Source organism: Haematobia irritans, chromosome 5 (genome assembly GCF_050003625.1).
Source record: "Haematobia irritans isolate KBUSLIRL chromosome 5, ASM5000362v1, whole genome shotgun sequence".
Classification (NCBI taxonomy): Eukaryota; Metazoa; Arthropoda; class Insecta; order Diptera; family Muscidae; genus Haematobia; species Haematobia irritans.
This window is the reverse complement of record NC_134401.1, coordinates 148,548,738-148,617,707: the sequence shown is the minus strand read 5'-3', so window position 1 is coordinate 148,617,707 and position 68,970 is coordinate 148,548,738. Positions and strand designations below refer to the sequence as shown.

The following is a 68,970-nucleotide window of genomic DNA, read 5'->3' as shown; positions in this document are numbered from 1 at the left end:
GGTAGTTTCAAGCGAAACCCTAACCTATCTCTCCGAGATGCCGCAAATAAGCTGGGTATATCGTCTACAACCGTGCATCGAGCCAAAAAACGAGCCGGACTATGGACTTACAAGAAGGTAGTGACTCCAAATCGCGATGATAAACAAAATACGACGGCCAAAGCGCGATCCCGGAGGCTGTACACGACGATGCTGACGAAGCACAAGCAGCTTCCGGGACAGGAGTTTTATACGGCAAAAGGAAGGGGAATGGTAGCAGATATTTTCAAGCACATAAAACTGTCAAAGTTCGCAAAGAAATATCTGGTTTGGCTAGCCATCTGTGCCTGTGGCTTGAAAAGCAGCATTTTCATAGCTTCCGGGTTTGTCAACCAAGAAATTTACGTGAAAGAGTGTTTGAATAAACGTCTGCTGCCTTTCCTGAAGAAACACGGTTGTTCCGTACTGTTTTGGCCGGATTTGGCATCTTGCCATTACGGTAAAAAGGCCATGAAGTGGTACGCCGCCAACAACGTGCAGGTGGTTCCCAAGGACAAGAACCCTCCCAACACGCCAGAGCTCCCCCAATTGAGAAATACTGGGATATTGTCAAGCGGAACCTAAAGAAGACCAAAAAAAAACTGCTAAGGACGAGCAGCAGTTCAAGGCAAACTGGCTTTCTGCGGCGAAGAAGGTGGACAAGGTGGCTGTACAAAATCTGATGGCAGGTGTCAAGCGTGAGGCCCGGCAATTCGGATTTGGAAAAGCGAAAGCCTAACTAAATATTTTTCCTGAATTTTATACTAATTGAACTTGAAAAAGAAATTTAATTTGATTTTTTAAATAAACGATTTCACCGATTTACACGCGTTTTCCCTTGACCAAATTTTGACCGTATCGCCCTTTAACAAACCAAAATATCGTGCGTGAGCGTGAGTCACGAAAATATTATCTTCGTGAGTGTGTGTGAGTAAAGATTTACGCTCACGAAAATAATCCTGCTCACCAACATAAAACGCTTAAGAGTTAAATTCATTTACAATTTTAGTGACACCTGGGATGTTAAGAGTGTAATAACGCTCTCGATTTTATTAATGTTCATATTTTCAGACACGTCGCTAAGGTAAATTACTAAAAAATTGTTCGTGAGTCACGACATTTTTCGTGAGTCACGATATTTTTCGTGAGTCACGGTATTTTTCGTGAGTCACGACATTTTCGTGCGTGAGTAAAAATTTTCTTTTCGTGAGTGTGCGTGAGCGTGAGTCCTACGAAACAATATCGTGCGTGAGTAAGATTTTTCCGACGTGAGTATGCGTGAGCAAAATATTACTCACGTGCACACCTCCAGTATACATCTCTGTCAAAATTTTTTTTGCATGCCAACAATACAGTATTGTCATGTATTTCAAATGGGATCAAAATATAAACATAACACTGTATATGGTATTATTTTCTAGGAAAAAGAATCTTAAAAAATTTTATTTTGCTTAATTTTATTTCTATAGACATTTTTTATTCTAAAACGAAAATTTTATTTCCAAAAAATTTTGTTAAAATGTTATTTCTATAGAAAATTTTGGCAAAATTTTATTTCTATAGAAAACTTTGTCAAAATTTTATTCTATAGAAAATTTTGTCAAAATTTTATTTCTATAGAAAATTTTGTCAAAATTTTATTTCTATAGAAAATTTTGTCAAAATTTTATTTCTATAGAAAATTTTGTCAAAATTTTATTCCTATAGAAAATTTTGTCAAAATTTTATTTCTATAGAAACTTTTGTCAAAATTTTATTTCTATAGAAACTTTTGTCAAAATTTTATTCCTATAGAAAATTTTGTCCAAATTTTTTTTCTATAGAAAATTTTGTCCAAATTTTATTTCTATAGAAAATTTTGTCAAAATTTTATGTTTATAGAAAATTTCGGCAAAATTTTATTTCTATAGAAAGTTTTGTCAAAATTTTATTTCTATAGAAAATTTTGTAAAAATTTTATTTCTATAGAAAATTTTTGCAAATTTTTTTTCTATAGAAAATTTTTGCAAATTTTTTTTCTATAGAAAATTTTTGCAAATTTTTTTTCTATAGAAAATTTTTTCAATTTTTTTTTTCTATAGAAAATTTCGGAAATTACGTGAGACCTTATTATAGATTGTTTTCGTATTGGCCTCCCATAAGAAATACGTGACAAATCTGTCTTATAGACCTGCAATTGAAATTTTCGCAAGAGTACGTCCCTGTATATAATATGAAGAAAATCCATATGAAATGTGATGAAAGAGTAATTAATAAAAATGTTTGCATTAATTCTTCTTCGATATTTTCATAGATAATTCATTCGATATTTTTTTATAGGGTTTTTAAATAAATATAAATAATAAATATTAAACCGATAGCCTAAATTGCTAGTTGCTTATTTTGTTATACAGTATTGTATTTTTATACCCTTCACCACTACTGTGGTACAGGGTATAATAAGTTTGTGCATTTGTATGTAACGCCAAGAAGGAGTAATCATAGACCAACCTTTTAGTATACGGATCGGCTTAGAATTAAATTCTGAGTCGATTTAGCGATGTCCGTCTGTCTGTCTGTCCGTCTGTCTGTCTGTTGATGTATTTTTGTGTGCAAAGTACAGCTCGCAGTTTTAGTCCGATTGTCCTAAAATTTGGTATAGGGTCCTGTTTCGGCTCAAAGACGATCCCTATTGATATTGGAAAAAATCGGTTCAGATTTAGATATAGCTGCCATATATATTTTTCACCGATCTGGTCATAATTGGCGTGTATATCAACCGATCTTCCTCAAATTCCGTACATCCGAATATTTTATGGGTCTCGAAAAACTTGCAAAATATCAGCCAAATCGGTTCAGATTTAGATATAGCTCCCATATATAGCTTTCGCCTGATTTACACTCATTTGCCCACAGAGGCCAATTTTTTGCTCCTATTTAGTTGAAATTTTGCATAGGGAGTAGAATTAGCATTGTAACTATGTGTTCCAAATTTGGTTGAAATCGGTTCAGATTTGGATATATCTCCTATATATATAGCTTTCGCCCGATTTACACTCATATGACCACAGAGGCCAATTTTTAACTTCGATTTAGTTGAAATTTTGCACAGGGAGTAGAATTAGCATTGTAGCCATGCGTGCCAAATTTGGTTGAAATCGGTTAAGATTTAGATATATCTCCCATATATAGCTTTCGCCCGATTTACACTCATATGTCCACAGAGGCCAATTTTAAACTCCGATTTGATTGAAATTTTGCACAGAGAGTAGAATTAGCATTGTTGCTATGCGTGCCAAATTTGGTTGAAATCGGTTCAGATTTAGATATAGCTCCCATATATATATTTTTCTGATTTCGACAAAAATGATCAAAATACCAACATTTTCCTTGTAAAATCGCCACTGCTTAGTCCAAAAGTTGTAAAAATGACTCTAATTTTCCTAAACTTCTAATACATATATATCGAGCGATAAATCATAAATAATCTTTTGCGAAGTTTCCTTAAAATTGCTTCAGATTTAAATGTTTCACATATTTTTTTTACTAATATTGTGTTCCACCCTAGTGCATTAGCCGACTTAAATTTTGAGTCTATAGATTTGTATTTAAATGTATGTATTTGGGACAAACATTTGACGGATGTGATATGGTATCGAAAATTGAGATTTACAAAGTGGTGCAGGGTATAATATAGTCGGCCCCGCCCGACTTTAGACTTTCCTTATTTGTTTATTTTTGTAAATATAATAAATATTTTAATAAATAAAATAAATACTCTTATAAAGGGTGATTCTTTTGAGGTTAGGATTTTCATGCATTAGTATTTGACAGATCATGTGGGATTTCAGACATGGTGTCAAATAGAAAGATGCTCAGTATGCTTTGACATTTCATCATGAATAGACTTACGATCTGCCACAACGTCGAATTTTCAGTGAATGGGCCCTAGAAAAGTTGGCAGAAAATCCGCTTTTTTATCGACAAATTTTGTTCAGCGATGAGGCTCATTTCTGGTTGAATGGCTACGTAAATAAGCAAAATTGCCGCATTTGGAGTGAAGAGCAACCAGAAGCCGTTCAAGAACTGCCCATGCATCCCGAAAAATGCACTGTTTGGTGTGGTTTGTACGCTGGTGGAATCATTGGACCGTATTTTTTCAAAGATGCTGTTGGACGCAACGTTACGGTGAATGGCGATCGCTATCGTTCGATGCTAACAAACTTTTTGTTGCCAAAAATGGAAGAACTGAACTTGGTTGACATGTGGTTTCAACAAGATGGCGCTACATGCCACACAGCTCGCGATTCTATGGCCATTTTGAGGGAAAACTTCGGAGAACAATTCATCTCAAGAAATGGACCGGTAAGTTGGCCACCAAGATCATGCGATTTGACGCCTTTAGACTATTTTTTGTGGGGCTACGTCAAGTCTAAAGTCTACAGAAATAAGCCAGCAACTATTCCAGCTTTGGAAGACAACATTTCCGAAGAAATTCGGGCTATTCCGGCCGAAATGCTCGAAAAAGTTGCCCAAAATTGGACTTTCCGAATGGACCACCTAAGACGCAGCCGCGGTCAACATTTAAATGAAATTATCTTCAAAAAGTAAATGTCATGGACCAATCTAACGTTTCAAATAAAGAACCGATGAGATTTTGCAAATTTTATGCGTTTTTTTTTTTTTAAAGGTTATCAAGCTCTTAACAAATCACCCTTTATAATAGAATTTAACGTATAAATGCCAATATCAAATTTATTAGTCTCTTATTGATCGAAACAAACATATTTTGCTTTCTTTATATTACGTAAAACAGTTCGTAGAGTTTATCAAGTGGAAAGTAAATGCATTAGTGTTAATGTTTTTTTCTGAGGTCATGAACTAAACAACAAAAATTCTAAGATTATGCAAGGTCAAAGATCTGTTTGAAACCCGGATTTTGTCAAAACAAAAAACAAAAATATTAGGGAATTTATATCTTTAAAGTTGACAAAAGTAATCGAATTATATAAGAATTCTTTTAATTAGACAAAAAAAAAAATTGTTTTTCAAGATAAATTGTTCAAATAATGTAAAAACGTTTTAAACCTTTAGTTAAATAAATATATCTAGAGAAAAATTAAAATTACCCAAATAGCCCTGATGAAATAGGGGCCCAAACGTGGGACGATGTTTCATAATGAATATGAGCCCTAACAAAATGTAGGTTAGGTTAGGTTAGGTTATGTGGCAGCCCGATGTATCAGGCTCACTTAGACTATTCAGTCGATTGTGATACCACAGTGGTGAACTTCTCTCTTATCACTGAGTGCTGCCCGATTCCATGTTAAGCTCAATGACAAGGGACCTCCTTTTTATAGCCGAGTCCGAACGGCGTTCCACATTGCAGTGAAACCACTTACAGAAGCTTTGAATAACAAAATGTAACAGAAACGTGAAAATCGACCCCAAAGCAAATTTAAGATTCAATTTCACTTTTGATATAAACGACTGTGTGAAAATGAACCCTAGCTAGATGGAAAATTAAATATGTCTTACTGAGTATGAAAACTACAAATTTTTGGATTGATTAAAAGGGAAACCCACTTTGGATTCTGTCCATATGAAAAAGTATAAATCACCGGCCAAAGGTCTGTCTCTATTTTCACTATGGCATTGCGTTTGTCTACTTTGGACGGTGCTCTCAGGAGAGAGTGGTAAAGCCCATTTTCATCACTTTGGAATTGCATTTGACCTCTTTGAAAAATTGTCATGCAAATTTTTTAAATTAAAGTTTTAATTGAGTTAATAAAAATATTCAATTAAAAATTTAATTGATTCAACAAATTTTTTAATTGAGACAAAAGTTAATAGTCACACAAAAAAATTCTTTTCTGATTCAATCACGAAATTAATTGATCCAATTATTTTTTTAATTGAAATGTCTTCAATCACAAAAATGATAGTATCAATTAAAAAATTAATTGATCCACTTAAAAAATTATTTGCTTGTCTAAAAGAAAACTCTTTTTTCCGTGCAATACAGCCACCACTGCCCACTCCCAGAGAGCGAAAAAATTTCGCTCACAGAAAAAATATCACCAAAATATTTCCAATTAAAAAGTTGATTGAAGTTAAAAATTTTTCAATTAATAAATTAATTGATACAATTAACTTTTTAATCAATTTAATCACTCATTAAGTTAATTAGGGCAATGATGGAACTTTTTAAAATTTTTTATTAAAAAAAATAATTATTACAATTAACTTTTTAATCAACTCGGAAGGCTAAGTGATTTTTTTATTTTTAACTAAAAATATATTTCAAACAATCAATGTTTTAATCAAACTAAAAACACTAACGGCCATTTTCATGTAACTCCGTTAGACTTTAACTGCCAGTTAACAGAAAGAAAAATGGAAATATCTTTTCTCCGGTTAACTTTAACTGAAAAACCAGTAAGGAAAGTCTAAAGTCGGGCGGGGCCGACTATATTATACCCTCCACCACTTTGTAGATCTAAATTTTCGATACCATATCACATCCGTCAAATGTGTTGGGGCTATATATAAAGGTTTGTCCCAAATACATACATTTAAATATCACTCGATCTGGACAGAATTTGATAGACTTCTACAAAATCTATAGACAAAATTTAAGTCGGCTAATGCACTAGGGTGGAACACAATGTTAGTAAAAAAAAGTCTAAAGTCGGGCGGGGCCGACTATATTATACCCTGCACCACTTTGTAGATCTAAATTTTCGATACCATATCACATCCGTCAAATGTGTTGGGGGCTATATATAAAGGTTTGTCCCAAATACATACATTTAAATATCAATCGATCTGTAAGAATTTGATAGACTTCTACAAAATCTATAGACTCAAAATTTAAGTCGGCTAATGCACTAGGGTGGAACACAATGTTAGTAAAAAATATGGGAAACGTTTAAATCTGAAGCAATTTTAAGGAAACTTCAAAAAAGTTTATTTATGATTTATCGCTCGATATATATGTATTAGAAGTTTAGGAAAATTAGAGTCATTTTTACAACCTTTCGACTAAGCAGTGGCGATTTTACAAGGAAAATGTTGGTATTTTGACCATTTTTGTCGAAATCAGAAAAACATATATATGGAAGCTATATCTAAATCTGAACCAATTTCAACCAAATTTGGCACGCATAGCAACAATGCTTATTCTCCTCCCTGTGCAAAATTTCAACTAAATCGGAGTTAAAAATTGGCCTCTGTGGACATATGAGTGTCAATCGGGAGAAAGCTATATATGGGAGATATATCCAAATCTGAACCGATTTCAACCAAATTTGGCACGCATAGCAACAATGCTAATTCTACTCCCTGTACAAAATTTCAACTAAATCGGAGTTAAAAATTGGCCTCTGTGGACATATGAGTGTAAATCGGGCGAAAGCTATATATGGGAGATATATCTAAATCTGAACCGATTTCAACCAAATTTGGCACGCATAGCTACAATGCTAATTCTACTCCCTGTGCAAAATTTCAAAATCGGAGTTAAAAATTGGCCTCTGTGGTCATATGAGTGTAAATCGGGCGAAAGCTATATATGGGAGATATATCCAAATCTGAACCGATTTCAACCAAATTTGGCACGCATAGTAACAATGCTAATTCTACTCCCTGTGCCAAATTTCAACTAAATCGGAGTTAAAAATTGGCCTCTGTGGTCATATGAGTGTAAATCGGGCGAAAGGTATATATGGGAGATATATCTAAATCTGAACCGATTTCAACCAAATTTGGCACGCATGGCTACAATGCTAATTCTACTCCCTATGCAAAATTTCAACTAAATCGGAGTTAAAAATTGGCCTCTGTGGTCATATGAGTGTAAATCGGGCGAAAGCTATATATGGGAGCTATATCTAAATCTGAACCGATTTTGCTGATATTTTGCAAGTTTTTCGAGACTCATAAAATATTCGGATGTACGGAATTTGAGGAAGATCGGTTGATAAACACGCCAATTATGACCAAATCGGCGAAAAATATATATGGCAGCTATATCTAAATCTGAACCGATTTTTTCCAAAATTAATAGGGATCGTCTTTGAGCCGAAACAGGACCCTATACCAAATTTTAGGACAATCGGACTAAAACTGCGAGCTGTACTTTGCACACAAAAATACATCAACAGACAGACAGACAGACAGACAGACAGACAGACGGACAGACAGACGGACAGACAGACGGACAGACAGACGGACAGACAGACAGACGGACATCGCTAAATCGACTCAGAATTTAATTCTAAGCCGATCCGTATACTAAAAGGTTGGTCTATGATTACTCCTTCTTGGCGTTACATACAAATGCACAAACTTATTATACCCTGTACCACAGTAGTGGTGAAGGGTATAAAAAGTCTAAAGTCGGGCGGGGCCGACTATATTATACCCTGCACCACTTTGTAGATCTAAATTTTCGATACCATATCACATCCGTCAAATGTGTTGGGGGCTATATATAAAGGTTTGTCCCAAATACATACATTTAAATATCAATCGATCTGTAAGAATTTGATAGACTTCTACAAAATCTATAGACTCAAAATTTAAGTCGGCTAATGCACTAGGGTGGAACACAATGTTAGTAAAAAATATGGGAAACGTTTAAATCTGAAGCAATTTTAAGGAAACTTCAAAAAAGTTTATTTATGATTTATCGCTCGATATATATGTATTAGAAGTTTAGGAAAATTAGAGTCATTTTTACAACCTTTCGACTAAGCAGTGGCGATTTTACAAGGAAAATGTTGGTATTTTGACCATTTTTGTCGAAATCAGAAAAACATATATATGGAAGCTATATCTAAATCTGAACCAATTTCAACCAAATTTGGCACGCATAGCAACAATGCTTATTCTCCTCCCTGTGCAAAATTTCAACTAAATCGGAGTTAAAAATTGGCCTCTGTGGACATATGAGTGTCAATCGGGAGAAAGCTATATATGGGAGATATATCCAAATCTGAACCGATTTCAACCAAATTTGGCACGCATAGCAACAATGCTAATTCTACTCCCTGTACAAAATTTCAACTAAATCGGAGTTAAAAATTGGCCTCTGTGGACATATGAGTGTAAATCGGGCGAAAGCTATATATGGGAGATATATCTAAATCTGAACCGATTTCAACCAAATTTGGCACGCATAGCTACAATGCTAATTCTACTCCCTGTGCAAAATTTCAAAATCGGAGTTAAAAATTGGCCTCTGTGGTCATATGAGTGTAAATCGGGCGAAAGCTATATATGGGAGATATATCCAAATCTGAACCGATTTCAACCAAATTTGGCACGCATAGTAACAATGCTAATTCTACTCCCTGTGCCAAATTTCAACTAAATCGGAGTTAAAAATTGGCCTCTGTGGTCATATGAGTGTAAATCGGGCGAAAGGTATATATGGGAGATATATCTAAATCTGAACCGATTTCAACCAAATTTGGCACGCATGGCTACAATGCTAATTCTACTCCCTATGCAAAATTTCAACTAAATCGGAGTTAAAAATTGGCCTCTGTGGTCATATGAGTGTAAATCGGGCGAAAGCTATATATGGGAGCTATATCTAAATCTGAACCGATTTTGCTGATATTTTGCAAGTTTTTCGAGACTCATAAAATATTCGGATGTACGGAATTTGAGGAAGATCGGTTGATAAACACGCCAATTATGACCAAATCGGCGAAAAATATATATGGCAGCTATATCTAAATCTGAACCGATTTTTTCCAAAATTAATAGGGATCGTCTTTGAGCCGAAACAGGACCCTATACCAAATTTTAGGACAATCGGACTAAAACTGCGAGCTGTACTTTGCACACAAAAATACATCAACAGACAGACAGACAGACAGACAGACAGACAGACGGACAGACAGACGGACAGACAGACGGACAGACAGACAGACGGACATCGCTAAATCGACTCAGAATTTAATTCTAAGCCGATCCGTATACTAAAAGGTTGGTCTATGATTACTCCTTCTTGGCGTTACATACAAATGCACAAACTTATTATACCCTGTACCACAGTAGTGGTGAAGGGTATAATTATCAGCAGTAAAGTTTCTAACTGGCATTTGGAATATATACGCAAACTGACAGTTATGTAGATATGACGGTTTAAAAGTTCGTTAGCTAACGTAGCACTAACGGAGCTTCAGGAAATGGGGGTAAATCAGTTAAGAAGGTAATTGAAACTAGTTACGTTTTTAACGGAAACAATTGAATTTTGCAATTCACATCAATTAAATTTCTAATTGAACCAATTAAAACAAGTATATACGGCCGCAAGTTCGGCCAGGCCGAATCTTATGTACCCACCACCATGGATTGCGTAGAAACTTCTACGCAAGACTGTCATCCACAATCGAATTACTTGGGTTGTGGTATCTTAAAACTTCTTATTCCTGCATGGTTGTTGGATACCGAATGGGAAGAATTTTGCTCTTCCAAGGGGCTCTGGAGGTCAAATCTGGGGATCGGTTTATATGGGGCCTATATATAATTATGGACCGATATCGACCAATTTTTGCATGGGAGTTTGAGGCCATATATTAACACCACGTACCAAATTTCAACTGAATCAGATGAATTTTGGTCTTCCAAGAGGTTCCGGAGGTCAAATCTGGTGATCGGTTTATATGGGGGCTATATATAATTATGAACCGATGTGGACCAATTTTTGCATGGTTGTTAGAGACCATATACCAACATCACGTACCAAATTTCAGCCGGATCGGATGAAATTTGCTTCTCTTAGAGGCCTCGCAAGCCAAATCGGGGGATCGGTTTATATGGGGGCTATATATAATTATGGACCGATGTGGACCAATTTTTGCATGGTTGTTCGAGACCATATACTAACACCATGTACCTAATTTCAGCCGGATCGGATGAAATTTGCTTCTCTTAGAGGCCTCGCAAGCCAAATCGGGGGATCGGTTTATATGGGGGCTATATATAAGTATGGACCGATGTGGACCAATTTTTGCATGGTTATTAGAGACCATATACTGACACCATGTACCAAATTTCAACCGGATCGGATGAAATTTGCTTCTCTTAGGGGCCTCGCAAGCCAAATCGGGGGATCGGTTTATATGGGGGCTATATATAATTATAGACCGATGTGGACCAATTTTTGCATGGTTGTTAGAGACCCTATACTAACACCATGTACCAAATTTCAGTCGGATCGGATGAAATTTTCTTCTCTTAGGGGCCTCGCAATCCAAATCGGGGGATCGGTTTATATGGGGGCTATATATAATTATGGACCGATGTGGACCAATTTTTGCATGGTTGTTAGAGACCATATACTAACACCATGTACCAAATTTCAGCCGGATCGGATGAAATTTGCTTCTCTTAGAGGCCTCGCAAGCCAAATTTTGGGGTCCGTTTATATGGGGGCTATACGTAAAAGTGGACCGATATGGCCCATTTGCAATACCATCCGACCTACATCAATAACAATTACTTGTGCCAAGTTTCAAGTCGATAGCTTGTTTCGTTCGGAAGTTAGCGTGATTTCAACAGACGGACGGACGGACGGACGGACATGCTCAGATCGACTCAGAATTTCACCACGACCCAGAATATATATACTTTATGGGGTCTTAGAGCAATATTTCGATGTGTTACAAACGGAATGACAAAGTTAATATACCCCCCATCCTATGGTGGTGGGTATAAAAATAATTGAAATTTGCTAACGAAATCATATTTGTTAACCAAGTATTTTTTTAATGTCCAATTAAATCTATGATTAATACTATCATTTTCGTGATTGAAGGCATTTCAATTAAAAAATTAATCGGATCAATTAATTTCGTGATTGAATCAGAAAAAAATTTTTGGATGCACACAAAAAAAAAAATTGTTTCTGTTTCAATCACGAAATTTATTGATCCGATTAATTTTTTCATTAAATTGTCTTCAATCACGGAAATGATAGTATCAATTAAAAAATTTGTTGAATCAATAAAATTTTTAATTGAATATTTTTATACCATCCACCATAGGATAGGGGTATATTAACTTTGTCATTCCGTTTGTAACACATCGAAATATTGCTCTAAGACCCCATAAATTATATATATTCTGGGTCGTGGTGAAATTCTGAGTCGATCTGAGCATGTCCGTTCGTCCGTCTGTTGAAATCACGCTAACTTCCGAACGATCAAGCTATCGACTTCAAACATTGGCACAAGTAGTTGTGATGGATGTAGTTTGGATGGTATTGCAAATGGACCATATCGGTCCACTTTTACGTATAGCCCCCATATAAACGGACCCCCAAATTTGGCTTGCAGACCCTCTAAGAGAAGTACATGGTGTTAGTATATGGTCTCTAACAACCATGCAAAAATTGGTCCACATCGGTCCATAATTATATATAGCCCCCATATAAACCGATCCCCAGATTTAGCTTGCGGAGCCTCTAAGAGAAGAAATTTTCATCCGATCCGGCTGAAATTTGGTACATGGTGTTAGTATATGGTCTCTATCAACCATGCAAAAATTGGTCCACATCGGTCCATAATTATATATAGCCCCCATATAAACCGATCCCCCGATTTGGCTTTCGGAGCCTCTAAGAGAAGCAAATTTCATCCGATCCGGCTGAAATTAGGTACATGGTGTTAGTATATGCTCTTTAACAACCATGCAAAATTGGTCCCCATCGGTCCATAATTATAAAGGGTGATTTGTTAAGAGCTTGATAACTTTTTTTTAAAAAAAACGCATAAAATTTGCAAAATCTCATCGGTTCTTTATTTGAAACGTTAGATTGGTCCATGACATTTACTTTTTGAAGATAATTTCATTTAAATGTTGACCGCGGCTGCGTCTTAGGTGGTCCATTCGGAAAGTCCAATTTTGGGCAACTTTTTCGAGCATTTCGGCCGAAATAGCCCGAATTTCTTCGGAAATGTTGTCTTCCAAAGCTGGAATAGTTGCTGGCTTATTTCTGTAGACTTTAGACTTGACGTAGCCCCACAAAAAATAGTCTAAAGGCGTCAAATCGCATGATCTTGGTGGCCAACTTACCGGCCCATTTCTTGAGATGAATTGTTCTCCGAAGTTTTCCCTCAAAATGGCCATAGAATCGCGAGCTGTGTGGCATGTAGCGCCATCTTGTTGAAACCACATGTCAACCAAGTTCAGTTCTTCCATTTTTGGCAACAAAAAGTTTGTTAGCATCGAACGATAGCGATCGCCATTCACCGTAACGTTGCGTCCAACAGCATCTTTGAAAAAATACGGTCCAATGATTCCACCAGCGTACAAACCACACCAAACAGTGCATTTTTCGGGATGCATGGGCAGTTCTTGAACGGCTTCTGGTTGCGCTTCACTCCAAATGCGGCAATTTTTCTTATTTACGTAGCCATTCAACCAGAAATGAGCCTCATCGCTGAACAAAATTTGTCGATAAAAAAGCGGATTTTCTGCCAACTTTTCTAGGGCCCATTCACTGAAAATTCGACGTTGTGGCAGATCGTAAGTCTATTCATGATGAAATGTCAAAGCATACTGAGCATCTTTCTCTTTGACACCATGTCTGAAATCCCACGTGATCTGTCAAATACTAATGCATGAAAATCCTAACCTCAAAAGAATCACCCTTTATATATCCCCAATATAAACCGATCCCCAGATTTGGCTTGCGGAGCCTCTAAGAGAAGAAACTTTCATCCGATCTGGCCGAAATTTTCTACATGGTGTTAGTATATGGTCTCTAACAAACATGCAAAAATTGGTCCACATCGGTCCATAATTATATATAGCCCCCATATAAACCGATCCCCAGATTTAGCTTGCGGAGCCTCTAAGAGAAGAAAATTTCATCCGATCCGGCTGAAATTTTGTACATGGTGTTAGTATATGGTCTCTAACAACCATGCAAAAATTGGTCCACATCGGTCCATAATTATATATAGCCCCCATATAAGCCGATCCCCCGATTTGGCTTGCGGAGCCTTTAAGAGAAGCAAATTTCATCCGATCCGGCTGAAATTAGGTACATGGTGTTAGTATATGGTCTTAAACAACCATGCAGAAATTGGTCCACATCGGTCCATAATTATATATAGCTCCCATATAAACTGATCTCCCGATTTGGCTTTCGGAGCCTCTAGGAGAAGCAAATTTCATCCGACCCTGCTGAAATTTGGCACATGGTGTTAGTATATGGTCTCTAACAACCATGCAAAAATTGGTCCACATCGGTCCATAAATATATATAGCCCCCATATAAGCCGATCCCCCGATTTGGCTTGCGGAGCCTTTAAGAGAAGCAAATTTCATCCGATCCGGCTGAAATTAGGTACATGGTGTTAGTATATGGTCTTTAATAACTATGCAAAAATTGGTCCACATCGGTCCATAATTATATATAGCCCCCATATAAACCGATCCCCAGATTTGACCTCCGGAGCCTCTTGGAAGACCAAAATTCATCTGATTCAGTTGAAATTTGGTACGCGGTGTTAATATATGGCCTCAAACACCCATGCAAAAATTGGTCGAAATCGGTCCATAATTATATATAGCCCCCATATATGTTAAACCGATCCCTAGATTTGACCTCCGGAGCCCCTTGGAAGAGCAAAATTCATCTGTATATGGTATCCATGGTATGGTATATGGTATCCAACAACCATGCAGGAATTGGTTCATATCAGTCCATAATTATATATAGCCCCCTATAAACCCATCCCCAGATTTGACCTCCGGTGGATAAGCAAAATTCATCCGATCTGATTGAAATTTAGTACGTGGTGTTAGTATATGGTCTCTAACAACCATGCAGGTATTGGTCCATATCAGTCCATAATTATATATAGCCCCCATATAAACCCATCCCGAGATTTGGTTTAGGAAGGAGCAAATTTCACCCGAGTCAGTTGAATTTTGGTACATTGTGCTGGTATATGGCCGTTAACAACCATGCCTAACTAGGTCGATATCGGTCTATAGTTAGATATAGCCCTCCGACAAATCGATCCCCAATCACACACAAATTGGTCCATATCCAGTTCATAATTGTATATTGCCCCCACATAAGCGACCCCCATATTTCAATTCTGGCTCTCTACGTACCGTGCAAAAGTCCATATCGATTTGTAATTATTTGTAGACTTACCTATACATACCTTTTTTGTCTAATATATTCCACGTATGGACTAACTCACAATTTAGAAAACGATGTTAAGAAGTTTTAAGATACCACAACCCAAGTAATGCGATTGTGGATGACAGTCTTTCGTAGAAGTTTCTACGCAATCCATGATGGAGGGTACATAAGATTCGGCCTGCCCGAACTTACGGCCGTATAGACTTGTTTAAGATTCAATTAAGACTTTAATTGGAAAAATTTTTGTGAAATTTTTTCTGTGTGCATTTGAAGACGATCCCGAAAAAGAAATTGGCATATATTTTCATTTGAAATATTGTGGTAGATTTTTCATAATGTAAACAGGACCCAAAAATAAAATGAATTTACACACCAAAAAAACATAAAAAAATTGTTGTTGTTGTTTTCCATATAATTTTGTGGGGTCCTACATTAAGTAGATTTTGAGGCTCATTTATAGGGGGCATATGTTTAATTAATAAATATTCGTGCTATAATGGATATAGTGAAGAAGCTCTATCTTTTTTTGTTGGGTAGTTGCCTGGTCACATGGAAATTCTTTTATCTTCAAATAACTCAAAAAATAATAAAAACACTCGGGGAAACAAGAAAGGAGGAAGGAGATTTTTGACAATAAGCTTATTGTATTTGTTCGCTGAGGAGAAATGTTTCGTTCACCGCCTATCGCTATGATTATGAATAAACGCAAAAAATAAGAGCACGTTCACGTTGAGGTTTCTCTTTCGTTTACACCTTTTTCACAATTTTCCAATTTTATCCAAAATTAGAACATTTATGAGACTGTCGACGATTTATAAATAAATTAAAATTTTTTAAAAAATCATATTTATACAACAAAATTGCGACTAAAACCGCTATAATATGAAATTTATTTTTTAGGCGATTAATAGAAAAGCAAATGTCGGAAAATTAATGTTTGGACCTGATTGTTTATGAAACAAATCAAAACGAAATGTCAGAAAATTAATCAATGGAACTGATGTATTTTTTCGCGGAGTGAAACGTTATTTTGTTTATTTGTCTTAGTATGGCAAACGAAGAGGATATATGTATTAGAATCAGGATCTCATAAAGCGAATTTAATCAAATACATACAGAAAATGTGTAATGTACGTTTGGGCCCTGCAAACATTTTCGATCGCAAATGAGTCTTCTTTGAATCATTTTGATGTTCAAAACGATTGCGGAAGAGCGAATCTGAGAGTCATTTATGCGTCCCCAGTATAAAGTAGTTGTGTCTCAAAATGATTCTTTTCCTTGTATATATATAAATGAGTCTTTCAGATTTGTAAAAAAAAGTCATTTGAAAGAAGTATAATATGATAAATCTACTTACTCATATATGAATCAATGGAATGCTTCATAAATAACCCCTACAAAAGATTAAGAAATAACTCCCCACGTCAGATTAAATATTGAGTCTTTTCAAGAGTTAGAAATTACTCCTTCTAACTAGTATTTTATTGTTCCCACGAAATACAATTGTCACTTTAATTCAATAAAAACCCTGTTGCTGTTGAATCCAAAATGATCATTATAAGCTTCCAAATATTTTGCAAAATATTTGGTACCGTTATCCTCAACGGTTTATATTTTGTCCGAGTTTTATATTACCCGGTAAAATAGTTTAATATTAACAACATAAGAATAGAGTAATAAATGGATAATAATCGAATCTTTCTGATGATTTAAATTAAACGATTATAAATAACCATTGGTTAGACTAATTTATGACTAAAATTTGAATCTTCCCCGCGATTAAACACTTTTGAATCTTCCAAAAGAGTAAGTTAACACTTTTTTTTTGCAAACACTCATTTTGGATGTTTGAAAATGTTGGCAGGGGGTGGACATATCAAATGCATCTTTCTCTCTCTCTCTCTCTATCTCTCCATCTATAAAGAGAACATTATAGCAAAATCACTGTGCAGTTATGATCTTTAAGATCAAAATCATTTTGTTTTCTTCTCATCTATATACTCTTGAATTGAATTCACAATGCAAACCTGTTGATTGAGTCAAAATAATCTGTTGGACAATCAGTACGATTTCAGAGTGTAACAGATAAGATTGTCGATTATTTTCTATACCAAAAAAATATAAATATTATTTACGAGTATATAGTATTTTGTCTATGTTGTTGGAAAATGTCTTCAGAATCGGCCAGAGTTGCTAATGTGGCGATTTGGTTAAATGTTTCTTTTGTTATGGCGATTTTCTCCATTATGATGTACACTTATCTAAGTGCATACAATATTGCAGGTTTGTTACTTTATTATGAAGTAATTGCAATTCCTGCCACAAATGAACATTCCAATTATGGACACCAAATATTATCGTGGTGGCTGTCAAATATTCGTGGTGAGTACGAGTATTCCCATAGGTGAAAATGGTCTGGAGAAATGTCCACTTCCCACTTCCCACATCATATATGTTTCAAGAGAAATAAAGTTTTCGTTGTATAAAGTAGTAAAATAAACAAATACATATATAATTGAGTAATTAAAGGGTGATACGGTCAAAATTTGGTCAAGGGAAAACGCATGTAAATCGGTGAAATCGTTTATTTAAAAAATCAAATTAAATTTCTTTTTCAAGTTAAATTAGTATAAAATTCGGGAAAAATATTCAGTTAGGCTTTCGCTTTTCCAAATCTGAATTGCCGGGCCTCACGCTTGACACCTGCCATCAGATTTTGTACAGCCACCTTGTCCACCTTCTTCGCCGCAGAAAGCCAGTTTGCCTTGAACTGCTGCTCGTCCTTAGCAGTTATTTTTGTCTTCTTTAGGTTCCGCTTGACAATAGCCCAGTATTTCTCAATTGGACGGAGCTATGGCGTGTTGGGAGGGTTCTTATCCTTGGGAACCACCTGCACGTTGTTGGCGGCGTACCACTCCATGGCCTTTTTACCGTAATGGCAAGATGCCAAATCCGGCCAAAACAGTACGGAACAGGAAAGGCAGCAGATGTTTATTCAAACACTCTTTCACGTAAATTTCTTGGTTGACAGTCCCGGAAGCTATGAAAATGCTGCTTTTCAAGCCACAGGTACAGATGGCTTGCCAAACCAGATATTTCTTTGCGAACTTTGACAGTTTTATGTGCTTGAAAATATCTGCTACCTTTCCCCTTCCTTTTGCCGTATAAAACTCCTGTCCCGGAAGCTGCTTGTAGTCGGCTTTGACGTAGGTTTCGTCGTCCATTACCACGAAGTCAAACTTCGTCAGCATCGTCGTGTACAGCCTCCGGGATCGCGCTTTGGCCGTCGTATTTTGTTTATCATCGCGATTTGGAGTCACTACCTTCTTGTAAGTCGATAGTCCGGCTCGTTTTTTGGCTCGATGCATGGTTGTAGACGATACACCCAGCTTATTTGCGGAATCTCGGAGAGAGGTTAGGGTTTCGCTTGAAACTACCGGCAACTCTCTTTGTCGTCTCAGCGGCTTCCAGTTTTCGATTTCCCCCCGATCCAGACTTCCTGGCTGTCGACAAACGTTCCCCAAACACTTTAATTACATTTGTAACGGTTGATTTGGCAACTTTTAGCGATTTTGCCAGCTTTGCGTGCGAGTAGCTCGGATTTTCGCGATGCGCGAGAAAATTTTGATACGCTGCTCTTCTTGCTTGGACGGCATTTTGACAACTGAAGAGTGAATTCCAAAATCAAAATAGGAGCAACATTCTACATACACACACCTTCAAAATGAGGGGTGTTCAGGTTTTTTAAATGCAAAATTGAAAGAAATACGTCAAGTTTATATTGACCAAATTTTGACCGTATCACCCTTTATAAATATTATTTGCTAAAAGAGTTCTAAATTTTTACATCTTCTGGAAGTAAATAATTTAACCACTTTAATTTGTACAGGGTGATTTTTTAAGAGCTATAAGAACATTTTTCAAAAACAAAATTCTAACACATGCATGAAATCTTTATTTTAATTAATAGTATCGGTCCTTATTATTTAATGTTCGAAGATTATTTCATGCAAATTTTGACTGCGACGGCGCATCAAATGGCCCATCCGCATTTCAGCAGGTATCTTACAAAAAACAAGTATATACAGCACTAAGTTCGGCCGGGCCGAATCTTAAATACCCACCACCATGAACCAAATATTAGGGTTTCCTTTGAAATTTCAGGAGGGCATGAGGACACTTCCCGAAGATAAATTTAAAGATTTCACCTATGAGGACTATATCAGATTCTGGATTTATAAGAACCATTTTTGTTTGAGTTTTAGAAGAATCATTAACATCTCTTGTAAGTGTGCAAGAAAATTATAAAATAACGTCTTGATTTGAAATCTTAAATCTGTAGAAGTAAAATCTGAAAATTTTACATTGAGTTTCAAGCAATTTTCATGATCAGTGCGCCTTCTACACCCTCAAGAAGTGAAATCGGTCTATATGGAGGCATTACCAAATGGACCGATAAAAACTTAATCCGATACACGTTTTTGTGAGCCTAAAATACCAGAATATTTACAATTTCAGGCAAATCAGATAAAAACTACGGTTTCTAGCAACCCAAGGAGTTAAATCGGGAGATCGTTCTTATGGGGCTATACTAAAATATGGACCGATACTCACCGTTTTCGGCACACCTCTTTATGACCCGAAAATACCTCTAGATTTCCAATTTCAGGCAAATAGGATAAAAACTTCGGATTCTAGAAGCCCAAGAAGTAAAATCGGGAAATCGGTCTATATGGGAGCTATACCAAAATATGGACCGATACTCACCATTTTCGGCACACCTCTTTATGGTCCTAAAATACCTCTAGATTTCCAAATTCAGACAAATTGGATAAAAACTACGGTTTCTATAAGCCCAAGACCCCAAATCGGGAGGTTGTTTTATATGGGGACCATACCAAAACATGGACCGATACTCACAATTTTTGGCACACGTATTTGTGGTCCTACAATACCTCTAGATTTCCAATTTCAGGTAAATTGAATAAAATCTGCGGTTTCCATAAGCCCAAGAAGTAAAATCGGGAGATCGGTCTATATGGGGGCTATACCAAAATATGGACCGATACTCACATTTTTTGGCACACGTATTTGTGGTCCTACAATACCTCTAGATTTCCAATTTCAGGTAAATTGAATAAAAACTGCGGTTTCTATAAGCCCAAGATGTAAAATCGGGAGATCGGTCTATATGGGGGCTATACCAAAACATGGACCGATACTCACCAATTTTGGCACACCTCTTTATGCTCATAAAATACCTCTAGATTTCAAATTTCAGGCAAAGTGGATAAAACTACGATTTCTATAAGCTCAAGACCCCAAATCGGGTGGTCGGTTTATATGGGGACTATATCAAAACCTGGACCGATATAGCCCATCTTCGAACTTGACCTGCCTGCAGACAAAAGACGATTTTGTGCAAAATTTCAGCACGATTGCTTCATTATTGAAGACTGTAGCGTGATTACAACATACAGACGGACATCGTTATATCGTCTTATAATTTCTCCCTGATCAAGAATATATATACTTTATATAGTCGGAAATCGATATTTCGATGTGTTACAAACGGAATGACAAACTTATTATACCCCCGTCACCATTCTATGGTGGTGGGTATAAAAAATGCTTCATTGGGACTGTTGGGAGCCATCGTGGTGCAATGCATGCCCGTCTTGCATACTCAATGTCGTGGGCTCGATTCCTGCTTCGACCGAACACTAAACAAGTTTTTCAGCGGTGGATTATCCCACCTCAGTAATGCTGGTGACATTCCTGAGCTTCTCTTTCACTGCAATATGGAACGACGTTCGGACTCGACTATAAAAAGGAGGTCCCTTGTCATTGAGCTTAACATGGAATCGGGCAGCACTCAGTGATAAGAGAGAAGTTCACCAATGTGGTATCACTCTGGACTGAATAGTCTAAGTAAGCCTGATACATCGGGCTGCCACCTAACCTAACTACACAGAAAACAAATTCTCGAAAATTTTTCCAATTGAAATTTTAATTGAGTTTTAAAAAATATTCAATTAAAAATTCATTTGATTCAACAAATTTTTTAATTGAAACAAAAATCAATCACAATAATTAATAGTATCAATTAATTTTTTGTTTGACATGCAATTAATTTCAATTAATTTGCTCAATTAATTTCGTGATTTAATCAAATTTTTTGTGTGTAAGGCCTGTTTTCGTTTAGTAGTGGATGCAATATATGTATGAGCTTTCCAGAACAGTGTTGCCAGTATTGAGGATTATCCCCCAAATTGGGGATATTTCTTCGTGGATGGGGACGAATAATAAATTTGGGGAATTTTAATAAATTTGGGGAATTTTATGTGGACTTTTTCAAAATCCGTTGAGCATAATTAACCAGGTTTGCAATAATGATTTTCATGAAATTCTGTTATTGCTAAATTATTAAAGAAAAAACAAAGACACAAAAGAGTGCAAATGAAGCATTTGGACTAGAAACGGACACAGAATTTTATTTTGGGGACCCTAGTGCTAATTTTAATCAGCTAGGTTAAGACATTGTGAAATCATTTTGTCAGGACTCGGGCCTAAATGGTGCCCTCTCATCAGTGTTCATCATTGATTTGGACAATATATCCCATAAATATAGAAATGATGAAGATGGTTGACCTTCAATTTTTATTAATTCAGTATTTAGAAATACATTTTCGTCCATAAATACATGGTGACCGAATTCCCATTTTAGAACATTTGGAAGACAGTAATTGGTCTCCTGGTGTTGTGTTTCGAAACCTTGATCTTATTGGAGCTGGCAATATTTTTTTTAATTTTTAAATTATTACTAATATTCTACCGCAGAGCCTATTTATTTATTTTTTTCTTCATAAAAATTTTTCAAAAATTTATTGGGGATTTTTGTGAGGAATTTTGATTTAAATTGGGGATTTTTGGGGACGAGCCAGAAATAATTTAGGGAGAAGAGCCCCAACACTGTTGCAGAACATCGCTGTACTGGTGTACTGGTTCTATCCATAATATCTTATCAGTGCAAGTCACTTCGGTGTTGCCAGAGTGCATTTTGATAAAGTGAAATTTCCTCAATTCACAATAACAATTTGTGGTGATTAATTTGTCGAACAACATGAAATTAAAAGTGATAAAATAATAAAAATAAAATAATCGCAGCAGTAAATATTTATTTCTATTTGAACATTTCGTACATTAACAAGTATATACGGCCGTAAGTTCGGCCAGGCCGAAGCTTATGTACCCTCCATCATGGATTGCGTAGAAACTTCTTCTAAACACTGCCATCCAGAATCGAATAACTTAAGTTGCGGTAACGCTTGCCGATGGCAAGGTATCTTAAAACCTCCTAACACCATCTTCTAAATTGTATGTAAGTCCATACGTGGTATATATTAAATCAAAAAAGATCGATCCAATACGTATATAATTCAGTTTGACAAAGTAGAATTTTTACAAAATTTTCTACAGAAATAAAATTTTAACAAAATTTTCTATAGAAATAAAATTTTCATAAAATTTTCTATAGAAATAAAAATTTTGACAAAATTTTCTATAGAAAGAAAATTTTGACAAAAATTTCTACAGAAATAAAATTTTAACAAAATTTTCTATTGAAATAAACTTTTGACAAAATTTTCTATAGAAATAAATTCTTGGTAGATTATTTTTGGCTCGAGTGGCAACCATGATTATGAACCGAATAAAATTTGAACAACATTTTCTATAGAAACAAAATTTTGACAAAATTTTCTATAGAAATAAAATTCTGACAATGATGAAAATTTTATTATGAACCGAATAAAATTTTAACAAAATTTTCTCACGAAATAAAATTTTGGTAGATTATTTTTGGCTCTAGTGGCAACCATGATTATGAACCGATATGGACCAATTTTTGTGTGATTGGACCAATTTTGGTATGGTTGTTAGCGACCATATACTAACACCACGTTCCTAATTTGAACCGGATCGGATGAATTTTGCTCCTCCAAGAGGCTCCGGAGGTCAAATCTGGAGAACGTTTTATATGGGGGCTATATATAATTATGGACCGATTCTGCCACGGTTGTTAAAGATCATATACTAACACCATATTCCAAATTACAACCGGATTGGATGAAATTTGCTTCTCTTGGAGACTTCGCAAGCCAAATCTGGGGATCGGTTTATATGGGGGCTATATATAATTATGAACCGATGTGGACCAATTTTTGCATGGTTGTTAGAGACCATATACCAATATCATGTACCAAATTTCAGCCGGATCGGATGCAATTTGCTTCTCTTTGAGGCTTCGCAAGCCAAATCTGGAGATCGGTTTATATGGGGTCTATATATAATTATGGACCGATGTGGACCAATTTTTGCATGGTTGTTAGAGACCATATACCAACATCATGTACCAAATTTCAGCCGGATCGGATGAAATTTGCTTCTCTTTGAGGCTCCGCAAGCCAAATCTGGGGATCGGTTTATATGGGGGCTATATATACTTATGTACCGATGTGGACCAATTTTTGCATGATTGTTAGAGACCATATACCAACACCATGTACCAAATTTCAGCCGGATCGGATGAAATATGCTTCTCTTAGAGGCTCCACAAGCCAAATCTGGGGATCGGTTTATATGGGGGCTATATATAATTATGGACCGATGTGGACCAATTTTTGCATGGTTGTTAGAGACCATATACCAACATCATGTACCAAATTTCAGCCGGATCGGATGAAATTTGCTTCTCTTTGAGGCTCCGCAAGCCAAATCTGGGGATCGGTTTATATGGGGGCTATATATAATTATGGACCGATGTGAACCAATTTTTGCATGGTTGTTAGAGACCATATACCACCACCATATACCAAATTTCAGCCGGATCGGATGAAATATGCTTCTGTTAGAGGCTCCACAAGCCAAATCTGAGGGTCCCTTTATATGGGGGCTATTCGTAAAAGTGGACCGATATGGCCCATTTTCAATACCATCCGACCTACATTGATAACAACTACTTGAGCCAAGTTTCAAGTCGATAGCTTGTTTCGTTCGGAAGTTAGCGTGATTTCAACAGACGGACGGACGGACGGACGGACGGACATGCTTAGATCGACTCAGAATTTCACCACTACCCAGAATATATATACTTTATGGGGTCTTAGAGCAATATTTCGATGTGTTACAAACGGAATGACAAAGTTAATATACCCCCATCCTATGATGGAGGGTATAAAAATGTAAGATTTTACCTGTTCACTGTGATTGTTTTTAAATATCTGATGCCAGTTTTGCATATTTTTGGATATGTCCTGGATAAATAAATGAGTACTCTGTTTTCACTTAGTCTGTCATGGCTTATGGCATCCAGTTCTAAAAAAAACAAGTCTTATATTGATCATTGAAAAAGCTTATGCATACTTTCTTAAATTTATGAATTTGGGTCTTTATTTTTTCTCCAAATTTACATCAGAGTTGTTCTGAATTCGATTACGAATTCTAAACTGAAAATCCCCCCAAAAGTGAAAATAAAACTTTGGGGAGAATATCTCCAATCTGGCAATACTGACAATGAATTAGGACAGATTTTATTTTGGGGACACGCTGCTAGCCGTTACAGTTTTCCGTCGTGTGTTTTAGGCTTCCCATAAGAAATACACAAAAAAGTGTTCGCTGGTAATGTTTACACAATAAAACTTTATTTGAATTGAAAAAAAACTTTGGGGAGAAAATCTCCAATAGGTAATAATGTCAATGAATTAGAATAGATTTTACTTTGGGGACACGCTGCTAGTCGTTACTGTATTCCGTCGTGTAGTTTAGGCTTCCCATAAGAATAAAACTTTATTTAAATTGAATATATCTAAATTTATCTAAATTCAATTTTGTATTGTATAAAATAATTAAATTTTTTTACACTTAAATTTTTTTATCAAAATTAAACAAACACATATTTTTCTAATTTTATTTTTAGTTACCTATTTATATGGATTTATGGCAGAATTATTTTTACGATTTACAATGTTCATTTTATCTGTGCTACTGATCGTTGGCTTGAAATTGGTAAGATATTTTATATTGTAATCCTTAGCATAATTACAGTTTTCCTTTTGTATATATAACAGAAACGACACTACCTAATATCACCTTGGCTAATAATGGGTTTCATAATGGTTGGCATTGGATTTTGCATTTCACTGTTTTCCATCGAGGGTGCTATACTCATAGGTAAGTTGAACGAAAACGTCCGTTTTGACGAGGAGTATTCGGCACCTCAAGTATTCCAAATTGAATTAATGTTTTTTTTTTTTTTTGTTTTGTATTCAATAGGTCTTCAAACATTTATATGGTTTCCTGTGTATACATTTTACAAGAAAATGCGTAAAACTCGTTACTGGCAACAAACGGGATTTATAAATACCTATACCGTTTGGGACAACCATAAAAAATATCGTGAATGGCGATCACAATTCCCTTCCTTAAAACAACCAGGAGATAGTGATAACTGAAGGCAATTTTTGTAATATTTTTTTTTCTTAGAGTTATATAAATATACTATTAGCAATAAACTAAAAGCTTAAAAGGCTGTCTATATATTATTTGCAACTTTTTTCAAGTGTTGACAATATTGTGCCACCTTTTTGCCATGTTGTGGCACTTTACACTTTTTAAAGCAATAATTTGCGAAAATTTTTATTCCAGATCAGTTTAATATAAAATCGAACAAATGCATCCAATACTATAATTTTGAGTTATGTTTCCTTCTCAAACCATATCCTGCCAACATTTTTTGAAATTGACGGCACTTCTGGGAATCCCTCCAATGTCGAAAACAATTATATACGATATTCAAAACTTGTCGTAAAAATGCCGCCACGCTACGCCAAGTTACTACAAACAAGTATCGTATGAGTGCACAGAACATTTTGTATAAATTTTATTTCTATAGAAAATTTTGTCAAAATTTTATTCCTATAGAAAATTTTTGTCAAAATTTTATTTCTATAGAAAATTTGGTCACAATTATATTTCTATAGAAAATTTTGTCAACATTTTATTTCTATAAAAATGTTGTCATAATTGTATTTTTATAGACTATTTTGTCAAAATTTTACTTCGATAGAAAATTTTGCCAAAATTTTATGACTATAGAAAATTTTGTTAAAAATTCATTTCTATAGAAAATTTTGTCAAATTTTTATTTCTATAGAAAATTTTGTCAAATTTTTATTTCTCCAGAAAATGTTGTTAAAATTTTATTTCTATAGAAAATTTTGTCAAAATTTTATTTCTATAGAAAATATTGTTTAAATTTTATTTCTATAGAACATTTTGTCAAAATTTTATTTCTATAGAACATTTTGTCAAAATTTTATTTCGATAGAAAATTTTGTCAAAATTTTATTTCTATAGAAAATTTTTATTTCTATATAGAATTTTGTCAAAATTTTATTTCTATAGAAAATGTTGTCAAAATTTTATTTCTACAGACAATTTTGTCAAAATGTTATTTCTACAGAAAATTTTGTCAAAATTTTATTTCGATAGAAAATTTTGTCAAAATTTTATTTCTATAGAAAATTTTTATTTCTATATAGAATTTTGTCAAAATTTTATTTCTATAGAAAATGTTGTCAAAATTTAATTTCTACAGAAAATTTTGTCAAAATTTTATTTCTATAGAAAATTTTGTCAAAATTTTATTTCTATAGAAAATTTTGTCAACATTTTATTTCTATAGAAAATTTTGTCAAAATTTTATTTCTATAGAAAATTGTGTCAAAATTTTATTTCTATAGAAAATTTTGTCAAAATTTTATTTCTATAGAAAATGTTGTCAAAATTTAATTTCTACAGAAAATTTTGTCAAAATTTTATTTCTATAGAAAATTTTGTCAAAATTTTATTTCTATAGAAAATTTTGTCAAAATTTTATTTCTATAGAAAATTTTGTCAAAATTTTATTTCTATAGAAAATTATGTCAAAATTTTATTTCTATAGAAAATTTTGTCAACATTTTATTTCTATGGGAAATTTTGTAAAAATTTTATTTCTATAAAAATTTTGTCATAATTGTATTTCTATAGAAAATTTTGTCAAAATTTTATTCCCATAGAAAATTTTGCCAAAATTTTATTTCTATAAAAATTTTGTCATAATTGTATTTTTATAGAATATTTTATCAAATTTTTATTTCTATAGAAAATTTTGTCAAAATTTTATTTCTATAGAACATTTTTTCAAAATTTTATTACTATAGAACATTTTGTCAAAATTTTACTTCGATAAAAAATTTTGTCAAAATTTTATTTCTATAGAAAATTTTGTCAATATTTTATTTCTATAGAAAATGTTGTCATAATTGTATTTTTATAGAATATTTTGTCAAATTTTTATTTCTATAGAAAATTTTGTTAAAATTTTATTTCTATAGAAAATTTTCGTCAAAATTTTATTTCTATAGAAAGTTTTGTCAAAATTTTATTTCTATAGAAAATTTTGTCAAAATTTTATTCCTATAGAAAATTTTGTCAAAATTTTATTTCTATAGAAAATTTTGTCAAAATTTTATTTCTATAGAAAATTGTGCCAAAATTTTATTTCTATAGAAAATTTTGTCAAAATTTTATTTCTATAGAAAATTTTGTCAAAATTTTATTTCTACAGAAAATTTTGTCAAAATTTTATTACTATAGAAAATTTTGTCAAACCTTTATTACATAGAACATCTTGTCAAAAATTTATTTCTATAGACAATTTTGTCAAAATTTTATTTCTATAGAAAATTTTGTCAAAATTTTATTTCTATAGAAAATTTTGTCAAAATTTTATTTCTATAGAAAATTTTGTCAAAATTTTATTTCTATAGAAAATTGTGTCAAAATTTTATTTCTATAGAACATTTTGTCAAAATTTTATTTCTATAGAAAATTATGTCAAAATTTTATTTCTATAGAAAATTTTGTCAACATTTTATTTCTATGGGAAATTTTGAAAAAATTTTATTTTTATAAAAATTTTGTCATAATTGTGTTTCTATAGAAAATTTTGTCAAAATTTTATTCCCATAGAAAATTTTGCCAAAATTTTATTTCTATAAAAATTTTGTCATAATTGTATTTTTATAGAATATTTTATCAAATTTTTATTTCTATAGAAAATTTTGTCAAAATTTTATTTCTATAGAACATTTTGTCAAAATTTTATTACTATAGAACATTTTGTCAAAATTTTACTTCGATAAAAAATTTTGTCAAAATTTTATTTCTATAGAAAATTTTGTCAATATTTTATTTCTATAGAAAATGTTGTCATAATTGTATTTTTATAGAATATTTTGTCAAATTTTTATTTCTATAGAAAATTTTGTTAAAATTTTATTTCTATAGAAAATTTTTGTCAAAATTTTATTTCTATGGAAAATTTTGTCAAAATTTTATTTCTATAGAACATATTGTCAAAATTGTATTACTATAGAACATTTTGTCAAAATTTTACTTCGATAAAAAATTTTGTCAAAATTTTATTTCTATAGAAAATTTTGTCAAAATTTTATTTCTATAAAAAATTTTGTCAAATTGTATTTCTATAAAAAAATTTGTCAAAATTTTATTTCTATAGCAAAATTTTGTTTTTCTCATAAAAAAGGGTAGTGATACCAAGAAGACAATCCTATCAACTTTTAATTTCAAGGACTTACTTGCGAAGAAATTGAGACAAAATTATTATTGGGTTCTATTTATAAAAAAACCGACTTCATAATTTCATAAAAAAATTATTCATTTTATTCGTGTTTTTCTCGTTATAAAAAATGGTGTCGCAATTGTGCATTTTTTTTGTTTGTATGCCACCTGTTATTGCAAGTGACGCTGATCGTAGCATATGGGAATACCCTCATAGTTCTGTTTTAAATTCCCATTTGGCAACCCTATAGTGAAGTTCATTATCAATTAATCTAAATCTTTTGAATGTAAGTGTATTGGAAATATTTTCTGAGATCATCGCAACTTATCAGTTCTCTTTGAATCCTCTAAAAAGCTAGTACCCAAAGCTATAACTTTTGCAATATTTTTTTTAGATTACAAAAACAAAACATCTTTAGAGTTGCCATGATTATTTCTTCAAAGAATTTGGCATATTTTATAGCCATTTATTCAACTTTAATGTATACAGGGTTGACCATTTACAATACAATTATTGTGATTAAGCATCGCGAACTGATGGCAGATTTGGATTCCATCCCGAATGAGGAGGATCTAGAGCCACATATGGCAAAAACAGTTAGTGGTATGTGGTAAAAAAAAACATTTATTGATCATAATAACATTAAAATTTGTATTGCAGTTACTGATTTTTATAATTATCTAGATGAATTGGAATTGTGTACCCTTATGCTGACATTTTCTTTGCTCTTAATAGCCGGAGTAAAATTGGTAAGTATGGTGACCGATGGTTGCTACAAGAAATATTTTTGTTTTTTGTGATAAAAAATCATTCATTGTAAAGAGTGGCACAAAGGATGTCTCGAAGGTTCAAAGGTACATACTGTGTTCCAAAGAAATGGGTCAGGATGACGGTTGCCACAGTTGGTAGTATTCTATAAGAAATGGTAGATAGTTTACTGTTTGATAGATTGGTAGAATTCTTGATATTTTAGTAGATTTTTTTCTTCTCCAACTATGATGTTCTTTAATTTTTATTTAAATACTATTTTGACAAAATTTTCCAATAATAAATTGCATATGTAATACATTAAACTAAACTCTTTGTTACAAACAAAATATATGTAAATTTTTTTTATAAAGAATTCCATATAACAAAATTTCCATAGAAATAAAATTGAGCCAAAATTTTCTATAGAAATAAAATTTAGACAAAATTTGCTATATAAAAGTGTATATGTATAAAATTTTGAAAAACATTTTATAGAATTAAAATTTTGACAAAATTTTCTTCAAAATAACATTTTGACAAAATTTTCTTCAAAATAAAATTTCTTATATTCGGTAGATTTTTGGTAAAATTTTCTTAAAATTTTGGTAGATTATTTTTGGCACGAGTAAAAATTTGTTAATAAAGAATTCCATATAACAAAATTTTCCATAGAAATAAATTTTTTACAAAATTTTCTATAGAAATAAAATTTTGTAAAATTTTCTGTATAAAATTTTGACAAAATTTCAGTAGAAATAAAATTTTGAAAAAATTTTCTATAGAAATAAAATTTTGACAAATTTTGTGTATAAAATTTCGACAAAATTTCTATAGAAATAAAATTTTGACCAACTTTTCTATAGAAATAACATTTTGATAAATTTTCTGTATAAAATTTTGACCAAATTTCTTTAGAAATAAAATTTTGACAAAATTTCTATAGAATTAAAATTTTGACAAAATTTTCTATAGAAATAACATTTTAACAAAATTTTCATCAAAATAAATTTTTTTATATTCTGTAGATTTTTGGTATTTTTTTTTTTAAATTTTGGTAGATTATTTTTGGCACGAGTAAAAATTTGTTAATAAAGAATTCCATAGAAGTAAAATTTTGACAAAATTTTCGATAGAAATAAAGTTTTGGCAAAATTTTCTATAGAAATAAAATTTTGACAAAATTTCTATAGAAACAAAATTTTGACAAAATTTTCTATAGAAATAACATTTTGACAAAATTTTCATCAAAATAAATTTTTTTATATTCGGTAGATTTGTGGTAATTTTTTTTTTTAAATTTTGGTAGATTATTTTTGGCACGAGTAAAAATTTGTTAATAACGAATTCCACATTACAAAATTTTTCATAGAAGTAAAATTTTGACAAAATTTTCGATAGAAATAAAGTTTTGGCAAAATTTTCTATAGAAATAAAATTTTGACAAAATTTCTATAGAAACAAAATTTTGACAAAATTTTTTATAGAAATAAAATTTTAACAAAATTTTCTATAGAAATTAAATTTTGACAAAATTTGCTATATAAATTTTTGACAGCATTTTCTGTAAAAAGTTTGACAAAATTTTCTATAGAAATAAAATTTTGACAAAATTTTCTATATAAAATTTTCACAACATTTTCTGTATAAGATTTTGAAAAAAATTCTATAGAATTAAATTTTTGACAAAATTTTCTATAGAAATAACATTTTGACAAAATTTTCTTAAAAAAAAAATTGTATATTCGGTAGATTTTTGGTAAAATTTTGGTAGATTATTTTTGGCACGAGTAAAATTTGTTAATAAAGAATTCCATATAACAGAATTTTCCATAGATATAAAATTTTTACAAAATTTTCTATAGAAATAAAATTTTGACAATAATTTCTGTATAAAATTGTGACGAAATTTCTATAGAAATAAAATTTTGAAAACAATTCTATAGAAATAAAACTTTGACAAAATTTCTATAGAAATAAAATATTGACAAAATTTCTATAGAAATAAAATTTTGACAAAATTTCTATAGAAATAAAATTTTGACAAAATTTCTATAGAAATAAAATTTTGACAAAATTTTCTAAAAATTTTAAAACAAAAAAAATTTTGACAAAATTTTCTAAAAATTTTAAAACAAATCTATAGAAATAAAATATTGACAAATTTTCTGTATAAAATTTTGACAAAATTTCAATAGAAATAAAATTTTGACAAATTTTCTGTATAAAATTTTGACAAAATTTCTATAGAAATAAAATTTTGACAAAATTTTCATCAAAATAAATTTTTTATAGTCGGTAGATTTGTGGTAATTTTTTTTTAAATTTTGGTAGATTATTTTTGGCACGAGTAAAAATTTGTTAACAAAGAATTCCATATAACAAAATTTTCCATAGAAGTAAAATTTTGACGAAATTTCTATAGAAATAAAATTTTGACCAAATTTCTATAGAAATAAAATTTTGACAAAATTTTCTAAAAATTTTAAAACAAATCTATAGAAATAAAATATTGACAAATTTTCTGTATAAAATTTTGACAAAATTTCTATAGAAATAAAATTTTGACAAAATTTTCAATAGAAATAAAATTTTGACAAATTTTCTGTATAAAATTTTGACAAAATTTCTATAGAATTAAAATGTTGACAAAATTTTCTATAGAAATAACATTTTGACAAAATTTTCATCAAAATAAATTTTTTATAGTCGGTAGATTTGTAGTAATTTTTTTTTAATTTTGGTAGATTATTTTTGGCACGAGTAAAAATTTGTTAACAAAGAATTCCATATAACAAAATTTTCCATAGAAGTAAAATTTTGACAAAATTTTCTATAGAAATAAAATTTTGGCAAAATGTTCTATAGAAATAAAATTTAAACAAAATTTCTATAGAAATAAAATTTTGGCAAAATTAGCTAGATAAAATTTTGACAAAATTTCTATAGAATTAAATTGTATATAGCAATTTAGACAACATTTTCTGTATAAAATTTTGAAAAAAATTCTATAGAATTAAAATTTTCTATAGAAATAACATTTTGACAAAATAAAATTTTGACAAAATTTGCTAAATACAATTTTGACAACAGTTTCTGTATAAAATTTTGAAAAAATTCTATAGAATTAAAATTTTGACAATATTTTCTATAGAAATAACATTTTGACAAAATTTTCTTCAAAATAAAATTTTTTATATTCGGTAGATTTTTGGTAAAATTTTCTTTAAATTTTGGTGGATTAGTTTTGGCAGGAGTAAACTATTGTTAATAAAGAATTTTCTATAGAAATAAAATTTTGGCAAAATTTTCTATAGAAATAAAATTTTGACAAAATTTCTATACAAATAAAATTTTGACAAAATTTTCTATAGAAATAAAATTTTGACAAAATTTTCTGTATAAAATTTTGACAAAATTTCTATAGAATTATAATTTTGACAAAATTTGCTATATAAAATTTTGAAAATAATTCTATAGAATTAAAATTTTGACAACATTTTCTATAGAAATAACATTTTGAGAAAATTTGCTATATAAAATTTTCACAACATTTTCTGTATAAAATTTTGAAAAAAAAATTCTATAGAATTAAATTTTTGACAAAATTTTCTATAGAAATAACATTTTGACAAAATTTTCTTAAAAAAAATTTTATATTCGGTAGATTTTTGGTAAAATTTTGGTAGATTATTTTTGGCACGAGTAAAATTTGTTAATAAAGAATTCCATATAACAGAATTTTCCATAGATATAAAATTTTTACAAAATTTTCTATAGAAATAAAATTTTGACAATAATTTCTGTATAAAATTTTGACGAAATTTCTATAGAAATAAAATTTTGAAAACAATTCTATAGAAATAAAACTTTGACAAAATTTCTATAGAAATAAAATATTGACAAAATTTCTATAGAAATAAAATTTTGACAAAATGTCTATAGAAATAAAATTTTGACAAAATTTTCTAAAAATTTTAAAACAAATCCATAGAAATAAAATATTGACAAATTTTCTGTATAAAATTTTGACAAAATTTCAATAGAAATAAAATTTTGACAAATTTTCTGTATAAAATTTTGACAAAATTTCTATAGAAATAAAATTTTGACAAAATTTTCACCAAAATAAATTTTTTATAGTCGGTAGATTTGTGGTATTTTTTTTTTAAATTTTGGTAGATTATTTTTGGCACGAGTTAAAATTTGTTAACAAAGAATTCCATATAACAAAATTTTCCATAGAAGTAAAATTTTGACGAAATTTCTATAGAAATAAAATTTTGAAAACAATTCTATAGAAATAAAACTTTGACAAAATTTCTATAGAAATAAAATTTTGACAAAATTTCTATAGAAATAAAATTTTGACCAAATTTCTATAGAAATAAAATTTTGACAAAATTTTCTAAAAATTTTAAAACAAATCTATAGAAATAAAATATTGACAAATTTTGTGTATAAAATTTTGACAAAATTTCTATAGAAATAAAATTTTGACAAAATTTCTATAGAAATAAAATTTTGACAAAATTTTCAATAGAAATAAAATTTTGGACAAATTTTCTGTATAAAATTTTGACAAAATTTCTATAGAATTAAAATGTTGACAAAATTTTCTATAGAAATAAAATTTTGACAAAATTTTCATCAAAATAAATTTTTTATAGTCGGAAGATTTGTGGTAATTTTTTTTAAAATTTTGGTAGATTATTTTTGGCACGAGTAAAAATTTGTTAACAAAGAATTCCATATAACAAAATTTTCCATAGAAGTAAAATTTTGACGAAATTTCTATAGAAATAAAATTTTGAAAACAATTCTATAGAAATAAAACTTTGACAAAATTTCTATAGAAATAAAATTTTGACAAAATTTCTATAGAAATAAAATTTTGACCAAATTTCTATAGAAATAAAATTTTGACAAAATTTTCTAAAAATTTTAAAACAAATCTATAGAAATAAAATATTGACAAATTTTCTGTATAAAATTTTGACAAAATTTCTATATAAATAAAATTTTGACAAAATTTTCAATAGAAATAAAATTTTGACAAATTTTCTGTATAAAATTTTGACAAAATTTCTATAGAATTAAAATGTTGACAAAATTTTCTATAGAAATAACATTTTGACAAAATTTTCATCAAAATAAATTTTTTTTATAGTCGGTAGATTTGTGGTAATTTTTTTTTAATTTTGGTAGATTATTTTTGGCACGAGTAAAAATTTGTTAACAAAGAATTCCATATAACAAAATTTTCCATAGAAGTAAAATTTTGACAAAATTTTCTATAGAAATAAAATTTTGACAAAATTTTCTATAGAAATAAAATTTTGGCAAAATGTTCTATAGAAATAAAATTTAAACAAAATTTCTATAGAAATAAAATTTTGGCAAAATTAGCTAGATCAAATTTTGACAACATTTTCTGTATAAAATTTTGACAAAATTTCTATAGAATTAAATTGTATATAGCAATTTAGACAACATTTTCTGTATAAAATTTTGAAAGAAATTCTATAGAATTAAAATTTTCAATAGAAATAACATTTTGACAAAATAAAATTTTGACAAAATTTGCTAAATACAATTTTGACAACAGTTTCTGTATAAAATTTTGAAAAAATTCTATAGAATTAAAATTTTGACAAAATTTTCTATAGAAATAACATTTTGACAAAATTTTCTTCAAAATAAAATTTTTTATATTCGGTAGATTCTTGGTAAAATTTTCTTTAAATTTTGGTGGATTATTTTTGGCAGGAGTAAAATTTTGTTAATAAAGAATTTTCTATAGAAATAAAATTTTGGCAAAATTTTCTATAGAAATAAATTTTTGGCAAAATTTTCTATAGAAATAAAATTTTGACAAAATTTCTATACAAATAAAATTTTGACAAAAATTTCTATAGAAATAAAATTTTGACAAAATTTTCTGTATAAAATTTTGACAAAATTTCTATAGAATTATAATTTTGACAAAATTTGCTATATAAAATTTTGAAAATAATTCTATATAATTAAAATTTTGACAAAATTTTCTATAGAAATAACATTTTGACAAAATTTTCTTCAAAATAAAATTTGTTATATTCGGTAGATTTTTGGTAGAATTTTCTTTAAATTTTGGTAGATTATTTTTGGCACGAGTAAAAATTTGTTAATAAAGAATTCCATATAACAAAATTTTCTATAAAAATAAAATTTTGGCTAAATTTTCTGTAGAAATAAAATTTTGAACATTTTTCTGTATAAAATTTTGACAAAATTTCTGTAGAAATAAAATTTTGACAAAATTTTCTATAGAAATAAAGTTTTGGCAAAATTTTCTATATATATAAAATTTTGGCAAAATTTTCTGTAGAAATAAAATTTTGACAAAATTTCTGTATAACATTTTGACAACATTTCTATAGAAATAAAATTTTGACAAAATTTATATAGAAGTAAAATTTTGACAAAATATTCTATAAAAATAAAATTTTTTTCAAATTTTGGTAGATTATTTTTGCACGAGTGGCAACAGTGGTCGGGATCTCCATTGCATAGAATCACTAGTTCTGTAAGGTAGAAGCATAAGTGTGTAAATATAACCATAGCGATTGGAGGTAGACAACAATTTTTTTCGCGACGATTAATACAATAAGCTTGTCGGTGAAGATTTCCCCTTGATTAACATGATCTAATTTTGAAGTTGAATAAAAACATTTTGAAGTTGAATAAAAACATTATTTGAAGATAAAAGAATGTCCACGTGACTAGTGGTGAGCTCAAAAATTGGAAAGGCGATTGCAACACTATACCATTTTCCGCCATGGAATTAGGAAGGAAGATTTTAATTTGGCGACACGCCACTAGTCTTCATGGTATTCCGTCGCGGGGTTTCGTTGCACTGATGTTCTATCCAAAACCTCTTATCAGTGCAAATCTCGCCAATGTTGCCAGATTGAATTCTCTTAAGCCGACGTTGGATGGTATTGCAAATGGGCTGTACACGCAGATTTGATTTGGCTCTTCGATGAGGAAATCACCCCAGATTTGACCATCGGGACCTCTTGGAAGAGCGAATTTCATCCGATCCGGTTGATGTTAGTATATGCTTTCCAACCACCATGCAAACATTGACCCATATCCGTCCATAATTATATAGGCCCCATATAAACCGATTCCTAGATTTGACCATCGGAACCTCTTGCAGAGGTAAATGTCATCTGATCTGGATGAAATGTGGTACGTGAAGTAAGTATATGTGCTATAACAACCATGCAAAAATTGACCCATATCCGTTCATAATTATATATATATATATATATATATATATATATATATATATATATATATATATATATATATATATATATATATATAGGTCCCATATAAACCGATCTCCGGATTTGACTTCCAGAGCATCTTGTAAGAGAAAATTTCATTGTCCTTAAAATAAAAGTTTGTAAAAGTCCAACCTTATACAAAAATTTGTGGTTGCTTTAAGATTTTCTCTTCTATAATTTTTATGTTTTCATTATAATAGGCCTGTTTTCTTTTAGTATTCGATGGAACATTTGTATGAGCTCCGCAGAAAATCGTTGCAACTGAAATCTATCAAGAACATCTCATAATTTCAAGTCGCGTCAGTGTTGCCAAATTGTATTTTAATAAAGTGACGTTTACTCCATTCACAATAGCAATTTATTGTGACTAATTTATCGAATAACATGAAATTCAAAGTGGTACAATATATAAATAATCACAGCAGTAAATATTTATTACTATTTGAGCATTTCATACATTAAAAATGTGAAATTTTACTTTTTTTCTGTGTTTTGTTTTTAAACAGCTGATCTCAGTATTGAACATTTTTGGACATGTCCTTGATAAAAGAATACTCCGCGTTCGTTTAGTTCGTCACGGCTTTGGTATCCAGTGCCTAAAAAACAAGCCTAATATTTCCCATTCGCTTAGCATGTTTGTTTTATTTTATTTTTGCAGCATATCTATCAGGCTATGGTACCCTGGCTTGTTTTAGCAGCCATAATTGTTGTATTTGGTTTTCTCATGGGAACAACTACATGGAATGCAAAATATACTTTGGAATTAGTAGTAGTTGGTAAATTACGTTTTCCAAATTTAAATCCTATGTATTTCGATTTTTTATTGTACATTGTTATTTATCAGTTTTAAATGCAGCTTCTTGGATTCCCGTTTACAATTGTTACAAAGAAATGCGTTACTTGCATTATTTCAAACCTAAACAATTTGTTCGTCCAAATAAATACTCTGTAGTTGGAAAATCTAAAATATCAACAACAACCAATCAGGATGAGCATGAGATAGAAGAATATAAATCGAATATCTAAACTACAGCATTGTGAGAATTCTTGGAAAGTTATTACTACGAATTTATTATAATTAATTAATGTAGTGTAAAATTATTAATAAATTTAAAAAATGTTTATTTTTCTTTACAAATTTATGCATGTTTTCATTCACCGGCTCAGTTATAAAAGGTTATGACAAAAACCAGCAATAACACTGTCATCTGTTCTATCACTATTGTGAATGTGTAAACACATGGTTGTATTTCCTCCGCTTGTTCGGGGAAGTAGTGAATTCGTAAACGTCCCTACTTATAATCATGCACTGAAAAAAAAGCATGCCGAGTTCCAAAGAGGTTGTCTTTGCAATTCACGTAATTCACTTTTAAATTTAGGTTTTGCGTTCTAGAAAATCACTTTCAGGTATAAAGTAAAGTTTTGAAAGTTATCTTTGTGAAGGGTTTTTATTTATTTTATTTCATCAAGATACAAAAAGACAACCAATTTTGAAGAATTTATCAAAATTACTAAATCTATGTTGACCTTAGTCTTATAAAATTGTCTTCCATTAACAAATACTCATTCTTATGTCGAGTCACTCAACTCTAAGAAAAAAGTTTGTTTATCTTTTGGCCAAATGATCTTTGGAGTTGAAGAAACTGCTTCAGAAATGTCAATCTTAACAGGAAAAATTATAAATAATTATAATACAAATTAAACTATTACAAAAAACTATCCAGTTCTCAACAACAATCTTGCCCTGCTCTTACCGGGTAAACACCGGGAAAGTAGTCGAGGCGAATCCCTGCTTTTGCCATACCATAACTGGACTATTTCGATTACTATACCTCAGAGTCTATAAATATCCTTTGAATGATAACTATTTCGTAGCATTTTTGCTTGATCCTACAAGGGAAAATTGCTACTTCTACAAAAAGTGGAACTTGGGGGTAATGGACTTGGATAGTATGACCTAAATCGTGAATTAAGTTTTTTAAAGAATTAACTTAATATTGACTTTATAGAAAATTTAGTGAAAATTGTATTTATATAGAAAATTTTGTCAACATTTCATTCTCACAGAAAATGTTCTATAAGAATTTTTGTCAAAATTTTATTGTTATTGTTTTGTTAAATTTTTTTTTCTATAGAAAATTTTATCCAATAAAATAAATCATATGAATAAATCATATAGAAAATTTTGTTAAAATTTTATTCCTACAGATAGAGGGGAATATTTTGCAAACCCTAGCAAAACATCATGAATTTTACCAAACAGTAAAAAATCTACCATTTTTGGTAGAATTCTACCAACTGTGACAACCGTGATTTGAAGAAGGCATTGATGCATTCATTAATGATATAAAGACCGAAATGTTGGACAGAGTATTCCAAAGTCGGACTAAGCGGATGGACCATTTGAGGCGCAGTCGTGCTCAACATTTGCATGAAAAAATAAAATTTTATCAAAATTTTATTTCTATAGAAATTTTTTTCAAAATTTTATTCCTATAGTAAATTTTTGCCAAAATTTTATTCCTATAGAAATTTTTGCCAAAATTGTATTCCTATAGATGATTTTGCCAAATTTAGTTCCTATAGGATAGTTTGTTAAAATTTTATTTCTTTAGAAAATTTTGTCAAATTTTATCATTTGAGAATATTTTGCCAAAATTGTATTTCTATAGTTACATTTTATTTCTATAGAAAGTCTTGACAGAATTTTATTCCTGCAGAGAATTTTGTCCAAATTGTATTCTTTTCAAAATTTTATTCCTATAGAAATTTTTGCCAAAATTTTATTCCTGTAGATGATTTTGCCAAATTTAGTTCCTATAGGATAGTTTGTTAAAATTTTATTTCTTTAGAAAATTTTGTCAAATTTTATCCTTTGAGAATATTTTGCCAAAATTGTATTTCTATAGTTAAATTTTATTTCTATAGAAAGTCTTGACAGAATTTTATTCCTGCAGAGAATTTTGTCCAAATTGTATTCTTGTGTACATTTTTCTTATTTATGAAATTTAGTTAAAATTGTTTTTTCTTAAAAAAATGTTGACAAAATTTTATTTCTATAGAAAATTTTGTCAAAATTTTATTTCTATAGAAAATTTTGTCAAAATTTTATTTCTATAGAAAATTTTGTCAAAAATTTATTTCTATAGAAAATTTTGTTAAAATTTTATTTCTATAGAAAATTTTGTTAAAAATTCATTTCTATAGAAAATTTTGTTAAAAATTCATTTCTATAGAAAATTTTCTTACATTTTTTTTCTATAAAAAATTTTGTCAAAATTTTATTCTTTGGGAATATTTTGTCTACATGTTTCTTCTTTAGGATTTTTTTTTTAATTTTATTTCTATAGAAAATTTTGCTAAAATGTTATTTGTATAGAAAATTTTATCAAAATTTTATTTCCGTAGAAAACTTTGTCAAAATTTTATTTCTATAGAAAATGTTGTAAAAATTTTATTTCTATAGAAAATATTGTCAAAAATTCATTTCAATAGAAAATTTTGTTAACATATTTTTTGTCTACATTTTTCTTCTTTAGGAATTTTTTTTTTAATTTTATTTCTATAGAAAAATTTGTCAAAATGTTATTTCTATAGAAAATTTTGTCATAAATTTTATTTCTATAGAAAATTTTGCCAAAAATTTATTTCTATAGAAAATTTTGTCAAAATTTTATTCGTATAGATGAGTTTGCCAAATTTAATTCCTATAGGAAAGTTTGTTAAAATTTTATTTCTATAGAAACTTTTGTCAAATTTTATCCTTTGAGAACATTTTGTCAAAATTGTATTTCTATAGTTAAAATTTTATTTCTATAGGAAATTTTGTCAAAAATTTATTTCTATAGAAAGTTTTGTCAAAATTTTATTTCTATAAAAAATGTTGTCAAAATTTTATTTTTATAGAAAATGTTGTCAAAATTTTATTTCTATAGAAAATTTTGTCAAAAATTTTACTTTCTTAAAAAATATTGACAAAATTTTATTTCTACAGAAAATTTTGTCAAAATTTTATTTCTATAGAAAATTTTGCCAAAAATTTATTTCTGTAGAAAATTTTGTTAACATTTTTTCTATAGAAAATTTTGTCAAAATTTTATTTTTTGGAAATATTTTGTCTACATTTTTCTTCTTTAGGATTTTTTTTTTAAATTTTGTTTCTATAGAAAATTTTGTCAAAATGTTATTTCTATAGAAAATTTTGTCAAAATTTTATTCCTATAGAAAATTTTGCCAAAAATTTATTTCTGTAGAAAATTTTGTTAACATTTTTTCTATAGAAAATTTTGTCAAAATTTTATTTTTGGGAATATTTTGTCTACATTTTTCTTCTTTAGGATTTTTTTTTAAATTTTATTTCCATAGAAAATTTTGTCAAAAATTTATTTCCATAGAAAATTTTGTCAAAATTTTATTCCTATAGAAAATTTTGTCAAAATTTTATTTCTATATAAAATTTTGTCAAAATTTCATTTCTATATAAAATTTTGTCAAAATTTTATTTCCGTAGAAAACCTTGTCAAAGTTTTATTTCTATAGAAAATGTTGTCAAAATTTTATTTCTATAGAAAATTTTATCAAAAATTTATTCATAGGGCAAATTTTGTCAATATTTTATTTCAATAGAAAATTTTTTCAAAAATTTATTTCTATAGACAAAATTGTCAAAAATTCATTTCAATAGAATTTTTTATACCCTCCACCATACGATGGGGGTATATTAACTTTGTCATTCCGTTTGTAACACATCGAAATATTGCTCTAAGACCCCATAAAGTATATATATTCTGGGTCGTGGTGAAATTCTGAGTCGATCTAAGCATGTCCGTCCGTCCGTCCATCTGTCCGTCTGTCCGGCTGTCCGTCCGTCTGTGGAAATCACGCTAACTTCCGAACGAAACTAGCTATCGACTTGAAACTTGGCACAAGTAGTTGTTATTGATGTAGGTCGGATGGTATTGAAAACGGGCCATATCGGCCCACGTTTACGTATAGCCCCCATATAAACCGATCCCCAAATTTGGCTTGCGGAGCCTTCCAGAGCAGCAAAATTCATCCGATCCGGTTGAAATTTGGTACGTGTTCTAAGTATACGGTCTCTAACAACCATGCAAAAATTGGTCCATATCGGTCCATAATTATATATAGCCCCCATATAAACCGATCCCCAGATTTGACCTCCGGAGCCTCTTGGAGGGGCAAAATTCATCCGATCCGGTTGAAATTTGGTACCTGATGTTAGTATGCGGTCTCTAACAACCATGCAAAAACTGGTCCATATCGGTCCATAATTATATATAGCTCCCATATAAACCGATCCCCAGATTTGACCTCCGGAGCCTCTTGGAGGGGCAAAATTCATCCGATCCGTTTGAAATTGGGTACCTGATGTTAGTATACGGTCTCTAACAAGCATGCAAAAATTGGTCCATATCGGTCCATAATTATATATAGCTCCCATATAAACCGATCCCCAGATTTGAACTCTGGAGCCTCTTGGATGAGCAAAATTCATCCGATCCAATTGAAATTTAGTACGTGGTGTTAGTATATGGTCTCTAACAACCATGCAAAAATTGGTCCATATCGGTCCATATCGGTCCATAATTATATATAGCTCCCATATAAACCGATCCCTAGATTTGACCTCCGGAGCCTCTTGGAGGAGCAAAAGTCATCCGATGCGGTTGAAATTTGGTACATTTCGTTAGTATATGGCCTCTAACAGCCATGTAAAAATTGTCAAATTTTATTACTATAGAAAGTTTTGTCAAAATTTCATTTCTATAGAAAGTTTTGTAAAAAGTTTATTTCTATAGCAATGTTTGTCAACATTTTATTTCTATAGAAAATTTTGTCAACATTTTATTTCTATAGAAAATTTTGTAAAAAATTTATTTCTGTAGAAAATTTTGTCAACATTTTATTTCTATAGAAAATTTGGTCAACATTTTATTTCTATAGAAAATTTTGTAAAAAATTTATTTCTGTAGAAAATTTTGTCAACATTTTATTTCTATGGAAAATTTTGTCAAAATTTTATTGCTATAGAAAATTTTGTCAACATTTTACTTCCATAGAAAATTTTGTCAACATTTTATTTCTATAGAAAATTTTGTCAAGTTTTTATTTCTATAGAAAATGTTGTCAAAATTTTATTTCTATAGAAAATTTTGTCAAACTGAATTATATTCGTATTTAATCGGCCTTTTTTTTTGTTTAATATATACCCCTTATGGACTAACTTACAATTTAGAAGACAGTGTTAAAAAGTTTTACGATACCTTGCCATCGGCAAGTGTTATCGCAACCCAAGTAATTCGATTGTGGATGACAGCCTTTAGTAGAAGTTCCTACGCAATCCATGGTGGAGGGTACATAAGATTCGGCCTGGCCGAACTTACGGCCGTATATACTTGTTTTAACATATTTTTTGTCTAGATTTTTCTTCATTAGGAAATTTTTTTTTAAATTTTATTTCTATAGAAAATTTTGTCAAAATGTTATTTCTATGGAACATTTTATCAAAATTTTATTTCCATAGAAAACTTTGTCAAAATTTTATTTCTATAGAAAATGTTGTCAGAAATTTATTTCTATAGAAAATTTTATGGAGAATTTATTCATAGGGAAAATTTTGTCCTTATTTTATTTCTAATTGTTGTTAGTCCACAAAATCTTCTTTCATGTTTATATACCTGTTCACAGAACTATAGGGGCTTCAACGAAATGTTTATCGAATTTCAGACAAGGAAAAAGCGGACTCGCAGTCGTATTTTAAGGACAAGCTATTTTTAGTCTCACGACAATATTTTTTCAGTGCATTGGGACCAAAGCGACAATCCAAGTACAGACGATATGTATTATAGATAATAACTTTCTTATAAGAGGTATGAAAGCGCGTGTCAGTTTAAACTGACACGCGCTTTCATACATATGTATAAAAATTCACCTTAACCTAGGCTTAATGTCTCTCCGATAAGAGATTTTTTTTCTTAAAATTTTAAAATTTTAATTTGAAATTGAGCCAAATTATAAATATAAATTTATTATGTATTAGAAAAACAAAAACACCAATAAAAAATGATCTTTGGTGTTATCACCTCAAAATATTTGGCTTTATATTCATATGTGTTTTTTTTTTGTCTTAAGAATTTCAACTTTTTTCGTATAACTGAAGATCATTTCCAATTCAGTATAACTTGTCTCGTTGAACGAAGTGTATTAAATTCTAAAGTTAAAAAACGAGAAACGATAGCAAAAAGGATTCGTACAATGTCTACTAGCTCGAAATTTGCCATGGCCGTTGGTATTTTCAGTACCATTTGGCATTTTTTTATGGCTGTGTTTTTGTCTTTCTTTAGTAAACATATTGTAGAAATCGCTGCCGAAGATGAAAGTGCTGAAGCAGGTACTAAAGTTGATCCTAAGACATTGGAAATGATTAAAGGTGAGTAGGTATATGAGATTGTATTGAATTGGGGTGTAGTGTAAAATGGTGCAATTAACTGTTAGTTGGGTAAAGCTTACACTGGAAAAAAATATATACTTGTCTGCTCTAATCACGAGCAAACTAAAAAACAACAGTTAACTTTTATTTTCAATTGAAAATTGTGTACGTTAAGGGCTGAACATATATATAACCAACAAACAAATGAAAGTTGGCTAAGTTGGTTTACAATGGGAACTATGATTCGATCACGAGCAAATTAAAAAAATACTTTTTTTTATATTAAATTTCAAAGATTTTCAACAAAATGGAGATAAAAATTAATTTTGGACTAGTTAAGATATAATTTAAAAAAAAAAAAAACAAACAAGCAAGGAAAGTCTAAAGTCGGGCGAGGCTGACTATGTTATACCCTGCACCACTTTGTAGATCCACATTTTCGATACCATATCTAATCCATTAAATGTGTTGGTTCTATATACATAAAGCTTTTTGTCCCAAATACATACATTTCAATCTGACTCGACCTGGACAAAATTTGTTAGACTTCTACAAAAACCATAGAATTAAAATTTAAGTCGGCTAATGCCCTGGGATGGAACACAATGCTAGTAAAAAAAAATAAGGGAAACATTTACATCTGAAGCAATTTTTAGGCAAATTCGTAAAAGAGTATTTATAATTTATCGGTCGATAGATATGTCTTAGAAGTATAGGAAAATTTAAGTCTTTTTTATAAAATCTCGACTTAGCCGAGGCGATTTTTACAAAGAAAATGTTGGTATTTTGGCCATTTTTGTCGAAATCAGAAAAACATATATATGAGAGCTATATCTCAATCTGAACCGATTTCAACCAAAATTGGCATACTTAACGACACTATCAATTGCACTCCTTGTGCAAAATTTAAAGCAAATCAGGCTGAAATTCTGGCTTCTGGGGCCATATTAGTACATATCGGGTGAAAGATATATATTGGAGCTATATCTAAAACTGAACCGATTTCTTTTAAACGACCCAACTCATACTTATGCCAAATTTGATTGGACTAAAATTGCGAACTAGACTTTGATTACAAAAATGTGTTCACAGACGGACAGAAGGAAAATTTTGTCATTTTTTGTCAATAGAAAAAATTTTATTTCTATAGAAAATTTTGTGAAAATTTTATTTCCATAAAAAATTTTGTCAAAATTTTATTTCCATAGAATATTTTGTCAAAATTTTATTTGTATAGAAAATTTTGTCAAATTTTTATTTCTATAGAAAATTTTGTCAAAATTTTATTTCCATAGAAAATTTTGTCAAAATTTTATTTCCATAGAAAATTTTGTCAAAATTTTATTTCCATAGAAAATTTTGTCAAAATTTTATTTCCATAGAATATTTTGTCAAAATTTTATTTCCATAGAAAATTTTGTCAAAATTTTATTTCCATATTTCTATAGAAAATTTTGTCAAAATTTTATTTCCATAGAAAACTTTGTCAAAATTTTATTTCCATAGAATAGTTTGTCAAAATTTTATTTCCATAGAAAATTTTGTCAACATTTTTTTACTACAGAAAATGTTGTCAAAATTTTATTTCTATAGAAAATTTTGTCAAAATTTTATTTCTATAGAAAATTTAGTTAAAATGTTATTTCTGTAGAAAATTTTGGCAAATTTTTATTTCTATAGAAAATTTTTTCAAAATTTTATTTATATAGAAAATTTTGTTTCTATAGAAAACTTTGTCAAAATTTTATTTCCTTAGAAAATTTTGTCAAAATTTTATTTCCTTAGAAAATTGTGTCAAAATTTTATTTTCATAGAAAATTTTGTCGAAATTTTGTCTAAATTTTATTTCCATAAAAAATTTTGTCAAAATTTTATTTCTATAGAAAATTTTGTTAAAATGTTATTTCTATAGAAAATTGTGTTAAAATATTATTTCAATAGAAAATTTTGTCTATAGACAATTTTGTCAAAAGTTTATTTCTATAGAAAATTGTGTTAAAATATTATCTCAATAGAAAATTTTGTCAAAATTTTATTTCCATAGAAAAGTTTGTCAAAATTTTACTTCAATAGAAGATTTTTTCAAAATTTTATTTCTATAAAAAATTTGGTCAACATTTTATTTCTATCGAAAATTTAGTTAAAATGTTATTTCTGTAGAAAATGTTGGCAAAATTTTATAGCTATAGAAATTTTTTCCAACATTTTATTTCTATAGAAAATTTTGTCAAAATTTTATTTCCATAGAAAATTTTGTCAAAATTTTATTTGTATAGAAAATTTTGTCAAAATTTTATTTCTATAGAAAATTTTGTCAAAATTTTATTTCCATAGAAAATTTTGTCAAAATTTTATTTCCATAGAAAATTTTGTCAAAATTTTATTTCCATAGAATATTTTGTCAAAATTTTATTACTACAGAAAATGTTGTCAAAATTTTATTTCTATAGAAAATTTTGTCAAAATTTTATTTCTATAGAAAATGTTATTTCTGTAGAAAATTTTGGCAAATTTTTATTTCTATAGAAAATTTTGTCAAAATTTTATTTATATAGAAAATTTTGTTTCTATAGAAAACTTTGTCAAAATTTTATTTCCATAGAAAATTTTGTCAAAATTTTATTTCCTTAGAAAATTGTGTCAAAATTTTATTTTCATAGAAAATTTTGTCGAGATTTTGTCAAAATTTTATTTCCATAAAAAATTTTGTCAAAATTTTATTTATATAGAAAATTTTGTTTCTATAGAAAACTTTGTTAAAATTTTATTTCCATAGAAAATTTTGTCAACATTTTATTTCCATAGAAAATTGTGTCAAAATTTTATTTTCATAGAAAATTTTGTCGAAATTTTGTCAAAATTTTATTTCCATAAAAAATTTTGTCAAAATTTTATTTCTATAGAAAATTTTGTTAAAATGTTATTTCTATAGAAAATTGTGTTAAAATATTATTTCAATAGAAAATTTTGTCTATAGACAATTTTGTCAAAAGTTTAATTCTATAGAAAATTGTGTTAAAATATTATTTCAATAGAAAATTTTGTCAAAATTTTATTTCCATAGAAAAGTTTGTCAAAATTTTACTTTAATAGAACATTTTTTTTTATTTCTATAGAAAATTTGGTCAAAATTTTATTTCTATAGAAAATTTAGTTAAAATGTTATTTCTGTAGTAAATGTTGGCAAAATTTTATAGCTATAGAAATTTTTTCCAACATTTTATTTCTATAGAAAATTTTGTCAAAATTTTATTTCCATAGAAAATTTGCTCAAAATTTTGTTTATATAGAAAATTTGGTCAAAATTTTGTTTCTATAGAAATTTTGGTCAAAATTTTGTTTCTATGGAAAATTTTTTATTTGTATAGAAAATGTTGTCAAAATTTTATTTCTATAGAAAATGTTTTCAAAATTTTATTTCTATAGAAAATTTTGTCAAAATTTTATTTCCATAGAAAATTTTGTCAAAATTTTATTTCTATAGAAAATTTTGTCAAAATTTTATTTCCATAGAAAATTTTGTCAACATTTTATTTCCATAGAAAATTTTGTCAAAATTTTATTTCTATAGAAAGTTTTGTCAAAATGTCATTTCTGTGGAAAATTTTGTCAAAATTTTATTTCTATATAAAATTTTGTCAACAATTGATTTCTATATAAAATTTTGTTAAAATTTTATTTCTATAGAAAATTTTATTTCTATAGAAAATTTTGTCAAAATTTTGGCAAAGGAAAAGAGATATGCTGGCAAATTTGTTTTAGGCAGTAGCCGACTATCAAACCCTTTTTCGGGAGGTTCAAGTGTAGTTCACGTTGGGTTGAGTGAATTACCCGAATTTATTCTGATAATTGGTTGATAGTTTTGCTGCAAGTAGAGGATGCTGGTGAGGAATGTGGTAATTCCGAAACAGCTGTACATCCAACCATCTTGCAGTCTATAGGGCTTTGCCCAAATAAATTTGACAAGCATACTTTTCCTCTGTTGGTTAAGCTACACTTGTAGTTTAGTCAATGCATGGCTTTAAGCTGAGATAAAAAAACAAAAAAACAACAATAACGATTGAAGAGAAGCCAACAATAACAAACAAAACGAATGAAGATAGAGGAAGCACGCTCAAAAACAAACCCAGCCAAATACATACAAATCGATGATTTGAGTTTGGCAAAGGAAAAGAGATATGCTGGCAAATTTGTTTAGGCAGTAGCCGACTATCAAACCCTTTTTCGGGAGGTTCAAGTGTAGTTCACGTTGGGTTGAGTGAATTACCCGAATTTATTCTGATAATTGGTTGATAGTTTTGCTGCACGTAGAGGATGCTGATGAGGAATGTGGTAATTCCGAAACAGCTGTACATCCAACCATCTTGCAGTCTATAGGGCTTTGCCCAAATAAATTTGACAAGCATACTTTTCCTCTGTTGGTTAAGCTACACTTGTAGTTTAGTCAATGCATGGCTTTAAGCTGAGATCAAAAAACAAAAAAACAACAATAACGATTGAAGAGAAGCCAACAATAACAAACAAAACGAATGAAAAAATTTTGTTTCTATAGAAAATTTTGTCAAAATTTTATTTCCATAGAAAATTTTGTCAAAATTTTATTTCTGTCGAAAGTTTTGTCAAAATTTTATTTCTATAAAAAATTTTGTCAAAATTTTATTTCTATAGAAAATTTTGTCAAAATTTTATTTCCATAGAAAATTTTGTCAAAATTTTATTTCCATAGTAAATTTTGTCAAAATTTTATTTCCATAGAAAATTTTGTCAACATTTTATTTCCATAGAAAATTTTGTCAACATTTTATTTCCATAGAAAATTTTGTCAACATTTTATTTCCATAGAAAATTTTGTCAAAATTTTATTTCCATAGAAAATTTGCTCAAAATTTTATTTCCATAGAAAATTTTGTCAAAATTTTAGTTCTATAGAAAGTTTTGTCAAAATGTCATTTCTGTGGAAACTTTTGTCAAAATTTTATTTCTATATAAAATTTTGTCAAAAATTGATTTCTATATAAAATTTTGTTAAAATTTTATTTCTATAGAAAATTTTATTTCCATAGAAAATTTTGTCAAAATTTTATTTCTATAGAAAATTTTGTCAAAATTTTATTTCCATAGAAAATTTTGTCAAAATTTAATTTCCATAGAAAATTTTGTCAAAATTTTATTTCCATAGAAAATTTTGTCAAAATTTTATTTCCATAGAAAATTTTGTCAAAATTTTATTTCCATAGAAAATTTTGTCAAAATTTTATTTCTATAGAAAATTTAGTTAAAATGTTATTTCTGTAGTAAATGTTGGCAAAATTTTATAGCTATAGAAATTATTTCCAACATTTTATTTCTATAGAAAATTTTGTCAAAATTTTATTTCCATAGAAAATTTGCTCAAAATTTTGTTTATATAGAAAATTTGGTCAAAATTTTGTTTCTATAGAAATTTTGGTCAAAATTTTGTTTCTATGGAAAATTTTTTATTTGTATAGAAAATGTTGTCAAAATTTTATTTCTATAGAAAATGTTTTCAAAATTTTATTTCTATAGAAAATTTTGTCAAAATTTTATTTCCATAGAAAATTTTGTCAACATTTTATTTCCATAGAAAATTTTGTCAACATTTTATTTCCATAGAAAATTTTGTCAAAATTTTATTTCTATAGAAAGTTTTGTCAAAATGTCATTTCTGTGGAAAATTTTGTCAAAATTTTATTTCTATATAAAATTTTGTCAACAATTGATTTCTATATAAAATTTTGTTAAAATTTTATTTCTATAGAAAATTTTATTTCTATAGAAAATTTTGTCAAAATTTTGTTTCTATAGAAAATTTTGTCAAAATTTTATTTCCATAGAAAATTTTGTCAAAATTTTATTTCTGTCGAAAGTTTTGTCAAAATTGTATTTCTATAAAAAATTTTGTCAAAATTTTATTTCTATAGAAAATTTTGTCAAAATTTTATTTCCATAGAAAATTTTGTCAAAATTTTATTTCCATAAAAAATTTTGTCAAAATTTTATTTCCATAGAAAATTTTGTCAAAATTTTATTTCTATAGAAAATTTTGTCAAAATTTTATTTCTATAGAAAATTTTGTCAAAATTTTATTTCCATAGAAAATTTTGTCAACATTTTATTTCCATAGAAAATTTTGTCAACATTTTATTTCCATAGAAAATTTTGTCAAAATTTTATTTCCATAGAAAATTTGCTCAAAATTTTATTTCCATAGAAAATTTTGTCAAAATTTTAGTTCTATAGAAAGTTTTGTCAAAATGTCATTTCTGTGGAAAATTTTGTCAAAATTTTATTTCTATATAAAATTTTGTCAACAATTGATTTCTATATAAAATTTTGTTAAAATTTTATTTCTATAGAAAATTTTATTTCCATAGAAAATTTTGTCAAAATTTTATTTCTATAGAAAATTTTGTCAAAATTTTATTTCCATAGAAAATTTTGTCAAAATTTTATTTCCATAGAAAATTTTGTCAAAATTTTATTTCCATAGAAAATTTTGTCAAAATTTTATTTCTATAGAAAATTTTGTCAAAATTTTATTTCCATAGAAAATTTTGTCAAAATTTTATTTCCATAGAAAATTTTGTCAAAATTTTATTTCCATAGAAAATTTTGTCAAAATTTTATTTCCATAGAAAATTTTGTCAACATTTTATTTCCATAGAAAATTTTGTCAAAATTTTATTTGTATAGAAAATTTTGTCAACAGTTTCTTTCCATAGAACATTTTGTCAAAATTTTATTTGTATAGAAAATTTTGGCAAAATTTTATTTCTATAGAAAATTTTATTTCTATAGAACATTTTGTCAAAATTTAATTTTTTATTTATCTACAGAAAATTTATGAAGTGCCATGAAGTACAACTGTGACAACCGTACAATATTATTATAGTCTTTTAAACGGATATAAAACTAAAAAAAATATATATTTAAAATTGAGGAGATGACAAAAAAATTTTATTTTCTTTAAAATTCAATCTGAAGGAGCTCTTGACAGTAATCATCCTGTGGAATTTCGTCTAGGCTACCAATTTAGCTCTTGGTAATGCTGAAGAGAAGTACTTTCCCTATGGGATGTTCTTTGCAAAAGCAACAAAATTTCCATTTAATAGTAATTGCTTATCGATTTTGAACTAAGTTACATGCTTATTTTGTAATGAGATTATTTGGTGGGAAGTTACCTTTAAGATAAATTTATTATTTAATTTTTATTTATTATTATTTTTTTAATAATTTTTAATTAAATTAATTTTTAATTCTTTCATTTTTAATTTGTTTTAAATTTTTTTCTACCCTTAGAATACATGACTGGTTTCCTTGCACTTGGTGTTGTTGTTTGCATTGTCATGATTGTCGTCTCCGTACTTTTGGTTGTTGGAGCTAAGAAGGTACTTTAATGCGCTTATATTATTTTTCCCATTTAATATTGTTTTCATTTCAACTAACATTTAGCAAATACCCCATTTGGTAGCACCTTGGATTTATATCACCGTTATTGCTTTAGTTCTTCAAATTGTTTCGATTTTCGTTGATGCTGATGATGATTCGTTCTTGGAAATTGTCAGTGCTCGTAAGTACAAAATATCCATGTATTTTTCTTCTCGAAATACAATCGCGATGTTAAAAAAAAAACATTATTTTATGAAAATTTCTATCTATCTATTATAGTCTTCTATGCCGGTATCTGGTTCCCCATTTACAATATGTACAAGAAAATGGTTAAGGCTCAAAAATCATCCATTATTGCCCCCATCAGCAGTCCCGTTAATCCCCATTTCGCTACATATGCTGCCCCCGTAGCTGTTCCAGCCGATTTTTCTCATACCGCCAAATTTGTCCAGTGTGAAACTAAGGTGCCTGTAGCTGGCCAACATACCATGTATCCTGATGTTCCTGCTCCTTGCAATTTCAATGTTAAAGTTTAAAAATTTGTTGAATTGAATTAAAATGAAATTGTTCGAAATTAACTGATGAAGTGCTTGAAAATGATTTGAAATAAATTGAAGATTTGAGATTGAATTGAGTTTAGATTAAATGAACTTAAGTGAAATAAAGGGAGTCATTGCGGTACAATGGTTGGTATTGCCATTAAATTAAATAGAATATCAGATAGCACTCATTGATAAGAAATAAATTCACCTCCTGTAGTGTCACACAATGGACTGAAAATTCCTCCTAAGTGCAAAGAATAATTAAATTAAATTTAATTATTATTAGGTTACATTAAATTAAAATAAAATAAATTATATTTAATGAAATTATAATTATTGTTATATTCAAGAAAATAGAAAATTTTGTCAAAATTTTATTTCTATAGAAAATTTTGTTAAAATATTATTTCTGTAGAAAATTTTGGCAAAATTTTATTTACATTAAATTAAAATAAAATAAATTATATTTAATGAAATTATAATTATTGTTATATTCAAGATTCTTTCTGATAAAGCAATAAAACGACACGAATGAATTGGCCGTCATAAAATCATAATTTTTTTCATGCGTGTTGATACTTTTGTGTCAATTTTTTGTGTTGTCATTAAATTACATATTTTTAATATTTTTGTGCGACCATTGTTTTGTTATGTTGTGCTACTTTATAATTCATTTCTTTTCTGTTCTGTAATATATTTTGTAAATTTTTATTTCATATTTTGCTAAAAAAAAAGTGATTACGGTTGGTGACGATACCTTAAGAAATAATCGTGAACACTTTCCTTTCGCATATCAAGTTTTCATGTAACGCCTAAAACCATGCTACGAAAATTGTCTGTAGTAAGTAAATTATGTTACTCACCTGAGTTGTCAACTTCGATTGGTGACTTTCGATGAAATCCAGATCAAATGATAATGTTAGGATAATTTTAATTTAATTTGAGTGATTTCACAATTCTAATATTAAGAAGAACTGATATAAATTTTTTCAATTTGTGTATTTATACCCTCCACCATAGGATGTACTTAGGTTAGGTTAGGTTGTACTTGGATGTACTTGGTCATTCGGTTTGTAACACATATTGAATATTGGCCCAGATCACGGTTGCCATGGTCCCAGATCATGGTTGCCAAATATGGTAGATTTACACTCAATAAAAAGTGAACTCTCTATTTCACTAAAGCCAATTTAACTTTATTTTAGTTCATGGAATTGTTATGTTTGGAAAAAGTTTCTTTTACTCTAATAATTTTTTGTGTACGTTAGTTAAATTAACTAAAACCTAGGAAAAAATATACTCAAATGAAGCATAAAGATTAACTAAATTCGTGTCTTCCACAAAATAGTTCAAAATTTCTTTAAATTTATAAATTTTACCAAAAATGCGTCCATCATGAACTTCGTATGTCACTAAAGACACTCTTGCAATTTTGAACTCCAAGTTTTTCTTTCAAACTACAAAATTTTCTTTAACAAGTGAAAAAACTTAGTTATGTCTAATAAATTTTCTTGAATTTGTCGAAAAATATTTACTTATCTTTATAACATCGGCATCATGCCAACGTTTGTAATACTGTTCAGTTAAAATTTTCTACAAATATTCAAAATTTTCTAAAATTAACCGAAAGTTTTCTTCCTAGTGGGTTCACTGTTTTTTCAGTGTAGTTTTTTACTGTTTGGTAGATTGGTAGAACTTTTGACGTTTTGGTAGATTTTACAAAATACTCGTCTCAGAGGTACGTCACAAAATTTTGCTATAGAAATAAAATGTTGACACAATTTTGTTATAAAAGTAAAATTTTGACAAAATTTTGCTATAGAAATAAAATTTTAACAAAATTTTGCTATAGAAATAAAATTTTGAAAAATTTTAATTTATATAAAAAAGTTTGCTGTAGAAATATAATTTTGCTATAAAAATAAAATTTTGTTATAGCAATAAAATTTTGAACAAATTTTGCTATAGACATACAATTTCGATAAAATGCTGGTATAGAAGTCAAATTTTTCGAAAAGTTTCTATAGAAATACAATTTTGGCAAAATTTTGCTAAAGAAATAAAATTTTGACAAAATTTTGATATAGAAAGAAAATTTTATGAAAAATTTTGAAAAAAAATTAACAAAATTTTGCTAAAGAAATAAAATTTTGACAAAATTTTCTATAGAAATAAAATTTTGATAAAATATTCTATAGAAATAAAATTTTGACACAATTTTGCTATAGAAATAAAATTTTGAAAAAAAATTTAGTATAGAAATCAACATTTACAAAAATTATCTATAGCAATTAAATTTTGACACAATATTGCTAAAGAAATAAAATTTTGTCAAAATTTTCTATAGAAATAAAATTTTGACAAAATTTTCAATAGAAATAAAATTTTGACAAAATTTTCTATATAAACAAAATTTGGACACAATTTTCTATATAAACAAAATTTTGACACAATTTTCTATATAAATAAAATTTTGACAAAATTTTCTATATAAATAAAATTTTGACACAATTTTGCTATAGAAATAAAATTTGTAAAAAAAATTTTAGTATAGAAATAAAAACTTACGAAAATTTTTTATAGAAATTAAATTTTGACACAATATTGCTAAAGAAATACAATTTTGACAACATTTTCTATAGAAATAAAATTTTGACAAAATTTTTTATAGAAATAAAATTTTGACAAAATTTTCTATAGAAACAAAATTTTTACAAAATTTTCTATAGAAATAAAATTTTGTCGAAATTTTCTATAGAAATAAAATTTTGATAAAATATTCTATAGAAATAAAATTTTAACAAAATTTTTTATAGAAATTAGTTTTTGAGGAAATTTTCTATAGAAGTAAGATTTTTGACAAAATTTTCTATAGAAACAACATTTTGACAAAAATTTTTATTTTTTAGAAATAAAATTTTGAAAAAAAAATTAGTATAGAAATAAAAACTTACGAAAATTTTCTATAGAAATTAAATTTTGACACAATATTGCTAAAGAAATAAAATTTTGACAAAATTTTCTATAGAAATAAAACTTTGACAAAATTTTCTATAGAAATAAAATTTTGACAAAATTTTCTATAGAAACAAAATTTTGACAAAATTTTCTATAGAAATAAAATTTTGTCGAAATTTTCTATAGAAATAAAATTGTGATAAAATATTCTATAGGAATAAAATTTTGACAAATTTTTTATAGAAATTTGTTTTTGAGGAAATTGTCTATAGAAACAAAATTTTGACAAAATTTTTTATAGAAGTTAGTTTTTGAGGAAATTGTCTATGGAAACAAAATTTTCTGTAGAAATAAAATTTTGGCTAAATTTTCTATAGAAATAAAATTTTGACAACATATTCTATAGAAATAAAATTTTGACAAAATTTTCTATAGAAATAAAATTTTGACAAAATTTTCAATAGAAACAAAATTTTTACAAAATTTTCTATAGAAATAAAATTTTAACAGAATTTTTTATAGAAATTAGTTTTTGAGGAAATTTTCTATAGAAATAAAATTTTGATAAAATATTCTATAGAAATAAAATTTTGACAAATTTTTATAGAAATGTGTTTTTGAGGAAATTGTCTATAGAAACAAAATTTTGACAAAATTTTTTATAGAAGTTAGTTTTTGAGGAAATTGTCTATGGAAACAAAATTTTCTGTAGAAATAAAATTTTGTCTATGGAAACAAAATTTTCTGTAGAAATAAAATTTTGGCTAAATTTTCTATAGAAATAAAATTTTGACAACATATTCTATAGAAATAAAATTTTGACAAAATTTTCTATAGAAATAAAATTTTGACAAAATTTTCTATAGAAATAAAATTTTAACAAAATTTTCTATAGAAATAAAATATTGTCGAAATAAAATTTTGATAAAATATTCTATAGAAATAAAATTTTAACAAAAATTTTTATAGAAATTAGTTTTTGAGGAAATTTTCTATAAAAATAAAATTTTGACAAAATTTTCTATAGAAATAAAATTTTGACAAAATTTTTTATCGAAATTATTGTCTATAGAAATAAAATTTTGATAAAATATTTTGATAGCATTTTATTTCTATAACAAAATTTTCTATAGAAATAAAATTTTGCTATAGCAATACAAATTTGACACAATTTTTCTATAGAAATTAAATTTTGACACAATATTGCTAAAGAAATAAAATTTTGACAACATTTTGTATAGAAATTAAATTTTGACAAAATTTTCTATAGAAATAAAATTTTGACAAAATTTTCTATAGAAACAAAATTTTGACAAAATTTTCTATAGAAACAAAATTTTGACAAAATTTTCTATAGAAATAAAATTTTAACAAAATTTTTTATAGAAATTAGTTTTTGAGGAAATTTTGTATACAAGTAAAATTTTGACAAAATGTTCTATAGAAATACAATTTTGTCGAAATTTTCTATAGAAATAAAATTTTGATAAAATGTTGTGTAGAAATAAAATGTTGACTAAATTTTCTATTGAAATAAAATTTTCTGTAGAAATAAAATTTTAACTAAATTTTCTATAGAAATAAAATTTTAACAAAATTTTCTATAGAAATAAAATTTTGACAAAATTATCTATAGAAATAAGATAAGATTTTTTGTTTGGTAGGGTTTTTGTAAATTTTTTCCAAATTTTGGTAAATTATTTTTGGTTCGAGTGGTGAAATTCTGAGCGGTGTCCGTCCGTTCGTCTTGACTTCCGTAACCTCCTGGAACAGCAAATGTCATGTGCCTCCTGGCACAGCAAATTTTGTATGTGATTCTAGTATATAATCTTTAATTATAATTAAGTCAGCCTACACTGAAAAAATAGTAAACCCACCAGGAAGAAAAATATTCGGTTAATTTAAGAACACTTAAAAAATATATAGGTTAATTTAAGAAAATTTAGAATATTTGTAGAAAATTTTAATTAATTAGTATTACAAACGCAGATGTCACATCGATTTCACAAAAATAAGCAAATATATTTTTCGTCATAATCAACAAAAATTTATTAGACATAAATAATTTTTTTCACTTGCTTATTTAATAAAAAAATTTTAAAATTTTATTTCTATAGAAAATTTCGACAAAATTTTATGTCTATAGAAAATTTTGTCAAAATTTTGTTTCTATTGAAAATTTTGTCAAAATTGTATTTCTATAGAAAATTTTGTCAACATAGTATTTCAAAATTGTATTGCTATAGCAAAATTTTATTTCTATAGCAAATTTTGTTATAGAAATAAAATGTTATCAAAATATTTTATCAAAATTTTATTTCTATAGACAATTTCCTAAAAAATTAATTTCGATAAAAAATTTTGTCAAAATTTTATTTCTATAGAAAATTTTGTCAAAAATTTATTTCTATAGAAAATTTCCTCAAAAACTAATTTCTATAAAAAATTTTGTTAAAATTTTATTTCTATAGAAAATTTTGGCAAAATTTTATTTCTATAGAAAATTTCGACAAAATTTTATTTCTATAGAAAATTTTGTCAAAATTTTGTTTCTATAGAAAATTTTGTCAAAATTTTATTTCTATAGAAAATTTTGGCACAATTTTATTTCTATAGAAAATGTTGTCAAAATTTTATTTCTTTAGCAATATTGTGTCAAAATTTAATTTCTATAGAAAATTTTTGTAAGTTTTTATTTCTATTCTAAATCTTTTTTCAAAATTTTATTTCTATAGCAAAATTGTGTCAAAATTGTATTGCTATAGCAAAATTTTATTTCTATAGCAAATTTTGTGCTAGAAATAAAATGTTATCAAAATATTTTATCAAAATTTTATTTCTATAGACAATTTCCTCAAAAATTAATTTAGATAAAAATTTTTGTCAAAATTTCATTTCTTTTTCAATTTTGTAGTTTTGTCAATTTTGTAGTTTGAAAAAAAAAAAATTTGAGTTAAAACTTGCAAGAATGTTTTTAGTGCCACAAGAAGTTCAAGATGGGCGCATTTGTAGTAAAATTTACAAATTAAAAAAAAAAAATAATGAACAATTTTGTGAGAAGTACGAATTTAGTAAATATTTATGCTTCATTTGTGTATAACTTTTTTCCGTTTTTTCAGTTCATTTAACGTACGCAAAAAAATATTAGAGTAAAGGAAACTTTCTACCAACATAATAATTCCATGAACTAAAATAAAGTTAAATTGGCTTTAGTGAAATGGATGGTTCATAGACAGTAATTAATTAAACTAAACTAAATAATGTTAAAATGAGTAGATTTTACTATGTATTAAAATAAAAAAATTAAATTAAATTAAATGTAATCTTGATTTCAATAAATTCAATTAAAATTAATTAAATTAAAGGCGTTTGTTGTCTGATTTAAAAATTATTTTATTTTAATTTAATGCAACTAAAATTTAATTCGGTTTATGGACACTCCAACAAACATTCACCATAAAATATTATTAAGTCTTTCATTACCTAATCGCAGAAGAGACATTCTAAAAATATGCTTTTATTATTCTGGCTTATAAAAAATTCGTTACATGCCCCCAAAAGATCTATTTATGGTCTTGGCATCCGCAATGTTAAAGTTTTGAATATAAAACCTCCTAAGCTCGTTCCAAATTAAACGGAAGAAAATCTCACATTTTCTACTGTGGGCACACTCTCTATGGTTAGTCTGTGTATGTGGCCATAATAAGAAAATCTCAAATTTTCTACTGTGTGCACACTCACTGGTTAGTGTGTGGATATGTGTGTATTCTCACCTCTTTAAGCCATAATTTTCACCTTGCTCTTTGAACCATTCATTAATGGCATACGAAGGAGAGAGATCAGAGAGAGAGCAATATACCATTAGGGTACCTGAGAGTATGTGAGTATTTTCACCATTAAAGTAAAGTGTACACAATAAGTGAAGCTTATTTAAGCTATACTTTTTAAATGTTAAATCCAAAAATTTCGAATTAACTTTTTCCGCCCAAGTCTTTATTTAGGAAAAAATATGCTTTCATATGCGATTTAATAACTAGGCTTCATAATTTGTCAGTTGAGGTGTGGTGGCCCATAGAGTAGTTTGTTCTCGTCGTCGTTAAACGAATTTTATATATATTTTTTAGTTTATAATAATTTCGCCAGAGGATAATATGGCTAATATTACTTTGTGCAATATTATTGCTTATATTAGTGCTATTTTAACTTGCCTAGCTGGTGCATATTTCTGTTTTGTGCTGACAGTTAATGTCAAGAATTTAAATCAATTAATTAATAGGCCAGATGGATCTGTACTTGTCACTACTGGTAGGAATTGGAAAAATTTTTTTATTTAATTTAGGTTTTTAATTTTATTTTATATTTTGTTCAAAACTAGAATCTGATGTGGCTTTAAGTGCTATAGATGCAATTTCCTATGTTGCTTTGTTCGTAGCTTCTGTTCTATTGATTATTGGTATTAAAAAGGTAAGTGGCGAAATTACAATGTGATAAATTATACTATGTATAAATTTATTATTTCTTGTAATTTTTTTTATTTATGTATGGCTATGGATAACAATCCTTATAGACTAAATAAAATAAATAAAGTCTAAAGTAGAGGTAAAATTATTTATTACAAAGTCCAAATCTGGCAAGATTTTCAATTATTAAACTCTTTAAGTGCTCCCAAAATTTTGGAAAAAACATGTAATGCAACAATTGTTCAATGACACAAAATGCCGGAAATAACATCAAATTTTAGGATAAATTTATTTTTTTTTGGTTTCGGCACGAATTATGTCCTTAAAACGGCCGATAAAGCCATCACATGCTGCACAAAAATGACTCTGCGGTATTTTAGACCATTTCCGGCAAAGCGCCTTTTTGATATGTTTGACACATTGAGATTTTCTCCAAAATTTCAACGGATTGGGATCCAGAGGAACCTACTTTTTAAGCCATTCTTGGTTGACGTTGGCTCAGTGTTATGGTGCTGAGTCCTGTTGGAATGTCCTTGGCCTGTGGCCGAAATGTTGGTCTGCCCAGGGATTTAATACTGTCTTTTCTCTACAATATTCACCATTTATTGTGACCTAGGGTCAATGGATAATAGCGGTGAGCGACGATCGGCAGTTACAGCGGCAAACATTATTATAATCGGCGGCGCTTATGTTCTAGTGTTGTTACCATTTTTTGTACACTAGCAACCACGGTTGGCAATCGAGCCAAAAATAATCTACCAAATTTTTATGAAAATTTTACCAAAAAACTACCAAATAGAAAAATCTTATTCCGCAGTGATTTATCAAATTTTTGTGGTTAAAAGTTTTGTAAAATGTTTATCTCTATAGGAAATTTTGTCAATATTTTATTTCTAAAGAAAATTGTGTCGAAATTTTTTTTCTATACAAAATTTTGTCAACATTTTATTTCTATAGTAAATTTTCTCAAAATTTTATTTCTATAGAAATTTTCTTAAAATTTTATTTCTATAGAATAATTTGTCAAAATATTATTTCTCTAGAAATTTTTTTCAAAATTTTATTTCTTTAGCAAATTTTGTCAAAATTTTATTTCTATAGAAAATTTTCTCAAAATTTTATATCTATAGAAAAATTTCTCAAAAGAAATTTTTAAGTCTACCGAAAATTTTGTAAAATTTTTGATTTTTATAGAAAATTTTGCCAAAATTTTATTTCTATAGAAAATTTTTACAAAATTTTATTTCTATATCAAATTTTGTCAAAATATTATTTGTATAGGTTAGGTTAGGTTATGTGGCAGCCCGATGTATCAGGCTCACTTAGACTATTCAGTCCATTGTGATACCACAGTGGTGAACTTCTCTCTTATCACTGAGTGCTGCCCGATTCCATGTTAAGCTCAATGACAAGGGACCTCCTTTTTATAGCCGATTTTTACAAAATTTATTTCTATAGCAAATTTTGTCAAAATTTTATTTGTATAGAAAATTTTTAAAAAATTTTATTTCTATAGACAATTTTGTCAACATTTTATTTTTATAGAAAATTTTGTCAAACTTTTATTTCTTTAGCAAATTTTGTCAAAATTTTATTTCTATAGAAAATTTTCTCAAAATTTTATATCTATAGAAAAATTTCTCAAAAGAAAATTTTATCAAAATTTTATGTCTATCGAAATTTTTGATTTCTATAGCAAATTTTGTCAAAATTTTATTTTTTAGAAAATTTTTACAAAATTTTTTTTCTATATAAAATTTTTACAAAATTTTATTTCTATAGCAAATTTTGTCAAAATTTTATTTCTATAGAAAATTTTGTCAAAATTTTATTTCTATAGAAAATTTTGTCAAAATTTTATTTCTATAGATTTTTTTTTTTCTATAGAAAATTTTGTCAAAATTTTATTTCTTTAGCAAATTTTGTCAAAATTTTATTTCTATAGAAAATTTTCTCAAAGTTTTATATCTATAGAAAAATTTCTCGAAAGAAAATTTTATCAAAATGTTATGTCTATCGAAAATTTTGTCAAATTTTTGATTTCTATAGGAAATTTTGCCAAAATTTTATTTCTATAGAAAATTTTTACAAAATTTCATTTCAATAGCAAATTTTGTCAAAATTTTTTTTGTATAGAAAATTTTTACAAATTTTTTTTCTATATAAAATTTTTACAAAATTTTATTTCTATAGCAAATTTTGTCAAAATTTTATTTCTATAGTAACCCAGCAAAAAAAGCGTCGCCAAAAAAGTAATGAAAATGTTCTTTTGGGATCCGGAAGTGGTGCAAAATTGACGCAGAAGCGATGAATTTAACATGGGCTTGTCATAGGACAGAAGTCCTCCATTTCAACAGCCGTTGCACTGAATTTGCATCACTTCTTTAGGTGTGATCCGAATTCAATGTTTTGGATGTAAATTAAAAAATTCTGTGATATTTTGTCAAATAAATAATTTTTATATTTTTTATAATTTTTAATGGATTCTAACGCTTGTCGGAAACATTTGACCTCAAATATGTTTAAAATTTAAAAATTTTTTCAGATTGAATTTAGCATTTTTTCGACAAAATTTAAATGATTTGTAACATTTTATGAATTCTTACTCTGTTTTTAACCTATTTGAAACAAAAAAAGTTAAAATTACCCATTTACGGCTATTTTCATGTATGTCCGTTAGACTTTAACTCCCAGTTAACAGAAAGTAAAATCGAAATATATTCTCTCCGTTTAACTTTAACTGAAAAATTTTTAGTAGTTAAGTTCCTAACTGGCATATGGAATATAAAGGGTGAGGTTAGGATTTTCATGCATTAGTATTTGACAGATCACGTGGGATTTCAGACATGGTGTCAAAGAGAAAGATGCTCAGTATGCTTTGACATTTCATCATGAATAGCCGAACGATCTGCCACAACGTCGAATTTTCAGTGAATGGGCCCTAGAAAAGTTGGCAGAAAATCCGCTTTTTTATCGACAAATTTTGTTCAGCGATGAGGCTCATTTCTGGTTGAATGGCTACGTAAATAAGCAAAATTGCCGCATTTGGAGTGAAGAGCAACCAGAAGCCGTTCAAGAACTGCCCATGCATCCCGAAAAATGCACTGTTTGGTGTGGTTTGTACGCTGGTGGAATCATTGGACCGTATTTTTTCAAAGATGCTGTTGGACGCAACGTTACGGTGAATGGCGATCGCTATCGTTCGATGCTAACAAACTTTTTGTTGCCAAAAATGGAAGAACTGAACTTGGTTGACATGTGGTTTCAACAAGATGGCGCTACATGCCACACAGCTCGCGATTCTATGGCCATTTTGAGGGAAAACTTCGGAGAACAATTCATCTCAAGAAATGGACCGGTAAGTTGGCCACCAAGATCATGCGATTTGACGCCTTTAGACTATTTTTTGTGGGGCTACGTCAAGTCTAAAGTCTACAGAAATAAGCCAGCAACTATTCCAGCTTTGGAAGACAACATTTCCGAAGAAATTCGGGCTATTCCGGCCGAAATGCTCGAAAAAGTTGCCCAAAATTGGACTTTCCGAATGGACCACCTAAGACGCAGCCGCGGTCAACATTTAAATGAAATTATCTTCAAAAAGTAAATGTCATGGACCAATCTAACGTTTCAAATAAAGAACCGATGAGATTTTGCAAATTTTATGCGTTTTTTTTAAAAAAAAAAGTTATCAAGCTCTTAACAAATCACCCTTTATAGGCAAGATGAGAGACATGTCCATAGTACGGTTTAAAAGTTCGTTAGCTAACGTAGCACTAACGGAGCTTCCTGAAAATGGGGGTTAAAGTATGAACAAATCAAGTTATAAAAAATTGAATTAAAAGAACTTCCTGGGTAGTTAAAATAAAGAACATCATTGGAAGTGCATCTTCTGGAAGTGCTTTTAAAGTTGTGCCTTTGGAAGAACTTCCAAATTTTTTTGGTGGGAAATTTTGTCAAAATTTTATTTCTATAGAAAATTTTGTCAAAACTTTATTTCTATAGAAAATGTTGTCAACATTTTATTTCTATAGAAAATTTTGTCAAAATTTTATTTCTATAGAAAATTTTGTCAAACTTTATTTCTATAGAAAATTTTGTCAACATTTTATTTCTATAGAAAATTTTGTCAAAATTTTTTTCTATAGAAAATTTTCTCAAAATTTTATTTCTTAGAAAATTTTGTCAACATTTTATTTCTATAGAATTTTTTTTCTATAGAAAATTTTGTCAAATTTTTGATTTCTATAGCAAATTTTGTCAAAATTTTATTTCTATAGCAAATTTTGTCAACATTTTATTTCTATAGAAAATTTTGTCAAAATTTTATTTCTATAGAAAATTTTGTCAACATTTTATTTCTATAGAAAATTTTCTCAAAATTTTATTTCTATAGAAAATTTTCTAAAAATTTTATTTCTATCGAAAATTTAATCAAAATTTTATTTCTATCAAAAATTTACTCAAAATTTTATTATAGAAAATATTGTGAAAATTTTATTTCTGTAGAAAATTTTGTCAAAATTTTATTTCTATAGAAAATTTTGTGAAAATTTTATTTCTATAGAAAATTTAGTCAAAATTTTATTTCTATAGAAAATTTTGTGAAATTTTTGATTTCTATAGAAACTTTTGCCAAATTTTGTTTCTATAGAAAATTTTTTGTAAAAATTTTCTATAGAAACAAAATTTGGCAAAAGTTTCTATAGAAATCAAAAATTTCACAAAATTTTCTATAGAAATAAAATTTTGATAAAATTTTCTTTTGAAAAATTTTGTTGGTAAAAATTTCTCCAAATTTTGGTAAAATTTTTGTGTCGAGTAGCTACCGTGTTTAGAATTTATTTTTATTTAGCGAAACTCAGCTAGATGCCGCGTTATCCATAAACTATTTTTACGTCCAACTAATTGTATACCCATTATACTCTGCTGATTATTCTATTATAAATAGAAAATGTTATTCAAAACATTCAATGATTTATTTTGTTGAAATTAAAATTTAAAAAAGTAAAAAAATATACAAAATTTTTTTAGTTGTGCAAATCTGTACTGATTTCATTAGGATTACACAAAAAATCGTTACTTACTTTTTTCATTTGTTTTATTCCTATTAATACCTTCAATGATACCAAATAAATAACTAATGATATAATTAATATATTTTGTTTTGTCTCTTCTCTAGAAACATCATCCGTTTGTTTCCCCTTGGGTGTTCATTGTGGGTATATCAGTCGTTTTGAATCTTTTGAAATTAATACCCAACCAGAGTACACTTTTACAATCCCTAATTTCTGTTGGTAAGTTGATGAAAATGGTTATAAAATATTAATACAAAATACTTATAAAATGTATTTTTGTATTTTGTTTTTTTTTTTTTTTCTTATTTCAGCTATTCAGGTTGCCATCTGGTATCCCATATTTAGCCTATATCGAGAACTACGTAAAAATCCATCGAATTCAGGTACGGATTATAATGCTTGCCCTGTAGCTGATGGTGAAGCATATCCGCAAACACCTTTAACTGACGTAGAAGCTCAATCGGATGATACCAATGATATGAAAGAAGAAAAACAAAAAGATTAATAGTTGAAATGAGATCATTGTTGCTTTAAACATTTTGTTAAAAATTATTAAAAGAGAGAAATAGTCAATAATTAAGATATATATCATAAATTAATATTTCACTAAAGTGGAATCGATTTTAAATCAATGAGCTAAGGTACCAAACATGAAATGATATCACAAAAAATGTTTTTCATTATGACATATATAAAATGTAATGGCTTAGGAAAAATGTTCAATTTTTTTATTGGAATTTAGATGGATTTTTGTTTTGTTTAAACAATAAGTTTCATTTCTTCTATATGATCTGACAAAGTTGCAAGCAAAGTGGCGAACATGTATAAATTATTTTCTGAATGAATAAAGCGACCTTATATTCAGCAATTCATGAATATCAATGAGCCATGTTATAACGAGATACAGGCGACTTAAAACCTTAAACCATATACATAACGCGTCAAACTATAATTGAATTTTCATTTGTTCGTTGTATTTCCGTTTGCTCGTTGAGTCGCAGTTAGCATATAGCTCATTTTATATCCGCTTACAAAGACTACCGTAGTATAGTAATCACGGTTATCACAGTTGGTAGAATTCTGCTGATTGGTAGATTGGTAAAATTCATGGTACTTCATAAATTTTCTGTAGGTAATTAAAGATAAAAATTCGAAAAAATCTTGTAGAGAAATACAATTTTGACACAATTTTTTATAGAAATAAAATTTTGACAAAATTTTCAACAGAAATAAAGTTTTGACAACATTTTCTACCGAAATAAAATTTTAACAAAATTTTCTGTAGAAATAATTTTTTTTTTATAGAAATAAAAATTTGAAAAAAAAAATTTATTTTTTATAAAATTTTTTTATAGAAATAAAAATTTGGAAAAAAACCTTGTAGAGAAATAAAATTTTGACAAAATTTTCTATAGAAATAAAATTTTGACAAACTTTTCTATAGAAATAAAATTTCGAAAAAAACCTTGTAGAGAAATAAAATTTTGACACAACTTTTTATAGAAATACGATTTTGACAAACTTTTCTATAGAAATAAAATTTGACAAAATTTTCAACAGAAATAAAGTTTTGACAACATTTTCTACCGAAATAAAATTTTAACAAAATTTTCTGTAGAAATAAAATTTTTTTTTATAGAAATAAAAATTTGGAAAAAATTTTTATTTTTTATAAAAATTGTTTATAGAAATAAAAATTTGGAAAAAAATTTTTATAATTAAAGATAAAAATTCGAAAAAATCTTGTAGAGAAATACAATTTTGACACAATTTTTTATAGAAATAAAATTTTGACAAAATTTTCAACAGAAATAAAGTTTTGACAACATTTTCAACCGAAATAAAATTTTAACAAAATTTTCTGTAGAAATAATTTTTTTTTTATAGAAATAAAAATTTGAAAAAAAAAATTTATTTTTTATAAAATTTTTTTATAGAAATAAAAATTTGGAAAAAAACCTTGTAGAGAAATAAAATTTTGAAAAATTTTTTATAAAAATAAAATTTTGACAAAATTTTCTATAGAAATAAAATTTCGAAAAAATCTTGTAGAGAAATAAAATTTTGACACATCTTTTTATAGAAATAAAATTTTGACAAACTTTTCTATTGAAATAAAATTGTGACAAAATTTTCAACAGAAATAAAGTTTTGACAACATTTTCTACCGAAATAAAATTTTAACAAAATTTTCTGTAGAAATAATTTTTTTTTTATAGAAATAAAAATTTTGAAAAAATTTTTATAAAAATAAAATTGCGAAAAAAATTTTCTATAACAATAAAATTTTGACAAAATTTTATATAGAAATAAAATTTCGAAAAAATCTTGTAGAGAAATAAAATTTTGACACAACTTTTTATAGAAATAAAATTTTGACAAACTTTTCTATAGAAATAAAATTGTGACAAAATTTTCAACAGAAATAAAGTTTTGACAACATTTTCTACCGAAATAAAATTTTAACAAAATTTTCTGTAGAAATATTTTTTTTTATAGAAATAAAAATTTGGAAAAAATTTGTATAGAAATAAAAATTTTGAAAAAAATTTTATATAAATAAAATTGTGAAAAATTTTCTATAAAAGTAAAATTTTGACAAAATTTTCTATAAAAATAAAATTTTGACAAAATTTTCTATAGAAATAAAATTTTTAAAAATTTTCTATAAAAATAAATTTTGACAAAATTTTCTATAGAAATAATAATTCGAAAAAATCTTGTAGAGAACCAAAATTTTGACACAACTTTTTATAGAAAAAAAATTTTGACTAAATTGTCAACAGAAATAAAGTTTCGACAACATTTTCTACCGAAATAAAATTTTAACAAAATTTTCTGTAGAAATAAAACTTTTTTTAATTGAAATTAAAATTTGGAAAAAAATTTTATAGAAATAAAAATTTGGAAAAAATTTTTTTAGAAATAACATTTTTAAAAATTTTCTATAAAAATAAATGTTGACGAAATTTTCTATAAAAATAAAATTTTTAAAAATTTTCTATAAAAATAAATTTTGACAAAATTTTCTATAAAAATAAAATTTTGACTAAATTTTCTATAAAAATAAATTTTTGACAAAATTTTCTATAGAAATAGAATTTCGAAAAAATCTTGTAGAGAAATAAAATTTTTACACAACTTTTTATAGAAATAAAATTTTGACAAAATTTTCTATAGAAATGAAATTGTGAAAAATTTTCTATAAAAATAAAATTTTGACAAAATTTTCTATAAAAATAAAATTTTGTCAAAATCTATATATGTATATATATATATATATATATATATATATATATATATATATATATATATATATATATATATATATATATATATATATATATATATATATATATATATATATATATATATATATATATATATATATATATATATATATATATATATATATATATATATATATATATATATATATATATATATATATATATATATTCTATAAAAAGTTGTGTCAAAATTTTGGTTCTCTACAAGATTTTTTCGAATTATTATTTCTATAGAAAATTTTGTCAAAATTTATTTTTATTGAAAATTTTTAAAAATTTTATTTTTATAGAAAATTTTTAAAAATTTTATTTCTATAGAAAATTTTGTCAAAATTTTATTTTTATAGAAAATTTTTCACAATTTTATTTCTATAAAATTTTTTTCAAAAAGAAAAAAAAAAAAAAATATATATATATATATATATATATATATATATATATATATATATATATATATATATATATATATATATATATATATATATATATATATATATATATATATATATATATAAAATTCAATCTATATTTGTGTATTTGTTTCTTTGTTTGATTGTATGTTCCGAAACGGCTCCGAAACGGCTCCGAAACGGCTGAACCGATTTACGTGAAACTTTCAGAGATCGGTAGGGGCGTCCATGCGGAGGGGGACCTCCCCTTTGTCGGACTTTTTGAAAATTGGGCCAAAGTTGACCAATTTGCTTGAAATTTTCATTGAAGGTTGGGGTTGGCATCTACACAAAGATCCGCTACTTTATATTTCGATAATTTGTGGCGGAGGGAGACCTCCCCTTTGTTCGACTTTTTTTTAAGTACAGTGAAAAAACTAAAATTCT

The 68,970-nt window shown here is 27.9% G+C and overlaps 4 protein-coding genes across 4 annotated transcripts; all 4 read left to right on the top strand.

The window, feature by feature from the left end:
- Window positions 1-17,240: 17,240 nt before the first annotated feature.
- On the top strand, window positions 17,241-25,779 carry LOC142238449 (uncharacterized). Its single transcript, XM_075310090.1, has 4 exons — window positions 17,241-17,560; window positions 25,155-25,243; window positions 25,306-25,408; window positions 25,511-25,779. The coding sequence occupies exons 1-4, from the start codon at window positions 17,347-17,349 to the stop codon at window positions 25,687-25,689; spliced, it is 585 nt and encodes a 194-aa protein (XP_075166205.1). The 5' UTR covers window positions 17,241-17,346; the 3' UTR covers window positions 25,690-25,779.
- Window positions 25,780-29,212: 3,433 nt separating this feature from the next.
- LOC142238519 (uncharacterized) lies at window positions 29,213-38,087 on the top strand. Its single transcript, XM_075310194.1, has 4 exons — window positions 29,213-29,468; window positions 29,526-29,614; window positions 37,608-37,725; window positions 37,794-38,087. Exons 1-4 carry the CDS (start codon window positions 29,291-29,293, stop codon window positions 37,973-37,975), a joined length of 567 nt encoding a protein of 188 aa, XP_075166309.1. The 5' UTR covers window positions 29,213-29,290; the 3' UTR covers window positions 37,976-38,087.
- A 184-nt stretch (window positions 38,088-38,271) lies between these two features.
- Window positions 38,272-52,439, top strand: LOC142240113 (uncharacterized). Its single transcript, XM_075311826.1, has 5 exons — window positions 38,272-38,307; window positions 44,102-44,399; window positions 51,720-51,808; window positions 51,873-51,990; window positions 52,089-52,439. Exons 1-5 carry the CDS (start codon window positions 38,272-38,274, stop codon window positions 52,343-52,345), a joined length of 798 nt encoding a protein of 265 aa, XP_075167941.1. The 3' UTR covers window positions 52,346-52,439.
- A 6,942-nt stretch (window positions 52,440-59,381) lies between these two features.
- Window positions 59,382-65,712, top strand: LOC142238858 (uncharacterized). The gene is made up of 4 exons (XM_075310583.1): window positions 59,382-59,614; window positions 59,685-59,773; window positions 64,949-65,063; window positions 65,156-65,712. Exons 1-4 carry the CDS (start codon window positions 59,461-59,463, stop codon window positions 65,347-65,349), a joined length of 552 nt encoding a protein of 183 aa, XP_075166698.1. The 5' UTR covers window positions 59,382-59,460; the 3' UTR covers window positions 65,350-65,712.
- The last annotated feature ends 3,258 nt before the right edge of the window (window positions 65,713-68,970 follow it).

Excerpts from the sequence above, each read along its gene's own strand:
- LOC142238449 (XM_075310090.1), top strand. The coding sequence starts at position 17,347 with ATGTCTTCAGAATCGGCCAGAGTTGCTAATGTGGCGATTTGGTTAAAT. Across the intron at positions 25,244-25,305 it reads TGATCGTTGGCTTGAAATTG|AAACGACACTACCTAATATC; the intron begins GTAAGATATTTT and ends TATATATAACAG. Across the intron at positions 25,409-25,510 it reads CGAGGGTGCTATACTCATAG|GTCTTCAAACATTTATATGG; the intron begins GTAAGTTGAACG and ends TGTATTCAATAG.
- LOC142238519 (XM_075310194.1), top strand. The coding sequence starts at position 29,291 with ATGATTATTTCTTCAAAGAATTTGGCATATTTTATAGCCATTTATTCA. Across the intron at positions 29,469-29,525 it reads TATGGCAAAAACAGTTAGTG|TTACTGATTTTTATAATTAT; the intron begins GTATGTGGTAAA and ends TTTGTATTGCAG. Across the intron at positions 37,726-37,793 it reads TTTGGAATTAGTAGTAGTTG|TTTTAAATGCAGCTTCTTGG; the intron begins GTAAATTACGTT and ends GTTATTTATCAG.
- LOC142240113 (XM_075311826.1), top strand. The coding sequence starts at position 38,272 with ATGCCGAGTTCCAAAGAGGTTGTCTTTGCAATTCAC. Across the intron at positions 44,400-51,719 it reads GACATTGGAAATGATTAAAG|AATACATGACTGGTTTCCTT; the intron begins GTGAGTAGGTAT and ends TTCTACCCTTAG. Across the intron at positions 51,809-51,872 it reads TGGTTGTTGGAGCTAAGAAG|CAAATACCCCATTTGGTAGC; the intron begins GTACTTTAATGC and ends ACTAACATTTAG.
- LOC142238858 (XM_075310583.1), top strand. The coding sequence starts at position 59,461 with ATGGCTAATATTACTTTGTGCAATATTATTGCTTATATTAGTGCTATT. Across the intron at positions 59,615-59,684 it reads ATCTGTACTTGTCACTACTG|AATCTGATGTGGCTTTAAGT; the intron begins GTAGGAATTGGA and ends GTTCAAAACTAG. Across the intron at positions 59,774-64,948 it reads TGATTATTGGTATTAAAAAG|AAACATCATCCGTTTGTTTC; the intron begins GTAAGTGGCGAA and ends TCTCTTCTCTAG.